This window comes from Staurois parvus, unplaced genomic scaffold (genome assembly GCF_062004578.1).
Source record: "Staurois parvus isolate SC_StPar_1 unplaced genomic scaffold, SC_StPar_1.0 ptg000165l, whole genome shotgun sequence".
Classification (NCBI taxonomy): domain Eukaryota; kingdom Metazoa; phylum Chordata; class Amphibia; order Anura; family Ranidae; genus Staurois; species Staurois parvus.
In genome coordinates this window covers 14,437,657-14,509,745 of record NW_028317961.1, presented here as the reverse complement: position 1 = coordinate 14,509,745, position 72,089 = coordinate 14,437,657, and the positions used below count along the sequence as shown (strand labels likewise).

At 40.9% G+C, this 72,089-nt stretch overlaps 1 protein-coding gene across 2 annotated transcripts; it reads left to right on the top strand.

Moving 5' to 3' along the window:
* The first annotated feature begins 15,833 nt into the window (after nt 1-15,833).
* TNFAIP3 (TNF alpha induced protein 3) lies at nt 15,834-60,953 on the top strand. 2 transcript variants are annotated; one of them, XM_089676237.1, is made up of 9 exons: nt 15,834-16,015; nt 40,021-40,322; nt 45,646-45,836; nt 47,087-47,234; nt 49,942-50,112; nt 50,458-50,638; nt 52,531-53,429; nt 55,314-55,522; nt 56,361-60,953. In XM_089676237.1, the coding sequence occupies exons 1-9, from the start codon at nt 15,984-15,986 to the stop codon at nt 56,604-56,606; spliced, it is 2,379 nt and encodes a 792-aa protein (XP_089532363.1). In that variant the 5' UTR covers nt 15,834-15,983; the 3' UTR covers nt 56,607-60,953. The 2 variants fall into 2 exon arrangements, with proteins under 2 accessions (XP_089532363.1, XP_089532364.1); XM_089676238.1 differs by lacking the exon at nt 15,834-16,015 and adding an exon at nt 27,973-28,048.
* Nucleotides 60,954-72,089: the final 11,136 nt, after the last annotated feature.

Sequence of the window (72,089 nt, the reverse complement as noted above, 5' to 3'; positions counted from 1 at the left end):
ATTTGCACAGGGTCTCAAAAGATGTTAGGTAGTCAGAAAACATTTTGAGAGACCCTGCAATGTTTAAAGGCACCCAAAGTGCAGCAAACAAACCAAAAACTGTGCTGACGCACCATGCTCTGCTAAAAAAAAAAGTTCTGGAGCTTCTCTGGGGCGACTGTTGAGTGTAGGGCAGCATATTCAAGCGAATGGGCTGCCCTATGCGTGACGAGTGAAAAATCTCCAAAACACCCAAAACAAACGCATGTGGGAATGTGAGTTTTTGCTACATAGAGATGTGATTGGGGCCTGACAACTGAGTGTCGGTCAATCTCTGTACAATTTTCTTTAGATTTACCAGAACTATGGAATAGGAGGACACACCTGAACAATCTATTCGATTTGTATGAAATCAGACAGGCCCTCATACTACATAGCTGATGGGAGATCTAAAGAAGATTGTACAATCAGATTGTATAGGAAGTTGGTGGAAGGTGGTATTGTAATGAGGGAGGTGTGGTCCGGAGTGGTGAACACCCCCTACCATGCCCTCTTTTGTGATGCAACGAGGAAGTGAAGGCTTCTGGGAGATGGCCTACAGGAAAATGAATGCTGAGAGGTAATCTACAGGAAATGCTGGAATCTGAAAATCAATTCAAAAATTCAAATAGATTGACAAAAAAATAAAACCTCCTGTGGATAAGGTAAGTGAGAGATAAGCACATTGGGATAGCTGGGCCGGAAATGGCACTGGAAAACGCTTCTATTTATTATGAAAAGTGAAATTCTGCCCGAAAACATAAACTTATCCTTTAATCCTTTAAATTTGCATAGTAGATAAGAAGTGTACATGTTTGACAGTAAAATGATCTTCATTTTCTGTTTGAAGTACTCTTACCATAAGTGCTTTGCATGCCACTGGGGCAACGTAGCTTTCTTAGATGTGAAACTGAAAGTGGATTCTAACCTCAACGTCTGACTAGTCTGATCACTGCAAATGCAGACTCATAAATCAATCCCTGAAAATATAAAATAAACCAATGTTTTTTTACAAAAAATCATTCTCATAATTGTTTTTTTTTATTTCATGATGCTGCAGGTAAAGTATTTTGTCAATAAAATACATGTCAAGATGCTATCTGCATGGAGTTTGCATGTTCTTCCTGTACTTGAATTTTCTCTAATTCCTGGTTTCCTGTTTTTCTCCCTGTACGTACGTAAATTTTATCTAATTCCTGGTTTTCTCCCTGTACGTAAGTGAATTTTCTCTAATTCTCCCTGTTCTTGTGTGGATACTCTGGTTTCTTCTCACACTCTAAAGACATGCTGGTAAGTTACATCCATCCTCTCCAAATTTGCCATAGAATGTGTATGTATGCATGTGAGATAGGGACCATAACTTGTAAGCTCCTTGAGGGCAGGGAGTGATGTGAATGTAAAATATGTAATATACTGTATAAAATTAAAGAAATAAATGAGAACTCTGAGGTAGACAGGGATAATATTCATGTTTGCTGCTACTATGGGTTCTAGGTGAATCTTGTGACTTCAAGATTTGCGGTTCTAGTGAATATATGTCCGAATTCACCTGGGAGCATTTTTCAACCACTTCATTACTAGACAGTTTCACCCCCTTCCTTCCTAGGCCAATTTTCATCTTTCAGCACTTGAATGACACTTTGAATGACTGTTGCGTGTTTATGCAACACTTTACCCATATGAAATTTGTATAATTTTTTTCACACAAATAGAGCTTTCGTTTGGTGGCATTTAATCACCACTGGGTTTTTTATTTTTTTGCTTTAAAAAAATTTGAAAAAAATAGTTTTTCTTCACTTAAGAATTTTCTGCAAATAAATAGTCTTTCTTCCTAAATTTATGCCAAACTGTATTCTGCTACATTTCTTTGGTGATAATAACCCAAATCAGTGTATATTATTTAGTCAGTAGAAAATATATAGAGTCCACAAACTATGGTATATATGTCTGAAAATTAATCAGTCCTGATGTATTGATGGCCTATCTAATTTTTTGAGGCCAAAAATACCAGGACAGTACAAATATCCCCCAAAGGACCCCTTTTTGGAAAGTAGACAGTCCAAGGTATTTAATAAGAGGCAATGTGGAGTTTTTTGAAGTTGTCATTTTTTTTGTCACAATTTTTTAGAAAATGAAGAAATTAAATACAATTTTTTTTCAACTTTTTTTTACATTCTGTCACCGGTACAATTTTTTGCAACCTGAGGAAATGATCAAAAATTATCTTTTTTAATTTTTGTACATACTGTTACCAGTGCAGTACAGCATCATAATATAACTAGCGTGGCGGAGATCATGGATACTGACTGGTTACAGTATGTAAAAAAAAAAGTTTAAAATAAAAAAAAATTCTTCAAATATTTTTTCTTTATTACATTTTTGTGATTTTTTTTTTAACACACTGTGACCAGAGCAATACAGTGTTACCATAGTGACACTAAAATTTTAAGGAGGTGATCAGGATTTTTTTCTTACACACTATGATCACCTATAACACTGATAATAACTGTTATAAGTAACCATATTTTTCCTGTATGAAATCCATTCATTCAGTGTGTACTATTGTGATTATCTGTGGTTAGCCAATCACAGAGATCAACACAATAGTACACAATGAATGGAAGCCATCCATTGTGTACAATTTTCATGTGATCTGTTGTGATTGGTCATAGAGATCACATGGTACCGGCAGCGTCCCGGTACACTGATCTGTCATCCGCTGTGTCCAGTGGATTGAGCAAGTGACACATCACAGCGCAGCTCGTGGGGTGTGCACAAGGTACGATCCTGGGAAGATGTCATATGACGTCTACGCAGGATAACAGTGCTCCTGCCCAGCCGCCATAATACAATAGGGCAGCAGGAAGCAGTTGAAAACTATAATGCACTGCTTGGCCTTTGAAATATGGTCAGCTGGCTTAGAAGGGACAATAAAGGGCTTTTCCATCTGTGAGAAAAAGGATACACAGTGAACTATTGGCCAATTTCTATTTGCCAGGAAGGACCACTCCATTATTATTTGATGAAAAAGGATGTGTTGCCGCTAAAACTACCTGAAAAAACTCAAACTACAGTGAACCAGATTGCTGTTCTGGTTGCTGTATGAATGCCAATCTAATTGGAGAAGAAAACAAACAATTCCACAACACAATATGCACTGCCAGTATACGGTATATTTGGGACTGTCCATGGAAATTGTACTATAAAACCTAAAACCCTTTTGCTGCCAGAGCCGTTTTTGCATTTTTTGCACACAAATTTAAAAAATAATTTTAGGCCTGAAGATTACACAAATCCCCAAACATTATACATTTTCTGAAAGTAGACACCCTAGAGATTAAAATAGTGGTAGATCCAATTTTTTAAGTCACACAATATTATTGCAAGGGACTAGGAAACAAAACATTTCAGTAAAAATCAAAGTAAAGTGAATTTTAAGACAAACAAGCGCAATAAATTACCCACATTTTTAGTAAAATATAAAAGACAAGGTTATGCCGAGTAAACAGATACTCAACATGCCAAACCTTAAATGTTTGTGTGCCTATGAAATTGCGTCAAACTTCAGTACCCTATATTTTCTAAAGACGACGCTTCAAAAGCCCCTATAGGTCATCAGTTTAGCAATACGGAGGAGGTCTTGTGCTAGAATGATTGCTCTCACTCTGGCGTGCACGGCGATATGTGAGATGTGTATCGCAATTGATGTTTGTACACTTAGGCGCCCCGACGTGTGCATTTGCATTCATACGTGCATATAGGGGGGGGGGAGCTCAACATTTTTGTTTTGGGGGGGGGATGTTTTGTATTTGGGTGTAACTATTATTTTTACAAAGAAAACATTTTTTCACTTAACTTTTTTTTTCCATCACATTGGGGACACATTGGGGTGATTTTTTGGTGACAGGTTCTCTTTATTGGTCTTTTAGACCCTGCATGTCTCCTCTGTGATCGATTAGATGTATTGCAATGCAAACAACATTGCAATACATCTTTCCCCAACTATTCTAGCCAAGAAAGTGACAGCCATGACCCAGAAGTGACGTCATGGACGTCGCCTTCCAGGTCACACAAAGAAGGGGAGGCGAGCCACTCTTCTCTCTCCCCTCCACCTGGCGGCACCCGCCATTGCTCTCCCCAGGTCCACAGATGGGCAAGCAGAGCTCAGTTACATGGTGGGAGCGCACCCGTAGGGAGGGGACTGTGGAAGCAATTGGTGGCAGTGGAGCTGCCTGACTACTTCCACCGGGGACTTAGCCACTGGATTGTGTATAATATCCCCTGCTGTCATGCCCACACAACCCCCAAGGTACAGTCGTTTCATTAATAGTATGGTTCACAGACCGGGGAAATATTGGTACTGTGGTTCATAATGTGAAAATCTAAGAATCACCTAGCTCTTAAAGAGGAGCTACACTGTATCTGAGCAAACCAAACCAAAAGTGCTATTTAAGTAATTTTTAATATTCAAAGCAAACTCACTAATCCATCCACGTCTCCATGCTTCCTTTTGCTGAGGAATCGCTTAGAAAAACACCCCCTAGCATTTCTGGCTGTGGTCATTTTGGGTAAGGGCAAGTGATTTATGTAGCAGTTACTTCCTGGAATCCATCTAACCTTAGCTTAGGCATACAGGTAGGAGGGTGTACTTAGCTGAGTAAACCCCCCCCCCCCCCCCGAAGACTCCTGGGATGTATGACATAATTTGCGCAGGCATGGGAACTAGGAAGTAACTAAAGAAATGTAAAAACACAGTTAAAAACAAGTAAATATATTATATACTTTCCTATCTATTTACTAATGCTAGCAGCATAAGGATTCTAAATACTCAATGTTGATTGAGAGACGGAAGTTCCAGTTTAAGTAATTGTCAAATCAGTCAGGTCTTTTCTAAGCTGGATTTGAAAAATGTTTCTCCTTCTCCGGGGATGCTCAACCGTTTGAAGAGCGAGGGCCACTTAAGTGATTTGGTAACTGATCCTGGGCCACAATGAAATTAAATGGTTCAGAATTTCACATTTTTTTATTTTGAATAGCATAATGAAGATTCTAAACAACAATCAGGAGCATAATTTTCTGTGGGACCAAATCCTGTTGGATTCACCCATTATTTTATCTTGCGGGTATAGTGCACTTTGAAAAAGCGCACCAAAACCGCAGCGTACTGTATAATAGAAGTCTTTGGCTTGGTGCAGCTAACAAATTGACAGCGCTATATAAGTACCTGAAATAAATACAATAGTTGTTAGCCCTTTTATAGGTGCTAATATGCCCATTGCAAAAGGTATTATGCCCAGTGTATATGTTGTTTAATACACTGACCTTTTTTTCCTCTTGCAGGTGCTGCTGGCATCTCTCTCCAGGCTGCTAGAAAGGATTAGAGGTGCAGTGTACTTGGTATCATGCCACCTGAGACAGGATCCCGCACTACAGAGGAAGCATCTGTTTATGCGGCTCCTGCTCCTTCTGGTTCGGCTCACTGCACTGCTGTGGGATGGCGAGTTGGCAAGCCCAGACTGCGATCATCTAGTTGCTGACCCTGAGCATGCGCTTTGCTGGTTTGAGGTCACGGCCACATCAGAGGGCTCTGCGTGCCACATGTGGTCCACAGACCATGGGTTGAGCATCACTGTCCTTTTCTTCTCCATTTCTGAATGGTAGGAAAAAGAGAATACACTTTCTAAACTTTTGCCTGCCAGCACTTTTTCTTTCACCTGTCTGGCAGAACCCGCTCCACAACATCAACAGAAATTTTGAACCAGTGGGCACAACTGAAACTGTGTGATACATCAGTACATCCAGGCTGTTGCTGATTGCGCATGTGTAGCAGCGACACTTTTTTTTTTAAAGCTTAATGCTCACCATGCATAGTTTTGCCAGAGCCCAAAGCCGCTACTTGTTTTTTTATCCCATGCATGCGCACCTTACCGCCCATTTATTGCCAGCTTCTTTCTGCTCCCATGGGGATATGGATAAGCAATGCTGTGCTTGTATGGGGAATGTGCATGTACTGTAGTAGCAGTACAGACTGGTCACTACAATGCATGCACAGGATCTCGCAAGCATATTGTGACTTTGGAAATATGGGGATGAATACATCAGGCCAGACACTCACCACAGGACCCGAAAACAAGTGAAAATCACTGGAGTAACAATATCTACTCCACTGATTTCCAGCTTCCAGGGTCATCGGCCACGTATGGTGTGTATACATAGTTACAGTACATTGGTCCAAACTGGACCAATGTAACTATGTATAAAATATACCATACTAGTAATTCATCTTTAAATCTGCATTTCAACATCAAACTAAAAGGGAAACAAAACAACCTTTCACTTCCTGTAGTCTTCTCTTCAATTAACTATGGAAAGAAAACAGACTTGCAAAACAAAGTTCTTTACTCACAGATAAAATGGAATAAACTTTGTAAATGACTTGTAATGTCACCAACATAATGTTAGAGATTTATATTTTGCTGCTTAAGTATGCTGCATTCCCTCTTTGTGAAATGTATCAGTTTTGAACATTTATAAAGCATGAGTGCATTTTAATTACATTAAATCTCCTTCCCTATCACTTTTAGTAAACATCATACTTACCTACAGCACCACAGCTCAGAGATTTTCACTGTGTGGCCGGCATAGCATTTGCCTAAAATCTTCAGGACCCATTCACGCTAGGGCTTGTAGAATTTCGGACAAAAGCTCTGCTAAAATGACAAGTTGCGGAACTGTTTGTTCAGGTGCCATTCATTTTAATGGCACCTTAAAACATGTTGCTGTTCTGCTGTGATTTTCACGCGATTGGGTCAGAGTCAGAGAGGCGGGTGGATGATGTCACAATCTCTGACTCGGCCAAACAGAGGACGTTTTGTATTCATTGATAGAATACATCGCTTTCTATGAGTGGCTGAGTGCCACACAGACAGACACTATTGTGTTGAAACAAGAAGGTCTTGGCTTGCATAGTGCTGTATGCTGTATGTAGCCTCAGCACATCCAGCCGCCTCACATGTTAGTGAGGGACATAGTTTGTTTGGGCCAGCTTGGCCTAAACAAACTATGTAAAGTGCACCAAAAGATGGAGTTCAGCTTTAATTGCGCTTGTAGGCAGGTGCAGTCTGTACTCGCCACTAAGTGGTGCTTGACCAAAGCGGCAATACAGAAGGGGAAGTAAGTCTTATGGGAACTTAAAGTCCTGAGAACCAGCCAGGCCTTAAGAGCTACTTGCCACCAGTTTCCCCACCCAACCACAACCCTTCCCTGCCCTAATTCTGTCCGTAAATACACCCTTGTAAATAATCTCATGAAATTACACTGTTAAATGTTTTATGCGGTTCACATGAACAGAGTGCAATTTTGATGTGGTGTGGGTAATGCACAGAAATCGGTGTGAACTCTGCACCGCATCAGTGTGAATTCTGCACTGCATCAATGTGAACTGGGCCTAGGTATGGTTCACACTGATGCAGTGCAGAATTTTTTGATTTCTGTGCATTTGCAGCGCCATATCAAAATCGCACTCCACCCATGTGAACCGCTGCAGATGTGTATGTTAAGTTAACGACACCCCAAAATTGGTTTGCAAAATCCAGTGTGATTTGCAGAATTGGATCGCATGGGTGTGAACACCCATGCGATCTGATTCTGGGGTGGCAAAAAAAAGTTTCCTGCACCATTTTGGTGCGTATGCGGTGCAATTTGAGCCATACAAAATGAATAGGCTCAAATTGCACTGCTGCAAAAATCGTATGATTTGCACAGGAATGCGGTGTGATGACTGCACAAATGACATGCGATGTGCCACATCATGGCAGTGTGAACCATACTGGGCCTTGATGCAGGACACCATGTTGGGTCTAAGACGTTCACTCACATTGTGGGAGAGAGAGTTCTCTCTCTCTCTCTCTCTCTCTCTCTCTCTCTCTCTATCTCACTGAACAGAGGACAACATGAAAATATAATGAAGGGTCAGACATAGAGCTCTATCAGCACACCAAAACATCCTCTCATGATGTTCACTTACTGTTAGAAAAAATAAGACAATTTGTACAGACTCAGTTTCACTCTGATGAGACTCTCATCAGAGTGAAACTGAGTCTATACAAATTGTCCTATAATTGGTTCTACCAGTAAGTGTTCACTGGCAGGCTGGCACTCCCAGGAATCTGCCGCATAGCCTGCCAGGAGTTGTAGTCATCACCTCCCCCTCCACCAACACTCTGCTACAGGGCAAAGGCTACAATCCTGGCATCCCCACACCAGGCTCCCAGCTGACCAGCCTCCATATAGAAAACAATGGAGGGACTGACTGAGCAGCCACGGAGGGACCAGGTGAAAGGCACGGGCTTGAGGGTCAGCCCAGCTGCCGCAGCTGCTTTGCGCCGCACATGTACAAGCAGCCCCAGCATGCCCAGTGTGCCCTATGGCCTGGGACACACTTGTCCGCATGGTTTTTCCACTCGCCAAATGCGAGCAGGCGAGTGGAAATTTTGAGGATTGCTCTATGATTTCCTATGGTCACTTAGGAGCAGCTGTCTGATTGTATGCTGGTCCCTTCATGACCTCCATGGCCATCTTGGGTGAAGACAGAGCTTATTTAAGCCCCTGTGCCCCTGATTTGGTGGACATTTGTGAAGTGGCTAGTGTAGGGACCTGTTATCTGTCAGGGAGAGTGCTTAGCATTAAGGAAAGGCTCTGGAGCAGTAGGAAAGGTGTAGGGACTAGATCTACATCCTTGAAGCAGCTTCCCTATTGGTTAGACTGGCCAGGCTAGCTACACGTTCTTCCTTCTCTGCAGAAGCTGTCAGCATTGCTCAGCCCTAGGATTACTTCTGTGAGTTATGTATGTGGCACCAGATGGCAGTTCTCCCCCACTGAGCCTGGTTGTACCGTTATTAAAACATTTTCAATAAATCCAGTTCACCGCACTCCGCCTCTGTGTAAGTTCCCTCTGCCATCACACCACACTGCACCTTGCTGACACTCTTAAAAGTGCACTCACCCTATAAGCTCCATTCACACTTATGCAAACATGATGCTTGAATGGGCCCTTGACCTGCCAAAATGCACAAAAAAAACTTTCCTGTACTATTTTTGGTCAACAAAGCATACCACAAAACACAATGTATTCACATTGTTGTGTTGTAGTCGCTGGAGTGCAGGTATGTTGCTTTACATGAACAGAATGAATTGCAACACATAAATACCACTCATTATATTGCATGTGATTAAACAAACATCATAAGTTTTTCTATTTTTGCCCATTGACAAGTATGTTGAAGTATGTTTTACTTGTCATTTGCAGCCTTTTCTTGCGTGCTTTATACAGTACATCTATTTCAATGTGTTCTATGGGCACTGAAAGTGTGCAGCAACACACTCATAGCCTCATTATGAACCTGTGAAAACCTGTGTGGAAGGAAGCTGAAGCATTCAGGGGAAACCCACGCAATCATTGGGAGAACATGCATGCAGACAGTGCTCTGGCTGGACCTGGACCTGCAAGGCAGAAGGGCTAACCACTGAGCCACTGTGCTGCTTCTGTCTTAAATGACTTACCCTTCAGTGGTGGAAACACTGTTTTCTTTAATCTTACTACCTTCTCATTAAAGAATCATTGGGTTTGTTATCATTCTGTGGGTGTTTTGTTTAAAAAATGCATTTTTAGCTTTCTAAATCAAATGCTTTCATTCTAAAGTTGGCCACAGATGGTTAGAAATTTGTCTGGTTCCACAGGGAGCCGCCAAACCACTGTGCTATCACTTCTCATTGACCTGTTTTTTGGGATGGAACACAAAGTAAAGTAGCGACCCATCAGAAACACATTCACAGCCCAGTTTGGGTTCCAGCCCACATATAGTTTAAAGGGTTAACACAGTAAAATGTACTATGCAGTCAAATGTGCCTTTTACTTTTAAAAACATTGGGGTTGATTTACTAAAGGAAAATAGACTGTTCACTTTGCAAGAGAAGTTGAACTTTGCAAGGTAATTTGCCTCAGAACTTAGTGAATGTGGTGAGGATTCACTTTGCAAAGAATAACCAATCATGTGCAAGGAAAATAAAAAAAATAGCATTTTGCTTGTACATACACGATATTGCCAAAAGTATTGGGACGCCGGCCTTTACACACACATGAACATGGCATCCCAGTCTTAGTCTGTAGGGTTTAATATTGATTTGGCCCACCCTTTACAGCTATAACAGCTTCAGGTCTTCTGGGAAGGCTGTCCACAAGGTTTAGGAGTGTGTCTATGGGAATGTTTGACCATTCTTCCAGAAATGCATTTGTGAGGACAGGCACTGATGTCAGACGAGAAGGCCTGGCTTGCAGTGTGCGCTCTAATTCATCCCAAAGGTGTTCTATCCGGTTGAGGTCAGGACTCTGTGCAGGTCAGTCAAGTTCCTCCACCCCAAATTGGCTCAACCATATCTTTATGGATCTTGCTTTGTGCACTGGTGCGCAGTCATGTTGGAACAGGAAGGGGCCATTCCCAAACTGTACCCACAAAGTTGGGAGCATGAAATTGTCCAAAATGTCTTGGTATGCTGATGCCTTAAGAGTTCCCTTCACTGGAAATAAGGGGCCAAGCCCAACCCCTGAAGAAACAACCCCACACCACGAGTTTGGTGAGAAGGGCTAAGGTCTGATGCCGCCTTCGTCACATATTGGACGTCGCGATCGTGGGATCGTCGCATGTTGGTGGCAGCGATCTTGCGATCGTGACAGCAACCTATCACTGTACCACGCTTGAATTCACTGAGCTCTTGAGAGCGACCCATTCTTTCACAAATGTTTGTAGAAGCAGTCTGCATGCCTAGGTAATAATTTTATACACCTGTGGCCATGGAGGTGATTGGAACACCTGAATCCAATGATTTGGAGGGCTGGCCCAATACTTTTGGAAATATAGTGTAGTTGTATGGATTTATATTTATAGATTTCAGCAGAACTTAACCTCATTCACTAGGCTATTGGGAAAATTCCCTTGCAAAGTGAACAGCCTATTTGCTTTTAGTAAATCAACTCTATTGCTATTAAAATTTGGAGTTTACGTGCCATATCTGTATACTTTGCAGTTTACCCACAGCCAGTGTTGCCAACCTCCCGCAGCAATTTTTAGTGGCAAAATATGGAAAATTTACTGATGGAGCACATTTTTTACTGACAACCTATTAAAAACTAAGACACAGCATGACAAACTATCAGTCCCTGATACTTACAGCTGTAAAAATCTCTGATTTTTACAAACTGTCTGTAAATTTACTAATAGTTGGCAACTCTGCCCACAGCATGGCTGAAAAACTAGTACTAGGATTGGTTACTGCTGTCCTGCCTGTGATCTGGATCGCACTGTATGTTGGACTTTCTCCAGCATCACTGCAACCAGTGCTCTCCCTCAGAGGCAGCTCTTTAATTAGGCAAATTAGTGGGTCGCCTAAGGCCTTGCACTCATAGGGGCTTCGCGGCCGCCTAATGCAGTGTTTTTCACCCAGGGTTTTGCAGCGATCCAGGTAGATTGCATGGACACGTGCAGGGAAGTGGCTTGCATACTATTGACTTTAGTGCACTATTTCCTGCCAACGCCTCCTCCCCTAATGTCCATTCCAGGTGCTTGTATGTGACATCATCTGGGATGGACAGAATAGGTTGAGGGGAGGAGGGGCAACAGCGCACCACTGGAAGACTGCTAAAAGCTGGGTAGAAGAACAAGGAAACTGGTATAGTAGTGTGCCCCACTGTGTCCCCCACACTGTGCCCAACAGTCTGTTTCATACAATGCCGGGTCCCATGTATTATGCCCTGTCCCATCCCCTTGCCCTCATGTAATGCGCCCTTCTTCCACATAATGTGCCTTGCCCCCTGTAATGTGCCCTGCCTCCACGTAATGTGCCCTGCTTACCCCTCATGAAGTGTGCCCTCCTGAGCCTCTGTAGCCTGCTCTGCTGCCCCCGCCACACACACACACGCACACACACACACAGTTTATCCCAAGTTGGACCCAAAATGGAGCATCTCTGTAGAAAAAAAAAAGCACGAGTTTCACATTAAATGGGTATGTTTTACTATTTATTCTTTCATTTAGTGCTATTTCTAAACATAATTGTTTTTATCAACTGCTTGCTGATCAATGTTCTGTGAGCTGTTAGCCCCACTCCTGAACTGCCAGTGGTTGCCTTACCCATCCCCTAGTTAATTTTATTGCTTACAGTATTTTTCCCATCATGGGTGTGAGTGGGGCCTCATGTCTAAGTTTTGCCTAAGGCCTCACAAAGCTAAGACCTGCCTCTCTCTTTCAACACCTGTATGTCAGCAGGTAGTGGCTGCAGTATAGCCTCCGACCTTAAGGTGGCACTGTGCCGTTTCTACAGGCTGGCAAAAGACCATTGAGGACTAATTGTCCCCTGCTATCGACTCCAGGCAGCGAAGGAGGACAGCATATCTTATTAGTAAAAAACAGAAGAACTTCCTGCGCTAAGACTGGGGCCCTATTTACCAAGCTGCTAACACAAACCTCCTTACCAAAATGAGTAAATAAACATAAACATACAGGTGTAGCGCTATCCCTAAGCTAATTAAATATATGCCATAACACTAACTAATCAAAATATGACAGTGTTCTATAAATACCACTAAAGTGCAAAATCTCTGTGCAATAAAATATAAAATATAATATAATATATAAATTGTGCAATAAGTGTACTGCCAACTATAAATAAAGTGCAATAGTGCCAAACCAATCACTAGCAAAAATCACTGCACACTTCTGTAAAAAATATCGTCCATAAAGAAAAAATGTCCAAATCCGACAAAAAACACACAAATCTTCATGCATGTGCTCACACGTGTCCACTCTATGTGAATCCAAAATAGCTGAAGTGGCCCCTCACCTCCTTGCCAAGACCCCACAGGGTCAGCTCACTTTAAACCAGGACACCACTCTGATGACTCACCAGGTCCTCCCCCGCCTCTTACACTTTATCAGCCGCCTCCTCCTCGTTTCATATACGGACAAAAGAGCTCATATAGTGTAATACTGTTTAATCATTAATGATATAGATATAAAACAAATTGCCCACTCACATTTGTTTTCTCTCATTACATGCCTTCAATACCCCATGCTGTGAATCTCCTGCATGGGTATTAGATACAGGGATCCCAAATATGGCCGCCACGCCGGAACTGACGTCACCTCACTCCCAGAATCCTCCTCGCGTACCGACGCGTTGCGTCACGTTATCACGTGACTTCCTCAGGGTCGCGGCACTTTATTTATAGTTTTTTGCACTTTATTTATAGTTGGCAGTACACGGATTGCACAATTTATATATTATATTATATTTTATATTTTTTTGCACTTTAGTGGTATTTATAGAACACTGTCATATTTTGATTAGTTAGTGTTATGGCATATATTTAATTAGCTTAGGGATAGCGCTACACCTGTATGTTTAAGCATATTTTATTAGAAACTAAAATCCCACGAGATTATAAATCCCACAGAATTATAGAGATTCTGCATCATTTGGGGTTCCCGCAGTGGGCACTGCCAATTAGGAGAGAGTAGGAGTAGCATTAGAAAGAGGTACCTGTCGAAGAGGGAAAGAATAGGTTTGCAATTACAGGGTATCCCCTCTGGTAGCTTCCTGGAACAATCTCCCACTAGTAGCTCAATACCTTCAATGGGGATTGCAGTGTGACAAAGTATTATCCTAGCCCCACCAAGAGAAGTGCTTCTCTGGTATTCTGTGGTCTTTAACCACTTGCCCTCCTGAGGATTTATCCCCCTTCCTGACCAGGACATTTTTTGCGATATGGCGCTGTATTACTTTAACTGACAATTGCGCTGTCATGCAACGCTGCACCCAAAACGAAATTTAAGTCCTTGTTTTCCTATAAATAGATCTTTCTTTCTGTGGTATTTGATCACCTCTGTGGTTTATAATTTTGGGGCTATAAACAAAAAAATACTAACAACTTTGAGAAAAAAACAGTATTTTTACTTTACTTTAAACATGTCCAGTAAAGAAAATTAAAAAATCAAATTTCATCAAATTTAGGCCAAAATGTCTTTGCTAAGAAAAAAATCCCAATACGTGTACATTCATTGGTTTATGTGAACGTCACAGCGTTTACAAATGGCGGTATATATATCAGAATTTTTTTCTTACTAGTAATGGTGGCGATCAGCGACTTATAAGGGGAGAAATACTGTGAGAGTTGTGATTGGTCACAGCTTGTCACATGGTACAAGGCTGTTGTGAATAGCTATGTACCATGTGACCTCTGTGATCATTCACAGATTTCATTAGTAGTAAGCAATGATGTCACAAGTGACATCTTGCTTACTATTCATGTGATCACTGATTGGCCAATCAGTGATCACATGAATTGGGACCTCACACAGAGCTCCCGTACAGCAATCGGTGTTCTGTATCCTCCGGATCATGGTGCTGCGTGCTCCCAGGGAGCGTGCACAGGCAGTGAATGTGGGTGACGTTTAGAAACGTCAACCCGCTTCGGCAGTGCTCCCTTCCAGCCGTTTATAGACGAGAAGTGGTTAATTTACACATATTGGGATTTTTTTTACCAAAGACGTAGCAGAATACATTTTGGCCTAAATTTATGATGAAATTTAATTTTTTTACTGGATGTTTAATAGCAAAAAGTCAAAAATATTGTTTTCTCAAAATTGTCGATCCTTTTTTTTTATAGCGCAAAAAATAAAAAAAGTACAGGCGATCAAATGCCACCGAAAGAAAGCTCAATTTATGGGGAAAAAAGGACATAAAGTTCATTTGGGTGCAGTGTTGCATGACCATGCACTTGTCAGTGTCAGGCTCCGCCCAACGGGATCTCTAGTGGTCCACAGCACGGGATTTCCCAGGACCCGGAGTCTAAGACCCAGTCTGCCTTTTCACCAGAGCCCCTCATGGTGGGGATGGACTTGGTGCAAGACTGGAACCAGGTCGTGCCCCTGGGCACCCCCGGCGGTGGTAGAGGGGTCCCGCTGATGGTATGTGCCCGGGAGCCTGCTGTGAAGGGGCTGACAGGTCCCGATCCGAGCGGGATGGATGGATGACTGCTAGGAGTGAGCAAGGTCAGACTAGCCGGGTCGGTAACAGTGGGGACAGGTGCGGTACCAAGCAGAAGGCAAAGAGTAGCCAGGTCACACGCCGGGTTCAGTAACAGAGGGTCCAAAGTAACAGTAACTACAGGCAGAGGAATGGTCAGGGACGATCCGGGGTCAGAGCAGGAGAGGGTCAGCATAAATCAGAACAGGCAGAGTTTGGCAACAAGGAAACGTACTAACAGGAACACAGGAACAGGAACAAGACCTTGCGGCAATTTGGAGATGCACAGGGCAGGTTTAAATAGGGCGCCCTGTGCTCTCATTGGTGCGACCACGATCGCCGAGAACTCCGTGCTCACTGGCTTTGATGAATCGGCGATCTGAGCATGCGCGCACTGCTGAGCGGCCGGGATCCCTGACAGTCAGTTAAAGTACTGCAGCTCCATAACGCAAAAAATGGTCTGGTCAGGACAGGGGGTAAATCCTCTGGAGGGCAAGTGGTTAAGAGAGTGAGGTTGCACTTTAAGCACACTAATATTTATTGGCCCATTTTCCCAGTCAGGAAAACTCAAGGTAGGTGACATGAATCATGGGCTTCAGGATGGAAGCAGTATGTGGAAAAATCCGCCTGGACGTTGGTCGGTGCAGCGCGCCCTCTGCTGGACACAGAGCACCGATGAACTCTGCTGGCTTAACCTGGGAAAGTCCCCGGCTGGGAAATCCCCGATGGGAGGGGGAGGAGCGCAAAACCTTGTACCGGCTGTCTTGTCACGGCACAGCACTGCGAGCCCCGGAATTCGCAGTCTGCTCTCTTCTATGGAGCTCTGGGCCGGTCACAAGTAATGCGGGCACTGCTCGTCACACCACACATCTACAACGCGGGATTTAATGCTGATAGAGCACCTCTTCCAGCTGACGAGGTAAGACTGGCGCCTCACTGCCATTGCTTTTCACTGACCGGCCTGTTCATTGTGCTACAGGACTGCTTCCAATGTCACCTAGGTACTATGTGCTTCTATGTCCATTGGACCCCAGAGGAGGTGAGCAGTCAGTGCGCATGCTCAGTAGCCGCCTGCTCTGTCACTTGCACCCTGCTGGGCTTTGCTTTCCTAGGTAGCAGGTTTGACATTCTTTACCCATGTGTGGTGTATTATTGACTCATCTCACATCCTCTATATGTAACAAGGAGAATTTCCACAATTCTGCAGCAATCATGTCATCAGATAGTCAAGGCGTAAAGTAGAAGGTCAAAATCAAACAAGGGAAAAATAATAAAAAGCGCAGATACTACCAGGTCCCATATCTGTATTCATATAATAAACGGGGGGCGACAAAGATAATATTAACCACTTGCCCTCCTGAGGATTTACCCCCCTTCCTGACCAGGCCATTGTTTGTGATATGGCACTGTGTTAATTTAATTGACAATTGCGCGGTCATGCAATGCTGCACCTAAATGAAATTTACATCCTTTTTTTCCCCACAAATTGAGCTTTCTTTCTGTGATATTTAATCACCTCTGTGTTTTTTATTTTTTGCTCTATAAACAGAAAAAGACCAACAATTTTGAAAAAAAAAATACTATATTTAGGCCAAAATGTATTCTGCTGCATGTCTTTGCTACAAAAAATCCCAATATGTGTAAATTAATTGGTTTACATGCAAGTTAGAGCATTTACAAATGGCGGTATATATACTGGAATTTGTTTTTTCACTATTAATGGTGGCAATCAGCAACTTATAGTGGGACTGTGACGGGCATTCTGACACTGGGGGGAACTGACTTGGTGTCACTGACATCCCCAGTGACACCAATACAGTGATCAGTGCTAATAAAAAGTTTTAGGTACAAATTCAGTCTCTGGTCATCTCCTGTACTGTGTCCGCAGTCTCTGATCATCTCCTGTACTGTGTCCGCAGTCTCTGATCATCTCCTGTACTGCGTCCGCAGTCTCTGATCATCTCCTGTACTGCGTCCGCAGTCTCTGATCATCTCCTGTACTGCGTCCGCAGTCTCTGATCATCTCCTGTACTGCGTCCGCAGTCTCTGGCCATCTCCTGTACTGCGTCCGCAGTCTCTGGTCATCTCCTGTACTGCGTCCGCAGTCTCTGGTCATCTCCTGTACTGCGTCCGCAGTCTCTGGTCATCTCCTGTACTGCGTCCGCAGTCTCTGGTCATCTCCTGTACTGCGTCCGCAGTCTCTGGTCATCTCCTGTACTGCGTCCGCAGTCTCTGGTCATCTCCTGTACTGCGTCCGCAGTCTCTGGTCATCTCCTGTACTGCGTCCGCAGTCTCTGGTCATCTCCTGTACTGCGTCCGCAGTCTCTGGTCATCTCCTGTACTATGTCCGCTGTCTCTGGTCATCTCCTGTACTATGTCCGCAGTCTCTGGTCATCTCCTGTACTATGTCCGCAGTCTCTGGTCATCTCCCACAGTCTCTGGTCATCTCCTGTACTATGTCCGCAGTCTCTGGTCATCTCCTGTACTATGTTCGCACTCTCTGGACATCTCCTGTACTGCGTTCGCAGTCTCTGATCATCTCCTGTACTGCGTCCGCAGTCTCTGATCATCTCCTGTACTGCGTCCGCAGTCTCTGGCCATCTCCTGTACTGCGTCCGCAGTCTCTGGTCATCTCCTGTACTGCGTCCGCAGTCTCTGGTCATCTCCTGTACTGCGTCCGCAGTCTCTGGTCATCTCCTGTACATGCGTCCGCAGTCTCTGGTCATCTCCTGTACTATGTCCGCTGTCTCTGGTCATCTCCTGTACTATGTCCGCAGTCTCTGGTCATCTCCTGTACTATGTCCGCAGTCTCTGGTCATCTCCCACAGTCTCTGGTCATCTCCTGTACTATGTCCGCAGTCTCTGGTCATCTCCTGTACTATGTTCGCACTCTCTGGACATCTCCTGTACTATGTCCGCAGTCTCTGGTCATCTCCTGCACTATGTCCGCAGTCTCTGGTCATCTCCTGCACTATGTCCGCAGTCTCTGGTCATCTCCTGCACTATGTCCGCAGTCTCTGGTCATCTCCTGCACTATGTCCGCAGTCTCTGGTCATCTCCTGCACTATGTCCGCAGTCTCTGGTCATCTCCTGCACTATGTCCGCAGTCTCTGGTCATCTCCTGCACTATGTCCGCAGTCTCTGGTCATCTCCTGCACTATGTCCGCAGTCTCTGGTCATCTCCTGCACTATGTCCGCAGTCTCTGGTCATCTCCTGCACTATGTCCGCAGTCTCTGGTCATCTCCTGCACTATGTCCGCAGTCTCTGGTCATCTCCTGCACTATGTCCGCAGTCTCTGGTCATCTCCTGTACTATGTTCGCACTCTCTGGACATCTCCTGTACTATGTCTGCAGTCTCTGGTCATCTCCTGCACTATGTCCGCAGTCTCTGGTCATCTCCTGCACTATGTCCGCAGTCTCTGGTCATCTCCTGCACTATGTCCGCAGTCTCTGGTCATCTCCTGCACTATGTCCGCAGTCTCTGGTCATCTCCTGCACTATGTCCGCACTCTCTGGACATCTCCTGTACTATGTCTGCAGTCTCTGGTCATCTCCTATACTAAGTCTGCAGTCTCTGGTCATCTCCTGCACTATGTCCGCAGTCTCTGGTCATCTCCTGCACTATGTTCGCACTCTCTGGTCATCTCCTGTACTATGTCTGCAGTCTCTGGTCATCTCCTATACTAAGTCTGCAGTCTCTGGTCATCTCCTGCACTATGTCCGCAGTCTCTGGTCATCTCCTGCACTATGTTCGCACTCTCTGGACATCTCCTGTACTATGTCTGCAGTCTCTGGTCATCTCCTATACTAAGTCTGCAGTCTCTGGTCATCTTCTGTACTATGTCTGCAGTCCATTGGTTCAGAATTTTTTTTTACTTATTTTCTTCCTCTAAAATCTAGGTGGGTTTTATGGTCAGGTGTGCCTTATGGAGGAAAAAATACGGTAAGTAAATTGTATGTCTAGAAAAAATGTAGTGCCGACAGATATTAATGACTTAAAAGTTCCATTTATTAGTTAAAAACCAAAACACACTGAACATGTATAAATGAACCAATTAAAAATCAAGAGTCATGTCTGCAAACTAATGGAGTATCTTCAAACCATATCTACACATAAAATTACCATATGCTCTGAGCTTTGATTGGTAACCTAAATTGTTTTGATTTGAGCATATGGTAATTATATGTGTAGATATGGTTTGAAGATACTCCATTAGTTTGCAGACATGACTCTTGATTTTTAATTGGTTAATTTATACATGTTCAGTGTGTTTTGGTTTTTAACTAATAAATGGAACTTGTAAGTCATTAATATCTGTCGGCACTCATTTCTTTTTCTAGACGTACAGTTTACTTATGTTTATTGGGTATAAATATGTTGATTTGGGTTGAGGTGTAGAGCAAAATCCATTTTGTTTTCAAGTTTTTCTGACACAAAATCAAACTAGGCTTTAAAGTGATTGTAAACCCAGAACCCATACAGTTCAAAATAGAAATTAACAATAAAACATTTGTGTATAGACATAAAAAACATTATACACCTTTTCCCCCTTTTTTATAAGTGATCGCATTACCCCAGTTCTCCGCAGCATAAGAGCTGGGGGATGAGAAACAGCTGCACGCTGATCTTCCTAGTGAATGGCTGTCCATTGGGTAGGGATGGGTGGGGGGGGGGGGGTCAGGACAGGTCTAATCATTGGAGGAGAGCAGGCTGAATTCTCAGTACAGCTAGAAAACTGACCATGCCCAGTGTGGTCAGTTTTTAATAGGAAAGCAGAGGGACTGGCAGGAACACCAGGGATATCACACAAAGGAAGCAATACAAAGAGAATGAGATACATTTTTATACAAGTACATGGTACAGCAGGCACATATTAGGAATATAAAAAAATGTTGGGTTTACATATTCTTTAAATCTAGTCCCACCCCCATTCTAAAAGCCTATTCTAAAGGATTACTCTAAGTGGACTCTGGTCCAGAGACATGATCGGGTGCTTCAGCAGACATCAGATGCACCATAGTAAGCCTATGGGGGGAATCATCAACCAGGCTCTGCAGCCGGTGTTGTCAATCTCTCCTCTTCAACTGATGCCCGTGCTGGAGAGATCACATGACCGGACCAGAGCACCCTTAGATTGGGTAAATATATACATCTTTTTTTAACAGGAGAGTTAGCATATGGCTTAGAATAGGGGTGGGAGAAGGTTATCCTCGGTTCACACTAGAAAGCAGTGCAAGAACCCCACTATCCATTCCCGTTTCCCACACTGCATTCAAGTCGCACTGCCCTTGTGATCTGCAGTGGGTGTCAGTGCAATCTTAATGGCACCGCAAATGCAGAGCATATGCCTGCACCCGATTACATGGTACAAAACAACCACGTGATCCGGATGCAGTGCGTTCCCAAAATTGCTGCAAACACAACATTGATGCAGGTGCAGTGTAATTTGAGCCCATTCAAAACAAATTGGGTCAAATCTCACAGCACTGAATCGCAGGTTAATTATAGAGGAATATGGTGTGGTTCTTATGCGATTCATAGTGTGAACCTATGCTTAAGATTCGCTAGCTTTTGACCGAACTTCTACTTTAAAAAGGTATTAAAACCTCAAAACGCAAATGTAATATATTGCAGCTTACTAATTCTTAAGCCTAGGTTCACACTACTGCGATGCAATTTTGACGCAGTGCGATTATGTAGTGACTTTGATGCGACTTTGGCTGTGTTTTGGATAGGGTGGATTTGAGTTAAATCAAGTTGATTTAAATCATGATTTCATTCACTACTGAAATGGTTCCATTTAAATCATATCATAATTTTTTAAGAGCAACTGTCATCTGTGTCCCGCAACGGCTCCTCCACTGACCCGCTGTTGGCTCACTGACAGTCCCATTCACTTTAATGGGGCGGCTGGTGATGCAGCAGTGATACAACAAGGTGAAGGGATGTGGCGGCAGCAGGTGAGTGGATGCCCGCTAACAGGCGCTGCCATGATGGATCTAAAATGACAGGTGCTCTTTAAATGTAAGGAATCCGACTCATTCTTGCTGGTAGTTAGAATCTTTAATATTTGCAATCCAAATAAAGGTTTCCTTTTTAGAATAATAAGCTGTCAGGTTAGTAAGACAGCGATATCAGAACCAATTTTAGGTTAATAGGTTAATCACACATAGTTGGAGAACTACTCAGCCTTTTATTTCATGTTTTTTCTCATGGTTACTGTGACTGCATCAATGCAGTGCATGTTATCTCAGCTTGCAGAGCTTGGATTCATTGAATGAGTTTACCAAAAATGTAAATATTGCAGAATATACTGCCTCATACTACATAACTAAGCTCCATTTCATGCTGAATAAACTAAATTATTAATGTATCTTAAATAGAAAACTATCTTTAGATAGATTTTTACTCCAAAAGCATTTTATCAAAATAAATTTGATAAAAATAAAAAAAATCTGATTTAAATTTAAAAAATCTGATTTTTTTTTTTAAAGAAAATCATCGATTTTTCACCCTAGTTTTGTATGGGGTTTGCATATTCTATGGAGCCAAAGCACATGGTAAATCGCACCAAAGTAGCACAGGACCTTTTCCAAAATTGCATTGCAGCTGCTCTGCATTGATGTGAACAGACACCATTGGACGCAATGTTATTTCCATTGTCAAGCAATTCAGTGTGACCCAAGTCACATCTGAAATTGCATCAGTGTGAACCAGACTTTAATAGTGTTCTTCTTTTAGGTTTGTTTCCCTTTATTTGTACCTGGTGATCTGGATATTAATACACTTCCTGTAGGAGCAATGGAGAAGCAATGGAGACACCTTTGGACAGCAGCATTGTCAGTCTGGGGAAAGGAGAGTTTTAGACTGGAAGATTTAAATGGAATTGACTAACAAATTAAAGCAGAACTCCAGCTAACACTTTTTAAAACAATTACAGCAACAGTTTTTTTTTTTTACTTTTGGGATAAATGTTTTAACTAAATGAATAAAAGCTGATCATTGTAAGCACCCCTGCCAGTGTTAAATAGTTTGTCTCAACCCTCTAAAGCTACATTCATACAGGTGATTAGCAGACCCCATGTATTCCAACAGCAAGAATCTGTGCATTTCTGTGGCTGGAATGAGATGTGTGTGCAATGGCAGACTGATGGCGACCTTAGCTATCCTTGACTGTTCACACAGTTTCTGTGGTCAGGGACAGAAAATCCTGGCTGGACAGGTTCTGTGGGCTGTGCAAACAGTCACAATAGCTGCGGCTGCCATCAGCCTGTCATTTCACACTGTGAATTCCAGCCACAGGAATATGCAGATTCTTTCCACTGAAATGTGCCGGATATGCTAACTGCCCATGAGAATGTAACTTAACTGCCGCTTTTGATGGACAGCTTGGTCTGGTAAAGGAAGTTGAAAAATAACAGGCCTATTTGTAGGATCACCAGGTGAAAATTAACAAAAAAAATAGCCTAAAAAGTGCTATTGTAGCCATCACATCTAAGAACTGGTAAGCTGCAATATATTACATTTTTGGCTTTGTGTTTGCATGGCATACTGGGATTCATTTGCACTGCCTTCTGGTTGGAGGTAAGGTTGCTACCTGGATGGTAAAACTGAGATTCATTAGCAATGATATTATTAATAGGAAAGAGATCAAACAACGGACATTTTTCCATCAAAAAGTGCCAATCTAAGTATTGAAGTAAACAGAGCTAGAGCTAGAACAGAGACAGTAGGGGTTATTTACTAAAATTGGAGCGCAGCTCTGCATAGAAACCAATCAGTTTCCAGGTTTTATTGTTAAAACTTAATTGAACAAGCTGAAGTTAGAAGCTGATTGGCTACCGTGCACTGCTGTACCAGATTCTGAATGCACCAGTTTTATTAAATTCCCCACAGAGCATGTAAAAAAACTCATCCGTAGAGTTGCTTCCAATGTTCAGACCTCAATTAAATGTTACATTTTTATTGCAGGCTATACAAGTGCCTTGGTGCCCCCAAGGCTCGGTTCACACTGCTGCGATATGATTTTGATCCAGCTTTCAGTGCAGTTATGTAGTGCTACTTGGGTTCAACTTTGATGGAAGTTTGATAAGGTTTGTGTATTCTGTGGGGCCAAAACTGCACTGACATCACACCAAAGTAGTACAGGAAACTTTTCCAAAATCCCTCTATGCTGAGCCGCATTGATGTGAATGGACACCACTGAAAGCAAAGTGATTTCCATTGTCATGTGATGCAACTGAAATCGCACTAGTGTGAACCAGGCCTTAGCCTCATTTTCTTCACAGTACTACTAATAGTTTAAAAAAGGAGTCTCACTTCAGTTTTTATTAATGTAGTACTCTGATCTTCCTAAATGCTGTGAGGTCAGGACAGGGCATCCCTCCTCCCTCCTTAACTGTCCGACAACACATCTAGCAAGGAGACGTCTGCTTTGATGGGTGACGCTTTTCTCCATCTCCAAGTACTTGCCCAATAAAGAGTCTCATGAGGAATGCAGTGGGAACAGGCTTGTGGGATAAGATGTTTCAGACAATCAAACAAATGCTAAGAGGTGGAGAGAGTGCCATTTGTAAAAGCAGCTATCTCCTTTCTAGTCTAATTTGACAACTAGGTTAAAGCTGGCCATAGATGGATCAGCAATCCTTTCTGAACCAGACAAATTTCAATCCATGTGTGTTCTCTCCCGCTCAACAGAAGTCAATATAGTCAGATGGTATATCCACTTTTTCTTCAGCAGAGTCACAGACCTTTTTGTACAATATAAAGTTCTTTATCAGGGTGGTCTCTATGGTTCTGTATTTTTCTTTACATGATCTGGCATTGAGACTCCTTCCTTTCTTATTCTTCTTCACATGTGCAAGAAATGTATAAATATTCCCATGACACAGATTAAACACCTGTTTGTTTGCATCCCTAAAAGTCAGTTCATGTGACACAGACATAAGAAATAATCCTGCATCTAAAAGGCAGGGACATTACAGTTTAGAAAAGGGATACAATACAGAGCAGGCTGAGAAGACATATGAAGGCGTGGTAAAGCCTAAATGTTAAAAAAAAATCAGTACAAGGGACATACATATTGTAACGTACAGTCTGTAGGATGTGCGCCTTGTACTGATTCTTCTTCTTTTAGTTGAAATCCTCCTCTGGTGTGCCCCCCACCTATGCCACCATAATCTTCTTGTGAATTGGGGGTTAATACAAAAAAGGGGTTGTCGTAGGCTGTCATCAAGTTAGTCTGACTATGGCCACCCTCCCACTCAGCTTCTCTCCGTTCATGGAAGCCATACTAAAGCTTTTACGCAGGGGTGTGGACATTTTTGAAAAAACTACTTGTCCATGGGCTAAATCGGTGTCCCAGTGTACTTGTCCCTCATGACAATCTACTTGTCCTGATAAAAAAAAATAAATTTGAACCAAAACTGTATTTTAATCTGCTTTAAGTAATGTATGGGGCTTTTCAAAACAAAATGGGCTTTATGGCAACTTAAACGTTTAATATTTTTAACATTACGCTGTATATCTCCATCACCGCACCCAGGGACTAGCAGGGAAGGGGGAAACCTTGCAGTGTAATGAGCACCGATTGGCTGCTCGTCAGGAAAGGGGAGTGTCCGGCTTATCCTTTATCCCTTTTGCTGCCAGAGCTCTTTTTGCGTTTTTTGCACACGTTTTTAAAAATCATTTAAGGCCTGAAGATTACACACAAAACTCAAAACATTATATATTTTCTGAAATCAGAGACCCTAGAGAACAAAATAACGGTAGTTCAAATTTTTTATGTCACACAGGTCTAGGAAATGCAATATTTCAGTAAAAAATACACAAATTAATTTTAGGGCACAAAAAAGCAATAAATTATCCAATTTTTTTGTAAAATATAAAAGATGAGGTTGCATCGAATAAATAGATATCCAACATGTCAAACCTTAAATTTGCATGCGCTAGTGAAACGGCAACAAACTTTAGTACCCTATATTTTTTATAGGTGACGCTTTTAAAGCCCCTTTATAGGTCATCAGTTTAGCTTTACAGAGGAGGTCTCATGCTAGAATTATTGCTCTTGTTCTGGCGTGCGCGGCGATATGTAACGTGTATCATAATTGTTGTTTTCATGTGTAGGCATTGCAGCACGTGCCTTTTTGTTTGTAGATACGTACATATGTGGGGGGACTTGAAAAATTTGGGGGGGCGTTATATGCTTGGGTGTAACTTTTAATTTTCTAAAAATAAAAAAATAATTTTTTTGTACTTAACTTTTTGGGGGGGTTTTACCGCAAAGGGGACAAAAAGTCCCCTATGTGATAATTTTTTGGTGACAGGTTCTCTTTTTTTAGAGATATGCAGAGTCTAGAAGACCCTGCATGTCTCCACTGTGTGCCACTGAATGTAATGCAGTGCACATCGCACTGCATTACGTTCTTTCCCGGCCTCGATGACCGGGAATCTGTTGGCGGGGATCTGGAAGTGACGTCACATCACTTCCGGGTCAGGACAAGAAGGGGAGAGGAGCTGACGTGTCCGCTCTCCTCCTTCCTCTATATCGGCATTCCCATCGGCACCCACTGGACCAGTCCCGGGCCCGCAGATTGGCAAGCAGAGTCCGGGACATATAGTGGGCAAGGGGTGGTGGCTGGCACTGTGGGCTGTGTGAAAGCAATCGGGGGGCAGTGCTGCTGCCCGAATGGTTTCACCTGACAGGTAAGCCCTGCTGCTTGACTGCAGCAGGGCTAAAGGTAAATCAATCTACCTGCCCAATGCCCGGAACTACATGTCCCGGGTGTCGGGTGATATAAATTGAACAGCCCTGCTTTTACAAATGAAATGTGATCTATGAATGGAGGGAGAAGAGCTGTCAATCATCTAACTATACTTCATTCATAGATCCTGTTTCCTTCATAGGCAGGCATTAGTCATGTGTAGAGGCAGTTACATGCTCCAAGTGCAATATGCTGTTTATTTTTTGCCATTTGTACAGCTCTGAGTAGTTAAATGACAAAAGTATTGAAGTTTTCAATAAATCCTTTTTTTATCATGGTAAGGCAGGAGGAGAGTGCTCCCTTTTTTTGCTTTCTTCCAGTATTATCAAGATTCCCCAATCTTTAGAAGGCTGTACCTCAGCGAGTGACTGTTACTGTGTTCCTGGGATGCTTCTAGACCTGAGCGCTGGTTTTGCTTTTTTCTCTTGAGCTCTGAATGATTGCATGCCCAGGTTCAGCTGGGTGGTTTGGGGGCAGTTTTGAAGTGAACCTACCAAACATAAGGTCCATTTTTTTTTTTTTTTGCAACCCCCTTGCTCCCCAGTATAAATGGCTTTTAAACACCATTTGTGAACAAACTGAACATCTAAAAAAAATCACCGCAGCCTTTGGTGCTTCTGGGAGGCAGAAGTTAACACCATGCCTTTTTCAGAGCCGAGAGCTAAAAATCCCACATAAATTATAATTATTATTATACAGGATTTTTATAGCGCCAACAGTTTGTGCAGCGCTTTACAATATAAGGGAGACAGTACAATTACAATACATTTCAGTACAGAAGGAATGTGAGGGCCCTGCTCATGGAGCTTACAATCTAAAGGAAGGGGGAGGTGATACAAAAGGTGATAGCTGCGGGGGATGATCTGGCGGAGGTGATTCAAGTACAGTTCTTGGTGGAGGTGGAGCAGGCTTCCCCGAATAAGTGAGCTTTCAAAGATCGCCTAAGGGCAGACAGGGTAGGGGCTGACCGGACATGCTGTGGTAGGGAGTTCCAGAGGATGGGAGAGGCTCTGGAGAAGTCCTGGAGGTGAGTGTGGGAGGAGTTGATGAGGGAGCTAGAGAGGAAGATATCATGGGAGGAGCGGAGTGGGCAATTTGGCCGATATCTGTGGATGAGGTCGGTGATGTAGCTAGGGGCAGTGTTGTGGATGGCTTTGTAAGCTGTGGTTAGTATTTTGAATTTTATACGTTGGGTTATTGGAAGCCAGTGGAGGGATTAGCAGAGAGGGGCAGCAGTCGCTGATCGGTTGGTAAGGTGTATGAGTCTAGCAGCAGCATTCATAATAGACTGAAGGAGGGATAGCATGTGTAACGGTAGACCAGTGAGGAGGGAGGAGGGAGTCATTGGTCAGGAACCACAACCTATTGTATGAGTGTGGGATTTCAAGAACCCAGCTATCCCAAAGCATGCTTATGTCACTTGTGTCTCCCAGAAGCATGAGAGGCCAAGGTAAATCATTATTCTTCCCTTTGGATTTGTTTGTTTAAAATGGATTTTTTAAAGCCACTTTTGTTAGGAGGGCAGGTGCCTTACATAAAGAAAGCAGACCTTCTGATTGGCCTGGAATGGTCCACTTTAAACCTTTGTGACTTGAGCCTGTTACCGACTACAGATTAATGATGTTTTATTGGAGGGTTGTAATTTTTGTAAAAGGTTTTATGTGTTTCTTGGCAAATGTGAAATATTTTTTAATTAATTCAAACTCCAAAATTGTACAGCATGCTGTCAATATATATATATTTATTTTCTTTTAATAGTGAATATAAATTGGAATGGAAGGGGTTAAGACTAGAGGGTATAATATGCTGTTATAGAACCGTAGAGATCCCCATAACAAGGACTTTACCCTGAAAAGCATTGGGAATAGCTCTGCAGTGCTCACAAGTGACTACACTAACCGGCTGTGTGATTGCTGGCATCTCCAGCTCTGACTTTGATTTGTTGGTGTGTTACCAAAGAAAAGAAGATTTGTTTATATTCGATTACAATCTACACAAACATGCCTGACTATGAGAAAGATGAGAGATGCCTGGGAGAGAGAGTGGACAGAAACACAGAGCAGGATGTTGATTGGAAGGAGTGATGTCACATGACTGTCTGCATCACAACAGGGAAGTGTGAGTATAGTGATCACTGAGAAGAGGATCTGCCAGCAGATGTGGAGTATTGTAGCCGGTCATAGGAAGGTACTGTACACTGCTAATGGATTGTTGTTTTGTTTTATACTCCGTACTGACAAGAAAGAGAGACACAAAGAGTGGAAGACGGCATGGGATAAGTTAGACTGGTCACCATAGTACGGCTTAGAGGGCTCATGCACACAGAGGTACAAAATGCTGCATTCAGATCCATAATAGTATGGTAGATTTTTTCTGATTTGAATGAAGCAGTATTTTATGCTCTTGGTCCATGCATACAACTGTGTTTGTGTTGGTAAAAGTGCACTGATCTATCAAATCAAAATAGAAAAATCTGCATCTGTGATGAGTAATTTGTACAAGTACACATCTAAACACATCTAGGATTCTTTGCACACAGGCATAATTTACATAGGATCTTGCTGGCAGAGGTTCGCAGAAGTATCATGTGTTAAGGATAGAGTCCTGTGCAAGTCTGTAAAAGGCTGACGTTCACAACCATATAGACCTGTAAACATCCATAAACTTCTTATTCCATTCATTTTTGTAGCAAAGGATTCTATTTATGCATGACCACATATGTGCATGTATGTATGTAGATGCATCTAGAAAAATATAGATTCATACATGCATAAGTACCAGAACATGGATGCACATTTTTCTGTTTTATTCTAATTTTATTGATCTTTTGCGCTGTTTGTTAAGGCATTGAAAATAATGCATTGCGTTCAGATAAGTAAGGCCTTATGCACACTGGACATTTGCTCCGCTCTCCTGAATGCCCTTCTTCTGGAAGGAGAATAGTAGATCAAAAATGCACTTAAAACCATGTTTTTGTAAATGCGTACAGGCATGTTAAGCGCTTGGGTATTAATTCATTTAATTGGCCATGATGATAATTTTTTCTGGCCATTGAAGTGAATTAACTCTCAAGCACTAAACGTGCCTAGCGTTACTGCACATGTAGACGCATCAAGTAATTCTTCTGCCAACATGCTGCTGCTCCTGAACGCAATGGCAGTGGAGGTGGACTTGCTGCCGCTAAACACCTGTAAATGCCTATGTGTGCATGGACACATAGGCTTACGTTCAAGGGCATTTAGAGGCAGAAAAAAAGAGTGAACACTTGTTTTCTGGTGCCAAAACCGAAACCCGAAAATTCAACATGAACTTGGCCGAAAACTGAAATGCTCAGTTTTTAAAAATGAATATATATTTTTTGGAAAAAAATACACTTTGAAAAAAACAATATATACCCCAATTTTTTTGTAAAATATGAAAGAGGATGTTACGGCGAGTACATAGATACCCAACATGTCACGCTCTAAAGTTGTGCACGCTCGTGGAATGGCATGAAACTGCGGTACGTAAAAATCTCCATGGGTGATGCTTTAAAAATGTCTACAGGTTAGCAGTGTAAAGTTACAGAGGAGTTCTAATGTGAGAATTATTGCTCTTGCTCCGACGTTCGTGGCGATACCTCACGTGTGTGGTTTGAACACCATTTACATATGTGGGCATGGCCTACGTATGCGTTCACCACTATGTGCGAGCACGGGGGGGACGGGGGCACTTTAAACTTTAAAAAAATGTATTTAATGTTTTTGGGTTTTTTTGCACTGTTCCTTTAAAAAAAAAATGTAATCACTTTTATTCTTATCACAAGAAATGCATGCATCCCTTGTGATAGAATTAGTGACAGGTCCTCTTTATGGAGAGATATGGGGTCAATAAGACCCCATATGTCTCCTCTGCAATGTAAAGCATTGGATCAAAAAAAAGCATTGATCTAGTGCTTTAGAAAAAAAAAAAAATGGCCAGAACGGCAAGTGACATCGCTCCGGTCCTCCAAGGGCATAGAGATGTGTGGCGGCCATCTTTCCTTCACTCATCTCTATGCCCAGTGCCGGGAACAATCATTTCTCAGGTAAGGTGGAACTACCAAGCGGCGGCCGGTGGCGGCGAGGGTTTTTTCGGCACCTATATCGGTGCTATTTTTCATTTCGGCCTGAGGCCGAAAGGCTTGTTTTCGGCTGAAACTTTTCAGTCACCGAAATTTTGGTGCATCCCTATTAAACTCTCCTAAAAGTGGCCTTTTTAAAGCCCAATATGCACAAGTCCTAAGGATTAAAAAGATCTGTACTGATAACAATGTCATGTTTTTTTGCAGTCACAAGCAAGGGCTCGTAAATTCATGTTCATGAGTACACATGTAAATTTGATCTATAGGAATGGTAGAATTTCTGCCGATCAGTACGTTTATGCGTCTGAAATCTAGTTTACAGAAGCATATTAATGACAGATACATCTTTTTAGGCAGGGCCTTGCGGTCATCCTCTGCCAGTAAGATCCTGCGTAGCTGGCCATAAATGATTTGCAATTGTGTGCAATTAGGATGAGCTACTAAGTTGAGTTTGCAATTAAGTTACAGATTTGTCTGCAGCAAAAGTTCACCAAAGTGAACACTCTCACTTTTTTACCGTTTGAATGGCCTATATAAAATTTGCTTGGAAGAAAAATCTGTTTATTTATAGAACGTTTTTTTTTTTTAGGGGGCAGTGTTATTTAGGGTAGTTGAGTATAGATTATTTAGTTTAGCCTTGATTCACATCTATGTGCGTGCGGGTGCGCACATGCGTTTTACTCACATTCTCATGCCGCACATGCAGGGCCACCCAATCATTTAAACGGACTGCTCTAACAGTGAGAAATCAAGGAATGAAATCCCTGACCCTTTTTTATTATCATGCCACACTGAACCACAGTTTGGTGTGCATAAAAATGTACGCAGATGCATGGCAGTGCTATTAAGAATTAGCCTTGGCTCACATCTGTGTGTGCGTCGGTGCGCTTGAGTGTTTTATGTTCATTTGTGAGCATCATTCATGGGGCAGTCTATTCATTTCAATGAATGAAGAAGTACACGGCCCTTTTGTAAAATCGTGACACACCAAACCGCATGAAAAGTTAATGATACCATGGGAATTATAGTTCATTCAATGGGCATACATGAGGGCAGGATTGGGGGGATTCACAGTCCATTCAGCAGGTGTGACAGATCAGGAATTTGTTGTCAATCATACTGCTATGTCATGGTGTTGGTCCAGACCAGGAGACTCCATCAGACAAACAATTTGGCTGTGTTAATCGGCTGGACAGACCACGAGTCTAAGGTGCACAAGTTTTTCCACTACAGCCAGTGGTGATATATTTACATGGTATGCGTAAAAAAGTCACCTTGGGTCGCGACTTCGAATATATATATATTTATGGACTTTTAATGATATTATCTGCTTTTTATTGAAGACAGATTTTGAGTATTTTAGCGCTGCACAATTTTTTACGCATATCTTATCTGAAGGTTTATGGTTTCTTTTTAGTGTACAGTTGCTTTTATTATCACAAGCGCTCGCTGATTTTTTACACATCCATATTTACATGGTATCTGCTGGTAAGAATAGACACAGCAGGGATGTTACATGACTGGTGGACTGGGGAAGGAGTGGGTATGCCAGCCACCGGTCATACAAACAGTATTTTAAGGACACAGTGCCCTTATTATTCAGAATAAAAGGAATCATATGTGGTGCCTGAAGCATTACATTCACACTGAATACCATATTTGCTAAAGGGAAGCAATAATCTTTGTTATTTGCAGTATTTTTGGTAATAACATTATTGCTTACAGTATGCAAAATGTTTCTGCCCAGAGTTCAACTCTAGTTTCACCTTCCCTATCGACTCCTATGCAATTCACCGAAATGGCAAGACTATACCAAAATCTTTTAAGTTCATCGAAATTTTAAGGAAATTCTCAATTTTGCTCATCCATAGTATTTCATAATTTTTATTAAAATGAGTCCTCAAGCTGCATGCCATCATTTTAGTCTGAGGATGATTTGGATTTGCGCAGACTGCAGCACTCATCCCTGTTCCATAATGTAGATGAGATGTACAAACTGTTTAAAAATCTGTCATTGGTCTGCGAGCAGATCATGTCATGCAACAACCTCATATCCTGCGTGGTCATCCTAACATGGTTGTAAACCTCACATGAACAACTAGGAACAAAACATGAATTCATTTCTAAGTGTGTATGTGTCTAATTCCTTTGCTATCAGCATGAATCACCTATGATAAGCTTTCCTGACACCAAGAGAAAAATGGTGACAGGGGAGGAACCTCCAGCAGATTGACAGGCGTAGCTCTGTTCCTGTGTGAAAAGGGTGGGGGGGTTCCTAACCCTCCAATCAGCTCTCTTCAAAGCTCTGAAGAATGTAATTTTGTCTCTCCAACCCGTTTTCTAAACTCTTAGACAAGCTTAATAGATTCTAGACTTTGAACAGATGTAGAAAAGAGAAGATTGCGGGTAAACAGAAACAACGTATGTAGAAGGATTTGTTTCATCTCTGTGTATCACCTGAGGTCAGTCACTTCACAGGATATATGTAAGGGTTTACAACCACTTTGACGTAGATCTCACAGATATTACATTAAAATAAAAGCTCTTGGCAAACAGCTACGTACACAGTTGAAGACAGACTGAACCGTAGGTATTTTGCACATGCTCAGTATGGTGTGTATTTCTAGAGAGGTTTTTTTTTTTGGCAGAGTGCATGTGATCAGCACAGGGCCAATCAGTGCTGTCCAGACAGAGGTCAGGGGTTCTGCATCCTCCTAGAGCAGAAAGAACACTCCTCCTACAGGCTTTAACCAGTGCTCTGCTGAATGCTGATAAAAGTCATAAGACTGCTCCAACTGCTGATGAGAAAAGGTATTTAGCAGTTTATATTTACTAAAATAATTATGTGTAATTCTATCAGCGTTAACACTAATATAACTTGTGCAAACAGCATAACATATTCTTCACAACAGAAGACCGGATAACAATCCTGCAGGGTCAGTTAATTTTTGTTACTTTAGCCATCAGCAAGTTACTCTGTATTACTCAGCCTAAAAAACACCTACTGTTGCCATTTCTTCATGTTGCTCAATAAGACATTTTTAGCAGCAGAAAATTTTGTCTATATCAGTCTTTTGTTGATTAAAGTGAAACATAGCTGGAACAAACTGGAGACAGAGTGCTATTGCCACACTGGTGTGCTTTTGCCATGCTTTTCCCAGGGCGAGAAAAACACATAACTATTCCCCATTAAATCCCATGTAACTATTCATACTGCAGGTGTGCTGTGTGTTGAAATGTCCTGCATGCTGCATCTATGGTGCACTTTTTTTTTAAAAGTGCACCAAAAGGCACCTTCCATTGTAGGTCAATGGGAATGCATCAAAGGTGCTTAAGGGCCCTTTCACACTTCTCCTGACCAACTCCACCCCCAGCCCTCTGCCACCTTGCTGGAGTCAAAAAGGTAGGGGGTCTGATGTGAAGAGGGGACTGTGTGATTGGGGGGCTCGGCAATGTGATAGGGCGTCTGTGTTACGGGTGACTCTGTGATTGTTGGACTCTAATGTAATGAGAGGACTCGAAGATGGGGAGTCTCTGATCTGAATGAGGGACTGTGATGTGATGGGGGTACTCTGTCATTAAAGTACTCTGATATCATAGGGGGCTCTAGTGTTAAGGGGGCCTTTAATGTATAGGATGGATTCTGATGTGATGAGGGGAACTCTGATGTGAAGAGGGGACTTTGATGTAAAGGGGTACTTCTGATATGAAGTAAATTTGATCAAGGTGGTTGTGTGCACTGTCTTCGGCTTGGGTTTCCCATTGATAATTAAAAGAGAGATTTGTTTTTCCCCCAAATCATACTTACCTAGGTGGACACAGCAGCGGTGCGATACTGCATCTGTCCCCTGCTGGCTCTAATCGTGAGAACTTAGCGTTCACTTGACCGCTGATCGCTGAGTTCTCACCTCTGCTGTTAAGGCTCATGTACACTGCAGCTGATAAACTCATGTTTAGGAGCCCTTTCTCCATGTACACATCGTCGTTTACAGGCAGTTGAGTTTACAGTTGTTTTTTTGAACGCAATAAACTTGCGTTCAGGAGTAGAATTTATCAGCGTTTCAAACGCCAAACGCTTGTAAATGCGGTTAACCGCATTTATAAGCGTTTGCATTTAGAAGCTTTTTAACTGTTCCATTTCCAGATGCTGTCCAGATCCTTTTTTCATCATGAAAAATGCATGAAAAACATTTTCATGGTACTCAAATGGACAAAACACTGAACACAGGATGTTCCTACCAAGCTTGTCACACATTGTAATGACCAATTCACACCTCAGACCTCTCCCACCCTTGGAAACAAAAGATATGTTAATGACCATTCACACCTCAAATTCCTCATGTGGACCCCCTGCCAGGTTACCTTAATGACTCACTCCACCAGACACCTTCCCACCCTTGGAAACAAAAGAAATGTTAATGAGCAACTCACACCTAAGTAATCTCAACACATACTGCTCTCTGCTCCTACTGAGTGTATTTCTCTGAAACAGTCTGAAATGGTTAATAATTTACCACTTTTCAGTGCATTCTGGGCTTTTGGGAGCTTCTTCTGTGCTTATCTTTAAAAACGCTTCTAAACGCAAACACGCATAAATGCGGTATGCAAACGCATCAAAACTTCCATTTTTTAACCTGCGTTTACCTGCTGTCAATTTCCAGTGTTCAAAAGTGAGTTTATCAGCTGCAGTGTACATGATCCCTTAGTCACCGCTGTCTGCTCTGCCCCGCCTCTGCACTCACTGGAGCGCAAGGCTGTGGAGAGGGAGGGAGCTGCTGGCTCAGGCTCTCAACAGCTTGCTCAGAGGCTGAGCCAGGTGCCACTCCAAATTCTGGGCTGGATCCCAACCTAAAAGTCAGGATCTTTCCCTAATCTGGACCAGCTGAGTGAAATCAGCCGACAGCGGGCTTCAGCCACAGCAGTGCAGAACGAAATGCACTCCTGTGATCCACAGGAGAAGTACAGCCAAATGGTTTTGGCTGTACTTCTTTAATATTTATGTTTTTTTACATTTTAGACTGGGTGCCTTACTATTTTTTGCTTACTTTTAAAGGGTGCTGCTGCTGAAAAAAGAGTGAAAATGCTGGTGAAATACCAACCAGCTTTTAGTTATGAGCTCTCTTGCACAGTTTGGTTGCAGTGCAATAATTTTAGATTTTCTCTCCTTTAGTTTATAATATTCAGTCATATGGTCCTCTGAAGAATCTCAGGGGTTGATTTACTAAAACTAGAGTGCAAAATCTGGTGCAGTTGTGCACGGTAGCCAATCACCTTCTAATTTCAGCTTGTTCAATTAAGCTTTGACCAAAAAACTGGACGCTGATTGGCTAAGCAGAGCTGCTCTAGATTTTGCACTCTCCAGTTTTAGTAAATCAACTCCTCAGTGTGCTTGATATCTGTTCAGTCTTGTCTGACTTGTTGATTCTATGGGCCAGCTCTCCGGACACCCCATCGGGCATGCTTGATAGCCTTTTCTATAGAATTTCTTGGCACATTTTTTACAAGGTAGGTAGTTAGGTCTTTCCTCAAGCCTTCTTGTTTGCACGCACTTGGGACCAACATGCAGAATGTGATAATACATGTGCACAGCCAATATGTCCACAAATACTAGGGCCAGTTTAGACAGAAAGGAATTAACCTACCAGTATGTCGTTGGACTGTTGGAGGAAAGCCATGCAAACAAAAGGAGAACATGCTATTTTCAGACAGTGTCCTGGCCCAGATTCAAACCTAAAACCTCAGTGCTGCATGACATAAGTGCTAACCACTAAGCCACTGGGTTGCCCCAAAGACTCCTGGTAATAAATAGATTTTTAGAACAGGCAGTACCACGGTGATGAAATATCAGCATGTTCTTGAGCCCACCATGAGCATCTGCACAAGTAAGGAGATGTGCAGTAACAGCATACCTGGGGTTAACCACTTCCTTCTCTTTTCTACATATAGAGTGAAGGATTAGGGAAACGAGAAGGAAAACCTACGCCTATGCTAACACAAATACCTGTTTGGATCACCTATTATCACTATCTATGGAAGTCGTATGCAGCTGATAATCACTCTAGAACCTTTCTGAGAGTCCAGATATGACTAATATGAGTAATTGGGTGTTCTGTTGGTATTTCTGTTTATACCTATATGTCTTATTATGCTTGGAAAAAGGGGCTTTTTGAAAGTGGAAAACCCTTGAAGTGCACACATGGATTTTAAAGTTTTGATGTTTGGTTTTAATATCTCTTTTTGGCAGTGAAAGTAAATGGACTAGAGGTGTTAAGCTTGTCGTAGAAGCTGCTACTCTTTAAACATACATTAGAATTAAGTAAGTGCTTTGCTGAATGTCCTGTGTGGGCAGACAGGTCAGTCCGTTCTTTTGGGTCTGGCATCTTATGATCTAAAGGATTTTCACAATTATAATGTAAGATACACTATTAAAATGTAAGATGAGGATCACATTAAAACCAGACCGTTACAAATAAACAATATCAGATCTTAAAAAGTGCATGCAAATCTAGAAACTTTCCCCAGGATATGTCTGGCTTCACACCTTTTGATAAGGTCACAAAAAGTTTTTTTTTTCTTACCAGGGAGTGTTGGGGAGTCCAGCGTGTCTTGCTTTATAAAAATATAATGAGTGTGTATTTTACTATTTTGATCTTTGGTAAATATTACACAGTAAATTCCATGTGAGCTGTGATAAAGTCAGCTTATCACACAAATAGATATCAATATAGTGTCACAAGGGGTGACTTTCAGCTTAAGTCAGTCATGTGATAAATATGCGAAACTACCAAAATGTACTGTGTAATTTTTTCCAAAAGATTTCACAATGACTGATTTGACAACATTGAAATTAACACTGAAACGGTGATTATCATTTGCAGCACCAAAGTGAAACAGAATTCTATTTTATGATACAAATTTACAATGAATATGTAGTTTGAGCCATAAATCCCTCCTCTACTATTCAAATGTAGTACTGCACCTGTGTAACACTTGGCGCTGTGCACTCCATACAAATGTTAACAATATGCTGGAAGTACCTTGATAAGTTTAATGCAAATATTTGTGAAACTGTCACAATCAAGTATCCATCATTGTGGACACAAGGGTCCCAAACACACAAATTTACAATTGTAAATGAGATGCAGTCAGATTATGAACTGCATAATAAATTGTCCACGTTTTTGTCTCATTTGCAAACAGTGTGCAAATTAGAAGCACCTAGGATATCATTATTCAGAGAAGAGTTAAAATGACATTTATGAATTTAGGGAAGGTTAAAGTGGGACTCTAGAGACTAATAAATATACAATATACTCACTTTCAAAAACAATTGAGTACTGTCCATGATACTTTTTTTATTTGCACTAACATCCAAATTTTCAGGAAAAGCTTTTAGCCTGTGTCCCCTTCTTCAAGATCCAAGAGGTATCAGTACTGCTTGGACCTTGAGGAAGGGGACACACCCCAAAAGCTTGTCCTGAAAATTTGAATGTTAGTGTAAATAAAAAAAGTATCATGGACAGTACTCAATGATTTTTGTAATAAGTGCACTAATATGGTTAAAGTCACTTCAAGCATTTGTTTAATTATTACAGGTCCTTTTCTAGGAAAAACCTCTCCTCTTATAATGTATCACCAGGAACATCATGATATAGGGAGGGAAAAGAGACTCGAATGATATAAAACCTTTTATTAAAACATTCAGTACATTTAAAAACGTCCACTATTGCACTTACATTGAATGGTGCATTCCACACTGCACTTGGGTATGATCACCTATTGCTATCACAGTAAGACTCCAGTAAGCCTAGTGCGGGGCAGAGCTTCAGGAAGTGACGTCACCCCAGCAGAACATCCAGAACACAGCGGCACATCCAGCACTAGGCCTAGTGGAGCCGTACTGTGATAACAAGAGGTGATCACCAAGTGCAGGATGGAATGCACCATTCAATATGAGCGTAATAGCGGATGTTTTAAAATGTACTGAATGTTTTAATAAAAGGTTTTACACCATTGCACTCTCTTTTCCCTCCCTATATCATGATGTTCCTGGTGATATGTTGTAAGATTAGAGGTTTTTCCTGGAAGTGATTTATTATATTGAGGAATCTATGAGAAAGCGCATCTAGACCAACTCTTAAGTGAGAGGGTAATGGCTGTCTGGTGAGTTTTCTGAAATGGTGGTGGTGCACAGTGGTAGAGTGAAAAGCACTGAAAACAGCCCTGAATATTAAAATTGAAGTTTATATCGGTCTTGCATGAAGCAGTTTCTTGGCACACACAGAAGAAAATAATTAACTGCATAATTTTTGAAGAAGCACTTTATGTTGCACTTTATGGACTATAGAGCACTTTATATGTGAGTTTGTTTACATGAGGATTTAGTATAATAATTTTTGAGTGCTGTATATTCTAAGAATTGTTGTTTGAGCACATGGTTGTGTGAAATACAGCAGCTGGAGTATATGGTTTAAAGTATTTAGCGCAGGTGTTATTGGTGAAAAAAGTCAGTTAACCTACCAGTATGTCTTTGGAGTGTGGGACGAAAGCAGAGTACCTGGAGGAAACCCACACAGGCACAGGGAGAACTTGCAAACACCAGGCAGGTAGTGCTGCATACTCTCTTCCAATATATATGTGTATATATTTGTGAACTGTTTTACCTACCAAAGATTTGCCAGTTGTGCTTCTGTTCTGCCAGTTGTGTTTTATACATACATGCTAAACAGCACAGCTAGTCAGGTGACAGCAGTATTTTCTATTCTGATTTGTAGGCTTGTCAACAGCTTGGCCACTGGCCAAAAAATGATTGTCCTGGGATATTATGTTGACTGAAACTAATATGAAAATATATACAGCCATTATTTACAACAGAGCTGAATTAAAAACAATCTATATAGATAATTCACCTCGTGGCCTACCACATAACTGGTAGATGAGCACTGTTCTGCCCCAAAGTTATTGACTGTCAGGGGTGCTCAGTTTCTTGTTTTTGGGTGCCAACATTATGGATAAAATGTCAGTGCAGTTGACTAAGGAGCTGCCATACTTTGTATTCAAACTCTGGAATGTGAGTGCCACAGATTAGTGGATCTCATTAAAGAGTAACTTAACTCTCCTCTCCATATTTTTTCCCACCCCATACCTGTATTGCCATGTTGTTCCCCAAATACATACTCAGACACCTGGTGATCCAACTTGGTGTCCCTAGGGATCTGCCACTTTGCTACAGCACATCCGGGCCCACAACACCAAAATCTTCTGTCACTGGGGGGGGTTGCTGTTTCTTCAGGGTTATGCATTGGCCCCGTGATGAGTGGTATGCACCACATCATCAGGGAGGCAGCTCTTTCATCTGTGTTGTGCATTGTCCCTGTATTGAGGTATGTACTCCATGTCATCAGGGAGGCAGCTGTCTCTTACAGGTTGGGCACTAGCCCTGTATTAGGCCGTATAAGCCGTTTCATGAAGGGGACAGCTGTCTCTTCTGGATTGTGTGTTGGCCTCGTGGTGAGTTGTATGTGCCACGCCATCGGGGGGGGTGGAGGCTGCAAAAAACATGAATAGGCAGTCAGTCCCCCTGATGATGTGGAGTGCCTCTTGGGACCCATAATGTGGGTACAGTACATGTCATCCTGGCCTAGGCCAGAAATTATATGGAAGTATGGGAAGTAGTCCCCAAAAAAATAGTTCTGATAGATTGCTGTTGGCAGTTCAGTACATTACCCTTTACCATTAATAAAATATCTTCACATTATTTTACTATTTGTAAGTCAATCGAGCTTAACAGATTGCCTGGTGTACTGGTAAATGTATATGTAATTTGTAGAGTACCTTCTCTATAGATGTCGCCTTATCTACAATACGAAAATTACATCAGAGCTGTATGACTAAGTCTCTTTTTTTTATTTGTGAAATCTCGGAAACTTGTCATAGCAGTTTTGTAATTGCAGGGGAATTTTGAACTGTGTACATGTAAAATGCCAAGTTTACAACCTTCAGGTGCGTGTTAAGTGTACATATGACAGCTTACTGGCTTCCCTGCACTTTTCCACAGAAACATGGCAAACACACAGGTCCTTCCACAAGACTTGCACATGAGCAACATGCTTAAGGCTGTGAAAATCCGAGAAAGGACTAAACAGGACATGGTGAAGCCCAGCAACGGAATCATACATCATTTTAAAGCAATGCACCGATTCACTATTGAACTGTTTATGATTTGTCACTTTTGCACCAAATTTCGGGAGATTCTTCAAAAGAGTCTGTTTGACAGATCCATGCAAGTTGCGCTGGAAAGTCACAAAAGGTTAAACGCATGTAAAGAAGTGAAGAAGCTTGTCCCTTTGAAAACAAATGGTAAGTAGTTTGTGTGTGTGTGTGTGTGTGTGTGTGTGTATGTATATATATATATATGTATATATATATATATATATATATATATATATATATAATGTGTGTATGTGTATGTATAGGTGTGTGTGTGTATTTATTTTATATATATATATATATATATATATATATATATATATATATATATATATATATATATATAATCTCGAGAGAAAGAGATATATATATATATATATATATAGATAATTAATATACTAGTGTGTTTATGTACTTGCATAATTGCTTATCTTTGTATTTATGAAAGAAATCACACTCCAAGCAGATTGTTACTTTATCATATATAGTATTCTTTATTATGACAGATCTTAAATAATATTAACTGATTTAATATATTTCATCAGTTTTAGACTGGCAGGTTAAATGTACTGTCCATGACTTAAGATATGTACTGCCACCTTATATGATTTATGTTACACATCTATGTTTTCTGCGTTTTTATATGCTCATGTTTGTATGTTTCTGTTCTTTGAATTCTTCCTATACACATGGGCAGTTTATTCAAACAGTTTTAATGACTTTCAACCAGATTTCAATTGTAGAAAATACCAACATCCCTGCCATCTATATATAAATGGATGGTGGTAGGTTGCCTTATTCTGTTTTTGCAACTAAAAGCTGGTTGAAATTGAGTCCATGTGCCATGGGAGGGATTTACTAAAACTGGAGCACACAGAATCTGGTGCAGCTGTGCACAGTAACCAATCAGCTTCTAGTTTGTTCAATGAAGCTTTAACAATAAAACCTGGAAGCTGACTATGCACACTGCACCAGATTCTGTGTGCACCAGTTTTAGTATATTTCCCCCCCATGTGTCTACTCTACAGTGAAGTTGATGTGAGTCACTTCAAACCAGGGGCAGACTGACCGTTTGGAAACTCTGGCACTGCCCGAGGGCCCGGGATCAGTAGGGGGCCCCATGAGATGCCCCTGGTACCTTTTTCATAGGCTTTTTTGAGTTTGGGCAAGGAAACGGGCCCCATGATCCCCTATTGCCCGGGGGCCCCATGAGTTGTCAGTCCGCCCCTGCTTCAAACCATGAAACTGATGGGACATTTTGTCTGAGAAAATTTGAATTGCTTTGATGGGTCTCCTTGTAGAGATTCCATGATATTTAAAGTAGAATTTGCAGGGGTGTATGTGTTCTAAATATACTTAGGTCATCTTTTTGTGACCCAGCAAAGTTACAGTGTTAAAAAAAAATCATCTGCTTAACCACGATTAGTTTTCTTCAGCTGAACTTTATTCATAATTCCTAAAGAAAAACTAATTTGGGTCATAGCACAGCATTACTCTTTGAACTTTACTGACATACATTCATAAAATAGTTACGTTCAACAAATTTTTTTTTTTTCAAAAAACGCCACATTCACAGAATACCTTACAGGAAGTTTACCTTCTGAATAATAAACCCGTGTGACTTGAAATATCAGAATGACATGAAATGAGGAAGAACATGGGTCATATAAAAATTGAAACTTCTGAGGGAGAAGAGAAAAATTCCCACTTCAATTGTCTGCACAGATTTCACTTGTCTGATGAATATGCATTCCAACTGAGCTTGTCCCGCCCTCTTGGAAAGTCCTGTCTGCTGTTATGTTGAAAGGAGAGAAAAAAAAAATTCAATAGACTTTAGCCAATTGCCAGTCATCTAGCTGAACTCTGGGAAATTCCGAGTGACAGGGAATTTTATGCTGATCATTCTTTGATTGGCACAGGCAAAACAAATCTGATCTTTGTTCCACATTTTACAATAGAAGGGAAATTTACCTGTCAGCTTTACAGACTGCTCTTTTGTGCTGGGCTTTTTCATCCTCCACCCAGGTACTTTGCAGCTGCAGCATTACTGAACATAGAACAGTCTAGCCGTGTTTTATTTTCAGTTCAGTTAAAGCTTTTTAGTTATGATAGTTTGGTCATTTTTTTTAATGCTGCCACACAAGTAGCTAATTTTTCTTGATCTGACTTGGATCAGCTAGAACAAGACCTTTCTGGTTATCTAATGGACAGTTTGCTGGATATGACTACTGTCCGTGATACTTTTTTTATTTGCACTAACATACAATTTTGAGGACAAGCTTTTGGGGTATCTCCCCTTCTTCAAAGTCCAAGCAGTACTATACAAATCACAAAGTTTCAGCAGAACGTTAGAAGGGATGAAAAAGAAAAAAGAGGTTAGAGATAAGATACAGCAAAAGTGAGTGGGGGGGGGATACTACACTCACACACAGGGAGTAAGCTTGAGCTAATAGTGCAAATAAAAAAAGTATCACGGACAGTACTCAATTGTTTCTGCCGCAAATGCACTAATACAGCTACAATCACCTCCAGCAAATTGGATATGACTGGAATTTCCAATTGGTTTTCATTAAAAAGAAAATCCACAACACTTTGCAATAATCAAATCATCAGGTTAAAAAAAAAGTCAACCAGACTGAAAAAGTTGTACGATTGGATTGTAATATGTAAAGACTTTTTTAATGTATTTCCAAGTTTTCAATGGTTATATTAAAAGCTATAACTAGGAGTTAGTTTTCTTATGCGCTCTGGTTGCCTAAAGCCTTCCAAAAATCAGTAGGTTTGTACCAAACGTGCAGAGGTAGAGGCACAGTCTGTGCATGCTAAATAAGGGCCCTTTGGGATTTAGGGGCCAGTTTACATGAGATGTGGGTCAGGTATATGATGCCACCCATTACTCCTATCACATACGTATGTGTGGACAATACTCACTTCAAGCCTGCTCAGAACGCAGAGACAAGCTTCATGATGCCCTATTTCCTTTAACTGACTTGGGCAGTTGGACAAAAAATATTCTTTCACAGTGGCCCTTATGGGTATGGTTGTCACTAACTGGCCCCAGTGTGCATGTTTGTGATAGACGTAGACTGTAAGCTCTTTGGACTGGGAATAATTTAAATGAGTTGGCATGCTGTCTGAAACTCTACAGAAAAAAAGCTGCAATACTATAGTTATTTTGTTAAAGTGGAAGTCCAGACAAGCAGTAAACACTTGTTACTCCATTCATGTATTCATTGAAATTCAGTAAATATACATTCCTTCCTTTGTATTTGTTAGTTTTCTATAATTCCCTGTACAGTATAAGGCACAGTACGTGAGGGGTGACCAGCACTCTGAGCCAAACAGAGCTTCCTTGGCTTGCAAAGTGCTGTCAGTTTAACACTGTGGACATGCTTACAGAATGGTCGAACACAGAGGTTGATCATATCAGTGTGTTGTTCCTTCATTGTTTAGGTACCAGCTGGGGAAGAAGAGCTGACAAAAAAAGCAGAATATCACCAGAATTTTCTTTTAGGGCTCATGCACATGGGCACCGTTTGGTATACAACATATGCGTATGTTTAGGAAAGTAGCAGTGGAAACCTATGTACAGCCACATATAGCCAGTCATTACTATGGTCAGCTGTATGCAGCAGCTGTGTATCTCGGGTGCTGAAAAACGCCCCTAATTTATGCTGTATGTTAAAAAGCATTCATGTGCAAGGGTCCTAAACAGCTGTATAGAGACTTCATTGTCAAGTAAAAGCAGAAGAACGAGGGTAGCTCTTCCTGTTGCTTCGCACAAGAAAGTCAGAAAGGGAATTTCCATTTTTCCTTATTTAAAAAATATGCTCTAGTATAAGGCATAGGGTGCAGTGTGCCAATAAGAAAATCTGCTTTGGTTTAGTGGATATAATCTGCAGAAATCTATTTCAGAAGTTATGTTTTGAGACATGTTGTAATAGGCATGTGTTTTATCTCCGGGCAATGTAAAAAAAACAAGTTATTTTGAATTAATGAGCGTGAACTTGATGCAGAATTATGAAATGTGGCAATGCTTGATTGAGTAGTATTCTGAGCTTGTGCGTCATAGTTGCTGGGACCACAAATAAATGAGCCCAAATATATTTCTGGAAAAGTCTGTAAACTTTGACCAAGTATGACTTGTCTTCATGACTTACGTGTTTCATGAGTTTGACATGATGAAAACACATGCAAGATGGCATTATGGAAAGGGCCATTCTACAACTCATAGACCACATACTAGCTTCAGGGCAGGGACTCAATGAATCGGTTCGGCTTTAGTGACCCAAATTACTATCGTAAGTCTGGACATGCCTAATTTTGTCAAAGCCTCTCTCACGGATGCTTTTTTGTTATAGCTGCAAACATACTTTTTAATACAGCAGTGAGCAATATGTAATTCGTTGCAATCCATTGGAGCCCATCCATGGCCATCTTTTTATTGGCAAACTGCTCAAAACTAATGAAAGATTTAGGTCTAATGTTTATGAGCATTCAATAGGTCCTTTTCTGACACCACCTTGTTATAGTTTGACAGCTGTCTTCCAGTTGTTCTCCTTTGGCCATGCCAACACACATTGCACAGGCATAGTCCGCTGTTTTCACTGTAGGTGAGCAAGCCCAGAACAATGATATGGAACAGTCCTGGAGAGCATGTAGATATGAAGTGGCTGAAAAAGGCTTGCTAAAGACTAAAGGTTTTTACCTTCAGTGTGCAGCTCCCCCTTCGGCATACACCCCCCCCTTTACACCTCAGCTCGATCCCAATCCAGCAATGTGCACGAGAGAAGCTCTCCCGGATCTCTGCCTCCTCATTTGCTGAGACACAGCAGCAGGAGCCATTTGGCCATTTGCTCCCACTGCTTTCAACCACAACCAGTGAAGAGGGAGTGGGTGGTGGGGCCGAGCTGTGTGTGTCTCATAGATACATAGAGGCGGCTTGAGAGTGAACATGCACAAGTGCCCCCAAAGCAAGCAGCTTGCTCTGGGGGCGCTCAGCAGGAGGGAAGAGCCTGGAGCGCTGGGGGGGGGGTGAGAAGAGGATTGGTGCTGATCTGCGCAAAACCACTTCATAAGGCAGGTAAGTATAACATGTTTGTTATTTTTAAAGAACATATGAACCTTTACAATCACTTTAACAAGTATATTCCATCCAAAATGTCACAAGTTTACAGGGGAACACGGGGCTGGGGGTTTTTGATTTCCAGATATGAGGGGAGGAAAATAAATTCTGATTCAGGCAGGTGTGGGACTTAACAACTATTCTCACTGTCAGGCTATGGTATGCTCAGTCTACTTTTATAATGGCTTCTAGATTTCCCTACTAACATAAAGTTTTAAAGGTACTTATGTTATACCAAAAATACAATCTAATGAGCATGATGGAGAGATTTATGTTTTTTTAGGAGTCAATATGTTGATTTTTCTGTCTGCAGTCTGCCATATAAATTCTGTCATTTTTTTTTTGTAGGTGATGGAAACTGCTTAATGCATGCCACATCTATGTATATGTGGGGTGTGCAGGACACAGATTTACTGCTGAGAAAAACCTTACAAGAAGTTCTAAGAACATCAGATACTCGAAACTTTAAATTCCGCTGGCAGCTTGAATCTGTTAAATCCACAGAGTTTATACAAACAGGGCTTCGATACGATACTAGGGTAAGATATGGAAAACAAATTATTTAGCAATGCGGGATCAATGAATCTGAAACTTTCTTAGTATTTTTTAGTATAATTATAATAACTGGAACAAATGGAAATTGTCCTCTATAAGACATAAAGCTAGCCATAGATTATTTTTTTTCAGCCAGCAGGCTGAACAAATTAAAACAGATTCCTCTCTCCACACAAGCAACGTTGATGAAGGAATCCATTCCCCTCCCCCCACCAATTGGATTATTGTATTCTGACAGCGGGACATGGAACTGTTAGAATACACTGATCAGTGGCTGCAGCCGTTGGTCAAAAAACGTTTTCCAACATGTCAATTTGCCAGAAGTCGACCTATCAACTGCTGCTGAAGAGGGATGGACTATCCCTGCTGAACAGGGATAGGACTACGGAGCTAGGTTTAAAATACCTGGCAAGCAATATATACATATATATATATATATATATATATATATATATATATATATATATATATATGTATGTATATGTGTGTATGTATATATATGAGAGAGGGAAATCCCCCAACCCCCATTGAAAGTTCATACAAACCCATATGCTGATGCTACTACCACTTGATAGGGCATCCCATAGTTAATACTGCTTAAGGATGGACAAATTCAAGGAGATTCCTATGTTCCTTACCATCCCAATAGGCGATATATCTCTAAGGCTCTGTTCACACCAATGCGTTTTTTGTGCTTCTTGCAGAAACGCACTACAGTCCATTTAACGTGGTTTCCAATGGAACGTGTTGACATCTCTGCTTTTTTTGAGCTGCTGCATTTTTTGAAAGGGTCCGGGACTATTTTTAAAAGCAAAAAGCAGTGTTTTTTCTACAATAGAGTTTAATGGAGAAGCTGTTGACATATATGGTAGTGTGTTTTTGGCGCATTTTGCATTTTTATTCTGCCCAAAAAAAATATGCTTTAACAAAAAAAAAAAAGCTGAACAAAATACGGTAAGAGTGTGTCAAAAACGCATGTAGAAAATTGCAAAACAAACTGCAAAAAGCACTAGAGAGCACCAAATGCAAAATGCATATATGTCAACCAAGCCTAAAGCAGAAACAAAACACTCCTTTGAGGCGTCATAGGTATATAATGCCTTTGATAAAGCTTTGGGAAAGACTATTTTTAAATACATTCATGGCACAGAAATTGCAATGTGAAACATTGTGTGTATGATGAAACTGACAGTTATACAATTTGTTTCTAAAATGACTTTTATTTTATCCACAGAATTGGGATGATGAATGGGAACATATTGTTAGGATGGCATCAACAGAGCCCTCAATGGGCCAAAATGGACTCCAGTATAACTGCCTTGAAGAAATTCATATATTCGTCCTAGTTAACATCCTTAGGAGACCAATCATTGTTCTTTCAGGTGACTATATTGAAAATGGAAAATGTTGTCTTCCTTTCTATTGTGGGTTTGAATAGTCTTTAGGTTTAAATGCCTCTGTTTGTTTTTATCACAATTTATTTAGCACAGAGGCAAACAGAGCACTATAGATAATTCCCTGGATACTGTTTAGAGGGGTAAGGAACTTTGTATTTGAACAATTTATTTTGCTTTAATTTAAAGCAAACATAAATCCACAAATTAACTGTTTCCTAAAAGAAAACTCAAGTTAGAAATGTACAAAAATGTTATTAAACCTTTAATCACACAAACCAATATTGTTTCCTTCAATGTCCTTATTTACATTCTGCCTAGTAGTGCCTGCACAGGATATGTTACGGCCGATCTTTCAGGACCTCAATTGGTGTCATTGCTGGTCATGTGTGCAGCACAATGATGATGGCAGAACTAAATAGAGGCTAAGATGGCACTGTTCTTGGCAGATAAGAAGATAGGAATGTTCAGTTCACTTTAAGACAGGGCTGGTTATTGACAAATAAAAATGCATGCGTCAGGGAAGTGGTTGAATGTCATTATTTAGTTGGTGTCAAGCACTTTTTAGATTATATGTATGTTTGAATACTGAATGTTTGAATGGTCTGAATACTAATAGCTACACCAACACTGTTTAACAATCAGACCATGCTTTTTTAGGAATTCCTAAAACTTTGCTGTTAGAAGTCCAGACAGCAAAGATACATAGGGATTAGACATTAATGCATAAGACCCATGGTTCTCAGTAGAACCTAGAAAAATGTCCATGGTCTCTAAATAAAACATTTTTTTTTGGTTTGGGATCAAGACCAACTGATTGCTGCTGTCTGCTAAGTTTACTATGGAAGAACAGATCTTGGGCTCATATCGAAAGCACTTAGTGATACAAGGCATCATTAGTGTAGAGGAGACAGCTTGTGGTGTTGGGAGTCAGAAGGCAGGAAGAGGCAGAGCAGAATGCCACAACCAAGCAGGGCCAATAGACTAGTTGGGAGAGCCTAGAAAAGAGAGCCTGGGAAATGAAGAGATCTTGCCTAATCATCACAGCTATTTATGACATCCTACCCTTACCCTGAAGGAGGTATACCTGAATCAGTGGTGGGAAGAAGATTGCACTCTCAGTCAAACACCTTGCAAGTGACAACAGAAACTGCCCAGAATGATTGGAAGATATAGGTTTCTCTATAGAAGTGAGATGCAGGGGTTTTGTTGCTACTTCTACAGTCAGGCTTCTAAAGAAGATGGGAGTGAGGAGTCACTCCCTGCAAGTCCTTATCAAATGCAGCAGAAAAAGTAGCAATTTGATTTGGACTTAGGCTCCATGCACATGGGGCGTTGTAATAATGCTGGTAACGTTAGCTGTGTAAAGTCACGTTAAAAATGTGAGTTTTTCAGCTTTTTTTTAGCGCTTTTGCATTAGCATTTTTACGCGTTTTGTTCTTTTTAGCTTATTTTTACAAAAAAAATTATATTTTTGCTCAAAAAAAGTCCAAAAACGCTGGTTTACCACGTTTTACCGTGTTTTGCCATGTTTTTCAGCATTAGAGCGTTTTTCCAGCTAAAAACTCTAGAAACCCACTAGTTCTGGGGTTTTTTTCCTGCCAAAAAACGCTGATTACAGTCTGTGTGTGCATGGACATATAGGATAACATGCTGGGGAGTTTAGTGGCTGTAGAAAAAAATGCCATAGACAGCCGCTGTAAAAACGTCCAGTGTGCATGAGGACTTAAAGGAAAGACAAGAACATGGCTGCAATATTAGACAGGCAAATATGGAACCAAGGGGGGTGTACTTGGCAGGTCGTATATGAGCTTTCTGGAGGGGAGTGGGCTTACCAATACAGTGCCGCTGAGGGAGGGTGCCCACTTAATTACCCTGATGATGCACAGCCCCCCTCCCTTTTTATCACCTCAAGATCTAGAGTTACCATTGAAGTTGAAAAATCAAGTCCTCTTAGCTCTAATCTGATTGAGTAGGAACAATAGAAAAGGTTTAGGCTCATTTGTAACTGCAAGTGATGTTAGCATCTCATGATAGTTAAGCAAACATAATTATGAATAATAGGAATAATAAAAAACAGGGGTAGGGGTACATATAATAATTCTGCCACATATGCAAGGCAGTGCTAAATAGGAGCATTGAGAGAGACAGATTTAATTTAAGAGCTCAGGTTCTTCCATAATGTCCTCTTCCTGCTGCTCTAAGCTGGAACTATGGCAGAATAAAACATTCCCCTGACCACTTCTTAAATGTGCGTCTGTTTAGCATGAACCTGTGTAAGTCTGTCTTGGTTGTCTACCTTCAATTGAAGTGCCACACCACTGCTAAGAGGTTCAGATACAACTTTATTAAGATAAAAGTCAGGTGGAAAACTCAAAAAGTAGCCAATGTGTTTTTGGGGTCCAAAAGCCCACCCCCCTTCTTCATGAAGGCTTGATCGACAACAATGTGAACAAACCAAGAGTGAAATGGACCTACAATGGTAATTTTTTCAGTGTGAATTATGTGCACAGGCCTTATCAGCAGCTTGTTAGGCAGACAATTTTTGGATTGCACCCCTGACTTTTATTGGAATAAAGTTGTATCTGGATCTCTTAGTAGTGGTGTGGCAGTTCAGTTTTTGTTTCATTGCAGCTAATTGTGTAATGAATTGGCTTGATAAATGTTCACCAATGTGTTTACTTTTTCTCCACAGACAATGTAATTCGTAGCTTGGAGTCTGGCTCTAGCTTCTCCCCTCTTAATGTTAGTGGGATTTACCTACCTCTCCATTGGCCTGCACAGGAATGCTATAAATACCCTATAGTTCTTGGCTACGAAAGCCAGCATTTTGCACCTCTTGTCACTATGATGGACACTGGTCCAGGTATGTACAATTGATTTGCACCCTGATACTTAACTTTGAAAGTTAGATACTTCCAGATATTGTCTCCATTCTGAAAATCATGAACATTTATGATCCAGCTGTTCAGTAATGATTATCCAAAATCTAGAGAAAACAGTATTACTACATACACATGCAGTTACAGTCGCTATATAACTAGGTTTTTGATTAAGTTCATTCAGAATTTGCATGTATGTATAGTTCAGGAGATTAGGGAAACAACCCATGCAGACTAAAATCAGCATATGTTTTCATTTTTTAGCTTCATTGACTGAATAAATAGTCACGTACATTCTCTTTCTGAAAGAATTAAATTTTTTTAAGCAGAGATTCGAGCTGTCCCACTTGTGTTCAATGAGAGTGGTAGATATGAAGATATGAAAGTGCACTTCTTAACTGATCATGAAGAAAAAACCAAAGACAAGCTTCTGAAAGAGTATTTATATATACTGCAGATACCTGTTCAGTCATGGGAACATGGCACTACCCATCTAATAAATACTGCCAGGTGAGTTCACCTTCTAATAGACTTTTCCTTCTGTTAGTTTTCTTTGGCAAGATGACTCAAAACAGTATATTTCTTTATGCATATGAGTAAGAATTACCAGTGAGGTTTTTATTCCAGTTCTAGTTTTATTTACTCCAGTACTGAGGTTATTAGTGGATTAAACCATCTTCTGATTAACCACTTGCCCTCCTGAGGATTTACCCCACTTCCTGACCAGGACATTTTTTGTGTTACGGTGCTGCGTTACTTTAACTGACAATTGTGCGGTAATGCAACGCTGCACCCAAATAAAATTTACGTCCTTTTTTTACCACGAATTGAGCTTTCTTTTGGTGGTATTTGATCGTCCTGTGCGGTTTTTATTTTTTGCACTATATAAAAAAAAGACCGACAATTTTGAAAAAAAAACAACAATATTTTTTACTTTTTTCTGTAAACATGTCCAGTAAAAAAATTTTAAAAATCACATTTCGTCATAAATTTAGGCCAAAATGTATTCTGTCTACATGTCTAAAATCCCAATACGTGTAAATTAATTGGTTTATGTGAAAGTTATAGCGTTTACACATGTCGGTATGGATACTGGAATTTTTTTTTTTATTTTTCATTTTCACTAGTGATGGCTGCTATTTTACTGTAAGCTGTGTCCGTGCTGTGCACAGCCATCCAAAGTAGTGTGCACGAGCTGACAGGAATGAGAACTGTATTATTTAGATACAGTTCTCCTCCCCGTCAGAGATGCTCGGCAATCACCGGGCACCGGCGAGTAATCCGAATAAACTGGTGATTGACAGCTGCAGCCACAAATGGCCCCGTACCCGGAAATGCAAAATCACGTGTATATATATATATACGTGATTTTGTGCAACTCTGCCGCCCCGTAGCAGCATATCTGCTATAGGATGGTTGCGAAGCGGTCAAAGGTAACTCTCTCGAAGGCTAGGGAGCATTGTTCTTTAGATTTGAATGGACTTTATGAATAAAGGGACTTATATAAACCAACCACAACGATTCTCTGTGTACTGTATGTTTTTGCAAAATGCACAATGAGTTAATAAAGTAGTTTTAAAGGCCCAAAGTTTTTTATCTTCATGTATTGTATGCATGAAGGTAAAAAAAACCTTCTGTGTGCAGCAGCCCCCCCTAACGCTTACCTGAGCCCCAGTTCGATCCGTTCTCTGGGGACTCTCACTCCTGATTAGCTGAGACAGCCATTGGCTCCTGCTGCTGTCAATCAGCCAGTGAGCCAATCAGGAGAGGGAGTGAGCAGGGCTCAGCTGTGGCTCTGTGTGTGAATGGATACGCAGAGCCGTGGCTCAGGAGCGCGCCTGCTCAGGTGCCACTAGAGCAATATGCTTGCTGTGAGGGCACCCTTCATGAGGGAGGGACCAGGGGCATGAGCGGTGGACCCGAGAAGAGAAGGATCGGGGCTGCTCTGTGCAAAACCACTGCACAGAGCAGGTAAGTATAACATGTTTGTTATTAAAAAAAAAAACATGTTATCAGCAAAGAAGGAAAGCATTGCTTTTTGTAATGTTGCCAACAGTATAGGGAATTTGCTAAACAAGACAACAGCTATAAAACTAAATCAGAACCCTCACTGCGATGAATCTGTTCTGTAGATTTGTGGGCATAATTAACAGCCTATACATCCCTTAACTCCATTTCACATGGACAACAATATTTTTGTTATGGCAACCCTGCTGTAACATTGTAGTAACAATATTACAAAAAAACGGATATATTGTGCATCTGTTATCTTGACATTTCCTTGCTTCATTAAAAGCAGTGTAGCCCTTTTAAATGAAATTGTTTTGATCAGATAGTCAGCCATTGCATGCAATAAGAAATTATAAATTAAAATATGCCCTAACGTTTTTACTTTTTTACAGACTGGATGAGAATAATTTACCAAAAGAAATCAGCTTAGTAGAAGACTATTGTCAGCTAGTGCAACATGAATACAAAAGGTGGCAAGAGTTTTCAGAGCAAACAAGCAGGGGCAATTGTGGTAAACGTAGATATGAACTTTGCCTACCTCAACTTTCTCTTGTGGAAGTAAAATGTGAAACATTAAACTGTCCTTTCTACATGTCTGTGAACACCCAACCTTATTGCCATGAGTGCTTTGAAAGGAAACAAAAGTCAAGTGACAGAACTAAAGTTCAAGTGCACAAGGGTGAAATCATTCCCAACAGAACAGAGTATTTGGAGCCATCTTGTCAGATAACAGGGGAGACTGTGTCTGGCTCTGTCACTGCTCTGGCTACAGCACCAAGTCTTTTTATTTATAGTGAAACAAATGCAATGAAATGTAAAACACCTGACTGTCCCTTTACATTGAATGTGGAGCTCAATGGACTGTGTGAACGCTGCCATAATACCAGGCAAATTCAGTCTGGTAGGAAGGCAGACAGGACAAGGGACCCGGATATAATTAGGTGCAATATTTGTTTTCAAGACACCACAAGGACTTTTAACGGTATTTGCAGTTCTTGCTTTAAAAGGACCACAGAGCAAACACACAGTTCAAATTGCCCATCCGTGGCTCATCAGAGGTCTTTCTCAGACCCTATAAATGGATCAGGAAGCTTAGTGAACCTGACAGGTTTGGAGATAACCAGCAATAAGAGCCAGGAACCAGCTCTCGGGTCTCAGTCTGGTGCTGTGTATAATGCAGAAGAAAGAACATCTAACCAAAAGTGCAGGAAGTCTGGCTGCAAGTTTTTTGGGACACTACAAAATGAAGGATTTTGCACACTATGTTTTATTGAATATCAGGAGAATAATGGTAGGTAATTGCTAGACTTTTTAATATATACTCTTTAATATTACCTGTACTCATGTATTGCTGCTTTCTGCTATGAAATCACAGGCCAAATTTTGGCCTATTGAACTTATGGGCAGTCTATAAATATTCAAGTATTTACATATTCCTAACAAACAGCAGATTAACTTTAAACATGTCCTTGATGACCTCTCTGTCTGCAGGCACTGTGGATCAATTCTTCCTCAAATACACAGCAGACGTACTGAATGAGCACTTTCAGGTTATTCTCTCAGACAAATAAGCCCACAATTTAGGCAAGAAGGCTCCTAAAATACCATTGGGAGGGGGAAACGGGGAGCTATGTTAACTTACACAATGACTTCAGTACTTCTGATGTGACTTTTGAGACTGAATTGCTCAACAGTGTTTACAACTACAAAGGGTAGTAAAATAAGTAAATATTTAAATGTTTATGTCCTGACTGCATCTAAAAAAATAAATGTAAAAAATTTTTATATAATGACTTATCCTCTTTGTTTTCCTACAGTTTTAAACAGAAAGGTTCAACAGTGCAGAATATTATAAAAGCAATTAACTTTGTCCTTTTATAAAAAATTGATTCTAAAGAATCTATCCCTTGCATGCAATCAGTGCTTAATTTTTAGTTTATAGAGAATCTGCCTAGGGCTTCTGTATAAGGTCATTTTACTGTTCCAAACCAGCAGTAGCAGTAAGCTAGGAATCTTGAGACCTCAGTTGTTCACTAAGATGACAGACTTTCCTGATTCTTCAACACAGCTTCCTATGTCACATCTCCACCCCCTTTCTCCTCTCTGGACAATAAATTAATTTTCACCTCTGTCCAATGAGAAAGGAAGCAACCCTGGAAGCAGTAATAACAAGGAAGTAGTTAATGCCATTATTTACAGTAGTGGTGCACTGCAATGGAAATCCTGGTGCCGAAAGCGAAAATTCAAAATGCACTTGGCCAAAAACTGAAATGCGCGGTTTTTAAAAAGGAATATATATTTTTTGGAAAAAAATACACTTTGAGTAAAAAAAAAACAATATATACCCCAATTGTTTTGTAAAATATGTAAGAGGATGTTCTGGCAAGTAAATAGATACCCAACATGTAACGCTTTAAAATTGTGCACCCTCGCAGGAATGGCAGGAAACGCGATACTTAAAAATCTCCATGGGTGATGCTTTAAAAATTTCAACAGGTTAACAGTGTAAAGTCACAGAGGAGGTCTAGTGCTAGAATTATTGCACTTGCTCCGACGTTTGTGGCGATACCTCACATGTGTGGTGTGAACACCGTGTACATATGTAGGCATGGCCTACATATGCTTTCACCACTATGTGCGAGCATGGGGGGACACTTTAAACTTTTTAAAAAAGAAATGTGTTTAATGTTTTTGTTTTTCATTTCGGCCGACAGCCGAAAGGGGTGTTTTCGGTCGAAACGTTTCGGCCACCGGAATTTCGGTGCATCCCTAATTTACAGTATTAATATGTACCGGTATATTATATATGATTTCCTTTAAATGCAAAGTTAAAATTAGACACTCTCTATACTAACTCAATGTTGTCCCACCTGCACTTTTTTTTTTTTTTAACGAAATAGTCCATAATTAAGTAAGTGAGATCATTTTAACAGATCTGACACATTTACTGTCATACAACAGGTAATAGCCAATATTTCCGATTTACAAGCAGCTGTAGTTTTTAAACATATTTTGCAAATGGTTTTAGAGTGTCAGTCATGCTAAAGTATTTTAGAAGTAATGATTAAAAGTTAAGCATTTTTAACTGATTGGTGTACGTTGTCTCGACAGTATAATTCTATCAACAATGTAATTATGTCAAGATGTAATTACAATTCTGCTCATTATTTTCCAGGTGGTGCCTCTAGAAGAGTTCACAAATCATCACAAAGCAATGTCAGTGTGGCTGCATTTAAAGACATGAGTCGCTGCCTAGGGCCAGAATGCAGCACATTAGGGAGTACAATGTTTGAAGGATTCTGTCAAAAGTGTTTCATTGAAGCTCAGAATCAGAGATATCGTGAAGCCAGAAATCCAGAGCAACAAATGCAGAGACAAACAGAGGTAAGTAAACCTTTCCTTATAGCACTTGGAAGACTGACATCCATCTTGAGTTACCGTAGATCTTATGTAACCAAAAAAAAGACTATATTTAGAAATTATGCTGCCATAGGCCAGCACAGCCATTCATTCTTGTGATTGCTGTGCCTCTGCTAATCAGATGACTCTGCTATTTCTGGTTTAAAATGACTGCTTCCCTGTTCAACCTCCTGTTCATTGAATAGAGGTGATGATGATGATTCACCTAGAAAAATGCATTGCTAAACCAGGAAGATTAATTGCTTAATCTGGAACTACATGTGCCACCTATCTGGCTGTGCAGTGTGGAAATGTATGTAAATCACAAAAATGTCTGTACAGAATTATTAATAGGTAAAACAGTAAATATGTATTTCATTTAACTGTACTTGGCTGTTTGCCTGATGTTTCACTCTAAAGTTACTGTCCTAATGGGCTAAATGACAGATTCACTTGAGAGGCCACCCCCATCATACCCATCATCTGTGATTACCTTCCTTATGCTCCTCTAGACCCTCACTGACCTTTCAGATCACACAGTTCTTGACCTTCTTCAGTCACCTATGTGAAAGTATACAAGTTTGGCAATTGGGCTCTCACGCCCTTCTGGGAGAAAGGGTAGCAGATAACATACTCCCCCATAACTGGAAGCACCGTTTATCTCTGTGGACTTCGACAGGGGAATGGAGTGGAGGGTAAATGTGTTATTACCAGAACCTGTCTCTTTGCCCCGAGTAACAATGACTTTCATGTAGTAGCAAGCCTCACTCTAATGCCAAGCCCTAAACCACATTGTTAAAATTCATTTTTTTTATTTTTTCAGAGATCTGGACCAAATCGCTCTGGTCCCCAAATGAAGAAATGTGCCAGGGATGTCTGCAGGAATCCAGTAACTGGGAGAAATGAAGAGCTTTGTGCTCAGTGCAAACACAGAGGCAGTCACAGCAAGTCATCTGGAGAAGACACTCCTAAGCTACGGTGTAGGGCTCCAGGATGTGATCACTTTGGAAACAACAAGTGCAGCGGTTACTGCAATGAATGCTACCAATTCAAACAGATATATGGATAGCAAAAAAAAACTGGACAATACGCTTGGAAAATGGCACAAACCACTAAAACACTCCTTATAAACTTACTAAATCTTGAAAGGACTTGTTTTTTAATCACTTTACTATAATATACTATACTATTTATCAATACTGTATTTTTATTTATATGTATAGACATATAAATCCCTTTAATTCCCTTTGTGTGAAATTTGTTTCTGTGTGTAATGTTTGATATGTGTTGTAACAAGATTTATTTTTATATATTTTCAAATTGTTTGGGTTGTTTTGTGTGGATTTTCTGTTATATTTAGGTATAATTATACTTTGATAAATGCTCTTTATACCTTTGTAGTGTTGTGACATTACAGTCCCAATTTAGTGATATCTCACAGACCAGAGTCAGAATACTGCGGTTTGCAAGTAATGTTATACTGCAAAACCTGCATACTGCTAATCTGCAACGTTCTAGGGATCTTTTAAAAAGGCACTCGCTTTTGCCCATTCAGGACAAACTGATGGTATTCTTTGATAGCCCAATTCACAGATCCACATTTCTTAGCTGCATTTCTACTGCAGATCTGGTGACAGGTGGTGTTGGAACTTACTGGAGAGGAAAATGTCATTGGTCCTTTTTACTTCACAGTGTCTACTCCTTGCGTTTGGTCACTCGGGCCCAAACAATGTCAAATGGAGGAGGTTTATGGTAATTAAGTGAGGGCTTTGATTGAGCAGGAAGGAAAGCAAATGAGTGTATGGGCTCATCCTGCATTAAAGGAAATCTGTACAGAAAGAAGTTCATTAGGTGTGATAATTGCCTTCTCAAAATACTAGATGCCTTGCTCTGATGTGATTCAAGTGGCTTTAATACTTTTCTAGTCACTGATCTAGAGCAAATATACCGATCAGGTCTTATAACTTCACCCTGACTGTATTTGTTACATGGTTATAATTGCACAAGTACTGATGCCACCCAGGTAACTAGCATTTTGAGAAGGTCAGCAATGGCAGACTACAAATTTGTATCAGTATATACAGTATTTACTTTAAAGTGGTTGTAAACATGAACATATGAAATATGAACAAAGTATATCCCTCTATAGTGTGTATACTCTGAATCCAGAGTACAGAGTGTAATTTCTGCCCGCTGCCTCGTTCCTCTGCTATAAGCATGATTCACTTCCTGACACCAAGATAAAAATGATGACGGGGAGGGTCTCCAGCAGATTGACAGCCTCAGCTCTGTTCCTCTGTGTGAAGGTGGGTGTATCCCTTCCCTCCAATCTGCTCCTAAAGCTTCAGCAACCCTTCCCCTGCTTTTCAGAGCTGAGAGATCTTGTGTGAATTCTGCACTTTGAATGGATTTAGGGGACAGACAACTGTAGATATACAGGTACAACTTATGTAGGAGGATTTGTTTCATCTCCGTGTATCACCGAAGGCCAGTCACGTCACTGGGTATACATGATGGTTTACAACCACTTTAACCTCTTGACACCGAGCGCATGCAAATATGCGGCCTCTCGGTGTCTGGGCCTTGAAGCCTAGTGGGTGCATATTTGCGGGAAATTAAAAAATGCATATGTGCTGAGAGCATGCGCCCTGCGCGCTCCCAGCACATATGTCTGTGACTCACGGAAAGGTCCCAATCTGCCCTTTCGATCGGGACCTTTTCCAATCGTGACTGCCGTGATGGCGAATCACGGCAGTCACATGACCTTAACACCCCGCCCATGTCCCAGCTTCTGAAACTCTTAAAGGGCCGGGAGGCGCTGGCCTGAAGTGATTAAAGCATACCTGCGATGTATGTACAATTTATGCATATAAGTCACATAGCAGGCACTCTCCAGTGCCACAGCTTGCCTCAGATTCTCTGAATGAGCTCCTATCTATCAGGCTGAGTAAGATTCTATGGAGGGACTTTACTAAAACTGCAGCATCTGTGCATATTAATAAGCTGTTTAGTTAAAGGATAAGTTCACCTTTGGAAGATGTTACATGTTCCACCTGTTTTAAGGGTGAAACATGTAATATGTTCCCATAGCTGCAGCTGCTGCTCCCCTCCCTCTGACAGATAGTACAGGGAAACATCTCCCCATACTATCTGTCAAACTTGAAAACAGCGCAGACTTCCATGAATGAATGAATTGCAATTCCTTCCAGCCTTAACGGCTGTTGGCTTGTAGTTTTCAATCATTCAGTACAACAAGCAGATATTCTGACAGGTCTGCAGGAGACCTGCATGGCATCAACGATGTACTGATCACTGGTGCAATGCTTTCCAGGATCCTTTGGACAAAAATAATAAATGCACATTTTTTTACCTGCAAAAAAAGTGCATTTATTATTTTTGTCCAAAAGGTGAACTTATCTTTTGAGCTATGAAAATGGCAGCTAGAAGATGATTGGTTGTGATGCGCAGTTGCTCCAGATTCAGGTTTTTCTAGCCTTAGTGCATTCCAATTTAAAATTACTAATAGGGAAGTCCACCCCACTAGGTATGCCATGCTGGGAAGGAGTGGCACCTAGTTATGACAGATGGAAGCCTGAGGGCACATAACTTAGAAGATAAAAATAAGGTGTTTCTTTGTCTAAATTTTCACAGGAGTTTTTGGTTCAGTTTAGATGCAACCAATACTTAGCAGAAGTTTTCTTTAATGATTCTAATTTAAACATCCAAAATGATAAATTAACAAATATAAACGTCTCATTATTCCATACTGTTTCTGTAAGAGCCGCTACTAAAAACAGTATTGTACGTGCAATAACATTTAACCTTTTTGTTAAATGTGTGTAATTGCTTGTGTGGCAGGTGACATTTTACTTACTTATACAGGGAATCATTACACGGAATACTGAATTAAGGGTGATCTTGCTGAGATTTATATAGTGGCTAATGTAATGAGTTTTTTTCCACACTTGAACATTCTGGATACAATTATATACACATTGTAAATATAGCCTGTGTTATACTTCTGTTCCCAAGCTTCCAGGTACATTAGCTCCATTACCAGAATTCTTTGAAACATTTGGCTTTATGTATGGAAAAGGTCCTGTATTTTGAATAACTGCAGATTTTGCTGTGTCTTTGTTTAATACACTGGATTCTTTGTTCAACATTTTAAGTGTTTCTACCGTGAAATTACTGGCAGGTAGTCAGCGGTATAGCAAAGCATCTCATTAGGATCAGAGTTTAAGAAAAAAAAGTGTAATTAGTTCTACAACTCCCAAAACACTTACCAGTAAGTGTGTGTGTGTGTGTGTGTGTGTGTGTGTGTGTGTGTGTGTGTGTGTGTGCGCACGTGTGTGTATTTTCAGATTTCTTAATTTAAATTTGTAAGATCTGAAGGTGGCAATGGACTTTGCAAATTTCGTCCAGTTCCTGATGAATCAGTTCAGATTTGCTACATGGGTGGCCCTGTTGTCACCCTCCCACATAATATCCTTTGACTGAAAAACCAAAGGAGCTTTATCAAATATAGTTGGCCAAGTACTGGCTGCAACCAATTAGATGCAACTGCTTTTCAGGTCATCTAACATCCACTAGTGCTATAAGGATACAATAGCCACAAGAGATTTGTCCAACCGCGCTGAATGAAAAAAAAAAAATCAGATTTTGTATGGCAAGTTTAAGCAGTCCATGACTGTTTATTGTGCACAGTGATGAATGCTACTGTAATGTATAATTTATAATGCTTCACATTTGCTGCTATTGCAATTATTGGTTAGAGAGGACTTTCACCCTCCACCCCCACATTTTTTTCTTTCTTAACTCCTGCTTACCTGGTTGCAGATCCTGCAGTTAACATAGTTACCCACTCAGCAGATCCAGCATTGTCCTGCTGACTTCTGCTCGCACTGCCATCTTCATGCGTGGTGTCATTGGGAAGCCAGTGGCTCTCCCAATGACTCACTGCTAGGTCAGCCTCATCCTCTTTTCTCAATGAAAGACACTGCCTCTGGGATATATGACGTGCATAGTGCACTTCTTTCTCTCAATGAGAAGCATGGGGGGGGGGGGTCATAAGAAAAGAGTAAATAAAAAAGCAGAGGAGAGGTGCAGAGGGGGGATGATAGAAAAGAATGAGGGTGAAGATCCGTTTTAAGCACAGGCTCATCAGATCGAGCAAAGTACGCCTCCTATTACAAGCCTCCTGGTGTGCCTAAAAGGCATATGACGTAGCATAGTACAAAAAAGTTAATACAAAGTTATAATGTGTGATTGGATTTACTGGAATAATAGGCTGCAAAAAAAATGAATACATGTGTATGTCAAACATATTGTTGCCTTGTCAGATGCCATATTCCACTCAAATATTTCTATATTCCACACAGTATATATATAAAATTAAATTTGTATTTAACCAAAATGTGTATTTTGTTCATAATTTGGTAAATTAGTGGTAAAATGGAATACTGAAAAAGGTTTACTTCCTACACAGATTTGTTTCAGATTTGAAACATGCAATCCTAAACAGACCATTCAAATTGCAAATCTAAAACAAATCTGACCGTGCATGAATGGGATGTCAGAAAAAAAATATTTCGGAATGTGCTTTTTCAGTCAAGGGTGATTTCTTTCTTCTTCATTAAGAGACATAAGATTCAGTTATGGGATGGTAGGCGGTATAAACCTCCCAGTATCAAATAATACAAGGAAACCAACTTGGATTAATAATGTTTGCGGCCTTGTTTACAATTTTTTTCTACTTTTCCAATCAAGAAATATTTAATAGAGAGTAAACCACATCAGCCCAGTCATTAAGACTCCAGCTGTAAATTTAATTTTCAGTTTAAGTGACCGGTCATACCGGTATGATTTCAGGTGCAATTTGGGAATTGAAATCACACCTGAAATTGCATCTAATGAAAGTGAATGTCACTGTCTTAACATTTGCGATTTGCTGCAGCGCAATTTCTAAAGTAGTTCTTGCATTACTTTTTACGCAGTTTTGTTGCTATTTCACAGATATAGAATATAATGGAAATCGCACTGCAAATTGCAAGAAAACTTTGAAAATCTTCACAAGTCGCAATAAAGTCTTCAGAAATTGCGCTGAAATTACAAACAATTCTCGCAATTTTAAATCGCAGCTGTGGGACCAGTGACTAAAATGATCTTTCACCAGTCCCCAACAGGCACGTGGGTACCATCTTCCAAATCAAAATGTTAAACTGAAGGGGCCGGGAAAGAAGGAACCAGATGCCAGATGAGAGGTGGTCACCCTTTCGCTGCCCTGAGGGAGACTTCCCTTCATCCAAGTAAATAAACAAGTTCCAGAGTGTCCAGGTTTTAAAATATACCCCATGTTTATGCCTATGCGAAAGCACCAAATCTTCCACATAGTTTATTTCTTCGACTTTTCGTAGCCAGAGCCCGATCAATGGAGGTTTCCATCTGCTTAATTTTTTAATTTTACTCTCTTCTAAGCCAATACGTGCTGCTTCAGTAGCTGCTCCAATTCTAAAAGAATAAGTGGAAATACTAAATGTTGTAAATTCAAGGAAGCTAAACATTTTTTTTAATACCATAGAAAACTGGTATTTTGTTAAAGGAGAACCATGTATAAATAATCCTGCGTCAAAAGAAGGTCTTACCTTTAACTTTTGTTTTAGGCAAAAAACAGGGCATATCAAAGTTTCAGAACTGAAATTCAACTGCAACCATTGACTGGTTCCCAAAGTATCTGTTTTACTGTGAGGAGTAAATTACTCCAAAGTATTGTCCATAAATAACACATTTCTTAACATGATTCCTCAACCCCTACATTTGGAATGAAGTAAAACTTCTGAAATATGTAAAGCAGCAAAAAATGTTGAGGAGCATTCTGAATTAAACTAAGTAGCTTTGTATGCCAAAAAACAGACAAAGTAATTTGACACAAGTGCTGTAATAATTCAGGTGTAATTGGCTGTCTGTTATTCTTAGTAAAATTTACTTTTTATAACCTTTCAAAGATTGACGAACTGAGAAAAAACTCATACAACTCACCAGATTGTATAGTTTTAGGAAAAAAGAAAAAAATGTATTTACAGTTGTGTTCAAAACAATAGCAGTGTGTTGAAAAAAATGAATAAAGCTCAAAATCCTTCTAATAGCTTTTATATCCATACACACAAATGCATTGGGAACACTACACATTCTATTCCAAATCAAAACATGAAGAAAAATATATCAAATTTGTGTTGTTCCTCTAAAAAAATTGAAGAAAAGTGAATATTAGACTGTTCAAAAAAATAGTAGTGTTTGTATTCTTCTTTACAAACTCAAACATTCACTATATAAACTGAAAAATGTTTGAAGATTTTGCTTTCCTTTGAATCAATTAATATTTAGTTGTATAAGCACTGTTTCTGAGAACTGCTGTACATCTGTGTTGCATGGAGTCAACCAACTTCTGGCACCTGTGATCAGGTATTCCAGCCTAGGATGATTGGACTACATTTCACAGTTCTTCTCTATTTCTTGGTTTTGCCTCAGAAACTGCATTTTTTATGTCACCCCACAAGTTTTCTATTGGATTAAGATCCAGGAATTGGGCTGGCCACTCCATAACGTCAATCTTGTTGGTCTGGAACCAAAATGTTGCACGTTTGCTGGTGTGTTTGGGGTCATTGTCTTGTTGGAACACCCATTTCAAGGGCATTTCCTCTTCAGCATAAGGCAGCATGACCTCTTCAAGTATTCTGATGTATTCAAACTGATCCATGATCCCTGGTATGCGATAAATAGGCCCAACACCGTAGTATGAGAAACATCCCCATATCATGATGCTTGCGCAACCATGCTTCACTGTCTTCACAGTGTACTGTGGCTTGAATTCAGTGTTTGGGGGTCATCTGACAAACTGTCTCCGTCCACTAGACCCAAAAAGAACAAATCTTACCTTCATCAGTCCACAAAATGTTGCGACATTTCTTTTTAGGCCAGTTATTGTGCTCTTTGGCAAATTGTAACCTCTTCAGCACGTCTTTTTTTCAACAGTGGGACTTTGCGGGGGCTTCTTGCAGATAGCTTGGCTTCACATAGGTGTCTTCTAATTGTAACAGTACTCACAGGTAACTTTAGACCTTCTTTGATCTTCCTGGAGCTGATTGTTGGCTGAGTCCTTGCCATTTTGGCTATTCTTCTATCCATTCGAATGGTAGTTTTTCGCTTTCTTCCACGTCTTTCAGGTTTTGGTTGCAATTTTAAAGCATTTGCGATCATTTTAGCTGAGCAGCCTATCATTTTCTGCACTTCTTTATATGATTTCCCCTCTCCAATCAACTTTTTAATCAAGGTACGTTGTTCTTCTGAACAATGTCTGGAACGACCCATTTTCCTCAGAATTTCAGAGAGAAATGCACTGTAACCAGCATGTACAACATTTGCTGCCTTCCTTCCTTAAATAAGGGCAATAATTGCCACCTGTTTTTTAAAGAATGAATGACCTCACTAATAGAACTCCACACTGCTATTATTTTGAACATGCCCCTTTCAATTAGTGATTCAATTACACAGAATCAGCAGCATGCATGTCATGACTATTCGGTCTGTTGGATTTCTATTACTCTACTACACCTGCTAGTAAATTATTTGCCATGTAGAAATATCATTTCTACCAAAGACAGTGATTGATCAGGTTAGTGATGTCTGACTGCTATTATTTTGAACACAACTGTATATGTGACCAAGAATAATTTCTACTCATTAGAAAGTTTACGAACATCAACACCATGTGTTCAGAGAATTGAGAGATGGATACATTCTGAGATGATAAGACAGCCATAATAGCCAAGCATAAGAATAATGATGCCAAGTAGAAGCAGCTACTGAGTGCTGGATGTTCTGATAGATTAAATCAAGTCCCACAGATGTGGAGGGAAAGGAGTTCCTAATTAATTCGCGTTGGGCATCAGATGGAAAAAACGCTCCATCTGCATTCGCAATAATATAAAATTTACCAGGAACATGTCTTGCTTTTATCCACATATTGTGGCGCAGGCATAGAAAAACTAAATGTCTTAGTAAAGCAATAACTGGTTGGGATTTAGATGATAAGCAATTAATGGCAGACACCTTTATTATTCATGCCAAATAAAATCCACCTACCAGGGAGCTGAAAGTCCCATATTTCCAATGCCACAGTAATTGGAAAAAACTCCATTAACACAATATTTTTGCAGAGCCCTGTTAAAACCCATTTTGCAGATGAGAAACACCAATGTGTACCCCATATTGCTGTGAAACCAACTGATCCAGGCGCATCTGTAAATAAACAAAACTTTTCTTTGGAAATAATTCAAGCTGGTAAGGTGTCCTTGCGTTAAAATATTCCAGAGATCGTATCCAAAGCATTATATCTTCTTTCCTACTTGAAGACATTCCCACATGAGAGATAGGATTTTTTAAAATCTGAAATTGCTATATAAAAGCGCCTAGAGAATATTCGACCCATCTGCAAAATTCTGGTTGCATATGCTAATAGCCCGAATAATAAAGTAATTTCCTAAGTGACTTTATTTTTTCTTAAAAATTATAATAATAATTGGTATAACTTGTATAGCTTTTTGGTAATCAAAACTCCATGTTGACTGAACCTATGGTAATACTCAGAAAATCAATACATGTGCTGGGGGGAACAGTTAATTCCTATCCCTGTATTAGAATTACCATGAGTGTCTGGTTGTTGTGCAATCAAAGTCTTTTGTGGCAAAAATAAATGTAGCCATTACCCAACATCTTTTGAGCCTCACTGTAAAGTTGTCTGAACTGCCAATTTTTGCCTAAAAGCCTCATCCTATGAAAACCAAGCTGATCCACCAAAACCTTTATATGCCTCTAGAATTATGTGCATATGTTGGAATAATACTGAACCTCTTTGTGGAAATTGCTCACATGAAATACTAGCATATATACAAAAAGCTTGAATCTAGTTGAAAATTGATTTAGACACAGGCCTGCGCCTTTTGTCCTCTGATTTATCCCCTTTTTTTTGTTCGGCTTAATTAAAAATTCTTTGGTGGGGGGTAATAAGGATAATAGATGAACATACTCTCCCCGCCAAATCTTCTCCTTTACCGTTGCTGACCTGAGAACCCAGAGACAGAATGCAAGGCAGAAATTCTTTACAGCATTGATCAGAAGCCATTTGTTTTTCTAGGTTAGACTGAATAGGTGTTGAGCTAATATTTGTCACTGGTGGGCAAAAAGGGGGGAAACCCCCAGGACCTGCTGTATCAGAAATGGCTGCAGATTATATACTTGCTGAAAAGGGGGGAGCTGGAGAAACAGACATAACAGCAAAGGAAGAGCGCAGAGCAGAAATAAAATCATTTAAAAAAAGAGGACAGCGATGACAATCTTGCTATGTAATCTAACTCACCAGTCACAGCTGCAGCTTCTGAAGCTGAAGGCTGTGTAGGGGAATATCTGACTGGGATTGGATTGCCTGGAGACATCGTACCTCTCTGCTAAGTCTCTTCAACCATTACTGTCTATCTGGAGCTACCTGTGGGTATACTGGAAGCCATTGCCGCTGCTTTCGGCATTGCCTGTTGCTTTGGCAATGATCCTCCAGTCTGGTCTTGAAAGTTCCGACTCCACTCTCTACAAGTTCCCATCCAGTCCTCAGCCCTTGACTGCTGCTGCCACCTACTACAGGCCAGTCTCGATGTGCTGGCCAATGCTGCTTGGATAGGGGAGGGGCTGAAGCTTCGGCGTTGTGAGTGCCTCCTCTAATGGGCTGGGTGTGACCATGCTCTTCCCATGATGCCATCCTGCTCTCTGACCGCCACAACTTCCTTTGCACTGACACCCGCTTCCGGCTGGAGATGTTGATTGCACCACCTTTCATGCACACCGCTGGTCCTTCTGTCAGTTCCACTGCCACTGAGGTCCACCAGTCTTTGGGCTGTTTGATCCATTGTCAAGGAGAGACACTTCCGGAGCCAGACTTTTCCACCCATCGATTTCACATGTTCCAGCAGCTGTCTGGCGAGGAACTTCATGTCACCAGAGGTAAAGAGAGTATTTTAGCTCTTCTGCGCTCCTAAATCCTTCTGGTGACTGGCAAAGAATCCTCACAGCCTCTCCTTTATACATGGTTGTTGGGAGCTTCTGGAATGTTCTGGGGATGGGGGGGGGGGGGTCAGGTGACCTTAAGTTACCTGTTATTATTATACAGGATTTATATAGCGCCAACAGTTTGCAGAGCACTGTACAACATGAGGACAGACAGTAGAGTTACAATACAATTCAATACAGGATGAATCAGAGGGCCCTACTGGTTACAGCTTACAATCTAGGAGGGAGGGATACAAAAGGTAATAGCTGTGGGAGATGAACTGATGGAGAAAATAAAACTCCAGTTAGGTGGGGGCAGAATAGGCTTCTCTGAAGAGGAGGGTTTTCAGGGATTGTCTAAAAAGAAAACAGAGTAGGAGGAAGGTTGGACAGGTTGGGGTAGGGAGTTCCATAGAGAGGCTCGGGAAAAGTCCTGGAGATGAGCATGGCAGGAGGTGACGAAAGTTCTAGAGAGCAGAAAGTCTTGGTAGGAATGATGAGAACAATTAGGGCTCATGTACACTGCAGCTGATAAACTGATGTTCAGGAGTTTTTGTGTGTTTTTTTCAGCAGCCCCTGAACTCTCCCTAATGTTTTCTTATGTGTCCATGTACACATAGTCGTTAACAGTCGTTTACAGGCAGTTGAGTTTACAGTTGTTTTTTTGAATGCAGCAAAATTGCATTCAGAAGTAGATTTTACCGGTGTTTGAAACGCCAAACACTTGTAAATGAGTGTAAACGCAGTTAACCGTGTTTAGAAGCGTTTGTGTTTAGAAGCATTTTTTGACTGGTCCAGATCCAGGACACAATTCATTAAGCAGTATCCTACCGCACCCGAGTATGCGGTAGGATACCGCATAGCATTTAAAAAAGACAAACAATTTGAATCTACTAAAAAAGGCTACTAAAATAACGCATGATTTTATCAAGTCATGCAGAATTTTAGTAGTGAAAAGCAGCAACATGTTTCAGCTGTCAGCGGGGTTCCCACAGACAGCTGAATGTAAAACAGAATTGCCAGAAATTAAAAAATAATTTTAAAAAATGGCGTGGGGTCCCCCCTCCCATCCATACCAAGCCCTTTGGGTCTGGTACTGATTTTGAGGGGAAGCCCCACGCCAAAATAAAAAAAAAAAAAAGGCGTGGGGTTCCCCTCCCAAGATCTATACCAGACCCTTATCCGAGCATGCAGCCCGGCAGATCAGGAAAGGGGGGGAGGAGCAAGCACGAGCGCCCCCCCCCCAACCATACCAGGCCACATGCCCTCAACATGGGGGGGTGATTTGGGGTAGGGGGAGTCCCCCCCCAGAGCACCTTTTCCCCATGTTGATGGGAACAAGGGCCTCTTCCCCTGGACTGTGGTTGCCTTTTACACTGCTGCCTATGGCATTGTTTCCCTTTGTATTTTGTGTGCCATCGATAGCCCCTGCGTGGGCATACCTTTTGCTTACGTCTCTTTGTTTAAAATGTTTAATATTAATAAAAACCATTGAAATACAAAATTCAAATAACAGTTTTTAGTTTCTTCTAATGTATTTCTATGGGACTGTGCGATTTCAAGTAGCGCGGTTCGAAAAATAGTTCCTGCATTCTTTTTTCACCACTTAAGTGCGATTAAACTCTCACAGACTATAAGGTAAATGGCTTTGAATTGCACCTGTGTCTATATCAGTGCTTAGTTTGAAGTCGTGTTTTAAATGGGACCAAATCCCACCACGTTGAAATCGCATTCGATGTGAACCGGGCTAATACTTTTCTAATACACTCCTTATCTGAAGCTGCTTTGTACAGAAATTGGAAAAAAATTGGATGTGGCGATTGTCTGCTTTGAAGTTTGAATTCCAGCTTTAAAACCACTTCAAATGTTGGTCCAACTGAACTATTTCCATTAGATAATGTTGTGGCCATTGTGAGTGCTGTAATATACTATAGTATCATTAGCTACACACAATCAGTGGTGCTGTGTTACGGCAGCACTATAAACAACTTCCTGTCTAATGCCAGAACTAAAGAGAGTTGGGCTGAGGACTTCTCAGGAGAGTCCTTTATTTTTAACAGCAGAAGAGGTGGGAGGATGATATCAAGCTCTCTACCGCAGCCAATCACAGGAAGCCTTGTATTCAGTTGTAAAAATACAAGGTTTCTCCTCAATGGGGAGAAGAACTCAGCTGGACTATGTTTAATTCTGGCAACAGTCAGGAAGTTGCCCCAGCTGAAGAGGCCTAAGCCACACGCTGGGAAGACTCCCTTTCCAGGCCTTTGCTTAGCTTTCATTACTACCAGGCTTCAACCTCCAAAGCAAGACACAAACCAGGAGCTTAGGTAAATTGGAAGCCCCTAAATATCCTACGTCTACAGACAAATCCTCTTGAGCAAGAAAGTGGATAGACATCTGTGGCTTCACAGACACCTGGTCAGAAGGCCTGAGTAAGAGATGTGGTATCAGGGGCTATAAGGTTCAGTTCTGCTTTACACTTCATGTTGTCCAAACTGCTTTAAACTAGCAGACCTCCATACAGCTTTTGCACATATTTTGAGCCATTGTTTCCACAGCAGAGAGATTTCTAGGTTTTTACTCCAAACTTTTCACTGATTCAGAATCAAAAGGGGGCATCTGACCAGGGGCGGACTGACCATTTGAGCACTCAGGCACTGCCCGAGGGCCCGGGGTCAGTAGGGGGCCCCATGAAATGCCCCTGGTACCTTTTTATAGGCTTGTTTTGAGTGTGGGCAAGGACACAGGGGCCCCATAATCCCCTACTGCCCGGGGGCCCCATGAGTTGTCAGTTCATCCCTGCATCTGACCCATTTTAGATCTGAAGGATTCAGTTAAAAAAACTTTGTATAGGATCTGCCAGGTCTGCCATAGTTTCCTTTTATCAGGGAGACTTTCTAGCCTTTGTTGAAATTAAGAATGCAAACTTGCATGTTCCCACCTTTCCACTGCATCCACTGCCATCATTTTCCTGTAAAAGCAACTCCACCAGTTTATAGCCCTATCATCTGTCTTCCACACCCCAGGTATTCACCAAGGTATGGGCACGCGTGCTAACCCTATTATACTTCTATAGAATTAACATTGTGGAATACCTGGACAATGTGACGCAGACCTTTAGCTAGGTTCCATATGTGATTACGGAAATGCATGCAAATTGCATGCATTCTCACACCCGTAGGCACCAGCAAGCAAACCTCCCTGCTATTTAGCAGACGTGTGGGGCTGCCACTAATTCTTAATGGGATCCTCTTGAATCTGAAAATGCAGTGTGTTTTCCAGTGCTGTAAATTACCGCATAGATGCAATTTAAAAAATATCCTACAGTTACAATATTTAAATAAATGCGGCCATTACAAATATTGACAGAGATCAAGGAGCCCTTAGAAAATAGATTTTTAAATTAATCACCTCAATGCATTCTGTACATTATGGTAAAAAAAGCTCCACTGTTTCTTTATCCCATCCCTAAACACTTACCTGTCCTCTCCTGTCATGAGCAGCACTTGCTGTTGGCATTCAAAACTTGTCAGGAGGCCGTGGGAGCAAGGCCGAGTTGGAGAAGAGAGGGCAAGAGACTGCTCTGTGCAGTGCATTGCACAGAGGAGGTACGGTGGATATAAAAAGTCTACACACCCCTGTTAAAATGTCAGGTTTCTATGATGTAAAAAATGAGACAAAGATAAATAATTTCAGAACTTTTTCCACCTTTGATGTGACCTTAATCTGTATACCTCAGCTGAACAACAAACTGAAATCTTTTAGGTGGAGGGAAGTAAAAAACTAAAATAATATGGTTGCATAAGTGTGCACACCCTTAAACTAATACTTTGTTGAAGCACCTTTTGATTTTATTACAGCACTCAGTCTTTTTGAGTATAAGTCTATTAGCATGGCACATATTTACTTTGCAAAATTTGCCCACACTTCCTTGCAAAAACACTCCAAATTGGTCAGATTGTGAGGGCATCACCTGTGCACAGCCCTCTTTGGATCACCCCACAGATTTTCGATCTGATTCAGGTCTGGGCTCTGGCTGGGCCATTCCAAAACTTTCATCTTCTTCTGGTGACGCCATTCCTTTGTTGATTTGGATGTATGCTTTGGGTCGTTGTCATACTGAAAGATGAAGTTCCTCTTCATGTTTAGCTTTCTAGCAGAAGCCTGAAGGTTTTGTGCCAATATTGACTGGTATTTGGAACTGTTCATAATTCCCTCTACCTTGACTAAGGCCCCAGTTCCAGCTGACGAAAAACAGCCCCAAAGCATGATGCTGCCACCACCATGCTTCACTGTGGGTATGGTGTTCTTTTGGTGATGTGTAGTGTTGTTTTTGTGCCAAACATATCTTTTGAATTATGGTCAAAAGTTCAATCTTGGTTTCATCAGACCATAACACATTTTCTTGTATACTTTTGGGAGACTTCAGATGTGTCTTTGCAAAATTTAGTCGGGCTTGGATGTTTTTCTTTGTAAGAAAAGGCTTCCGTCTTGCCACTCTACCCCATAGCCCAAGCATATGAAGAATACGGGAGATTGTTGTCACATGTACCACACAGCCAGTACTTGCCAGATATTCCTGCAGCTTTTTTAATGTTGCTGTAGGCCTCTTGGCAGCCTCCCAGACCAGTTTTCTTCTCGTCGTTTCATCAATTTTGGAGGGACATCCAGTTCTTGGTAATGTCACTGTTGCCCCATATATTTTCCACTTGATGATGACTATCTTCACTGTGTTCCATGGTATATCTAATGCCTTGGAAATTCTTTTTTACCCTTCTCCCGACTGATACCTTTCAACAATGAGATCCCTCTGATGCGATGGAAGCTCTCTGCAGTCCATGGCTTTTGCTGTAGGATGCGACTAAGAGAATGTCAGGAAAGACCTGCTAGAACAGCTGAACATTATTTGGGGTTAATCAGAGGCACTTTAAATGATGGCAGGTGTGTACTGACTCCTATTTAACATGATTTCGAATGTGATTGCTTAATTCTGAAGACAGCTACATCCACAGTAATAAGAGGGTGTGCACACTTATGTAACCACATTATTTTAGTTTTTTATGTTTACTCCCCAAAAGATTTCAGGTTGTTTTTCAATTCAGTTGTACAGTTTATAGGTCACGTTAAAGTTGGAAAAAGTTCTGAAGTGATTTATCTTTGTCTCATTTTTTTTACATCACAGATATCTGATATTTTAACAGGGGCGTGTAGACTTTTTATATCCACTGTATATACATTTGCTGGGACTCCAACCCGATCCTGAATAACACAGTTGAGTATTGGCCGTGATACTTTTTCTAAATTTACACAGCTGAGTTCAGCAGAGTGTAGAAGATGGCTGGGGTGGTACAAAGCTATGAGAGATTTCCATGCCAGTTTGACTCCTCTATCATACCTCCAGACCCCAATGCATCTCTGATTGTGTTCAGGGCTGATTTTAAGAGTTGGAAAATATCTTTCC

Excerpts from the sequence above, each read along its gene's own strand:
- TNFAIP3 (XM_089676237.1), top strand. The coding sequence starts at position 15,984 with ATGCTGATAGAGCACCTCTTCCAGCTGACGAG. Across the intron at positions 40,323-45,645 it reads TGTCCCTTTGAAAACAAATG|GTGATGGAAACTGCTTAATG; the intron begins GTAAGTAGTTTG and ends TTTTTTTTGTAG. Across the intron at positions 55,523-56,360 it reads AAATGCAGAGACAAACAGAG|AGATCTGGACCAAATCGCTC; the intron begins GTAAGTAAACCT and ends TTATTTTTTCAG.